This window comes from Diadema antillarum, unplaced genomic scaffold, assembly GCF_040938485.1.
Source record: "Diadema antillarum isolate AM-2024a unplaced genomic scaffold, OU_Dant_1.0 seq00000015_RagTag, whole genome shotgun sequence".
NCBI lineage: Eukaryota > Metazoa > Echinodermata > Echinoidea > Diadematoida > Diadematidae > Diadema > Diadema antillarum.
The window spans coordinates 2527024-2599112 of NW_027271135.1; the positions used below are offsets into that span (position 1 = coordinate 2527024).

Here is a 72089-nt window from a genome sequence, read left to right on the forward strand (position 1 = left end):
GTGTGGGCAATTTGTTATTAAATGTTTCGTCACAGTGAATGTTTGTCTTCTCATGTTATAAAGAGACATTTTGACAGAAAAACACTGAGATATAGTATCTCCTTCCCACGAAGTGCTCTGAATTCGTATCAATTGAATTCTTCCATAATCCTGATAGTTGAAGCATGACTTGCATGAATGTTATTGATTATAGTTGCAATAAATCATTTTTTTTTCATTTAGTATTAGAAGTCACTTGAAAACATCATGTGGTCTATTGTGATGATCATGATTGATTACATACTGATTAAGGGGAAATGGAATGTAACGGATATGAATCTAAATGTTGGTACAAACAACTGATTAAAGGGACTGTACAGTACTGGTTGAAGTAGGGATTCATGTTTTGAACATTCCTAAGTGAGATAATGAAAAGCCTCTTATGAAATATGAAATAGCATGTAATTTTAAGAAGGATTCCACGTTTATTTGATGAAAATTGGTTTTCAAATGGCTGAGATATCCAAAAATGTGCTAATAATAAAAGGCGACGTGCCCAATAATAAAAGGCGACGTGCCCCAACTTTATTAGTATCTCTTTGTTTCACCTTGTTTTTGGATATCTCAGCCATTTCAAAACCGATTTTCATCGAATAAACTTTTGATACCCCTTCGAATTGCATGCTCTTTGACATCTCATAGAGTGGTTTCTGAATATTTCACAAAACGTTAAAAGCTAAATCTTCACCTCGACCAGAACTGTACACACCCTTTAAACAGAAGCATTGCCAACCGATAAAGTGATGGTAACATTTTCGACCATCACTGTATTATATTCCACCAGTCATGGGTGACACCACATCAGGGTAAGCTTCATTGTTTCCAATGGAACAGGAAACATGTGAAATATCTGAGCTGAAATGTAAAAGGAACTCCCTTGGTCATAGTTTATCCCCCCCCCCCCCCCCCTTTCTTCTCCCCATTAGCGCATGCTTCAGAATTACGAACCATGAGAACAAATTATGATAACATACTGAATGCATTACTCATCTATTGTTTAATGAAATACTGGCAACAAGCCTCATGCTGGCTGCTTTCTGTCACGTTTCAATGATTTCATGCATGTGAGCTTTATTTACGCTCGGATGTGCCCACACACATATATGTACATGCACTCACACACATACACACACACACACACACACACACACACACACATCCACGCCATAGCATTATTTGATTATAACACAGTGTGAGAAACACAATGTGAACACAATGTGAACACAATGTGAACACAATTTGAACACATTGTGAACATAGTGTGAAATCTCTCCACACTGTTAAATTCGAGCGTTTTAACAGTGTGAACAGATTGTGAATCATCAATTCACCGTGTGACACAGAACATTACTATGTGAACACTCTACATTACTATGTGAAAACTCTGTGAAAACCAATCCACAGTGTGAAATCATCTCTACACTGTTAAATTCGAGCGTTTTCACATAGTCGACTATGTGACCACAATGTGAAAACACTGTGGGACACTGTGGGTGTTTTTTTTTTTCAGTGGGGAGACGCACTAAATTTAATTTCATCTGTCTTAGAATGGTAGTATGTTATCTATAGTTCGTACAATAGAAGCTGATATCAGAAGGAAATTCTCATTGTCGATAATTTACAGAATAGCTGTTCGTGGCACAGTGCCAGTGGATGGATTATCATCATTAGAAGAAGGGGGACGTTTTTAAAGTACAACTGGTCACTTCGATTAATAGACCTGATGAATCATACATCGGTTAGAGCGCTATACGAGGTGTTAGTAAAAATTAACTCGGTTGTCCGAAGGCACTAGTTTAGAAGAATACAGATGAGTTTTAATCACGTGATTGTCTCTATAGTTGACTTGTCTTTGTCTTTCGCGTGTGGCTGGACTCTGTTTCCCGTGACGAACCTCTCTTCTCCTCTCCGAAATTAATCTATGGCGCCTTCGACACAGACTAATCCAAAATGGGCACCGTGCCCTCCAACACCTCTCTACTACCAGGAGACTCCTCCCTGCTTACTTCCCTCTCCAAATTAGACAAATTGACATGGGCGTCACCAGGGGGGGTGCGTTGGGTGCGAACGCACCCCCCTTCAGATCCTTAAAAAAAAAAAAAAAAAAAAAAAATCTGTCTGCGAGCGACCTCAACGCCGGACACTAAATAATTATTCTTTTCTATTTTTTTTTTATTTTGCACCAGGGACAAAAAAAAAAAAAAAAAAAAAAAAAAAAAATCGTCGGCAAAAACAGTTCGCACCCCTGGTTCTGGCAGCACTGATTTTATACATACTAGTATTCTACAGTGTTTACTATTTATCGACCGTACTGTACATCCGTACGATACGGAGCACTTACACACGTTTGCATGTATATACGTGTGCTACTTACAAGTATGTAGGGTATATGTACGTTATTTCTGACCAATCCATATTGCCAGCCCAAGAGCGAGCCTTAGCCTCATTAAAAAAAGAATGAAATAAAAATGGAGGGGCAAGCATATCATTTTGCCCACCCCCCCTCCATAATTCCAGAGACGAGAAGATTTCCTTATCTTTTTTTTTGACAGAAAAACAAAAAGTTACCCGCATACTTTGAGGGGCAAGCATATTTTAGTTTTGCCCCCCCCCCCCCATAATTAAAAATTCCCGAAATGAGAAGATTTTCTTGCTTTTGAAAGAAAACAAAAATGTTGCCCCTATAAAAATATTGGAAGGCAAGCTTACCATTTGCCCCACCCCACATAATCATAATGAAAAGATTTTCTTGCTTTTTTGTCAGAATTCAAGAAATCTGTCCAATTATTTCACCCAAAAGCAGTGGCGTAACTACGGGGGGGGGGGGGGTGCGCCTCCCTCCCAATCCGCTGGTGAAAAAAAAAGACTTACCGAAATAGTAATTCAAGTGTTAGTAAACTGCTTTTGAAGGAAAGGGTGATCAAGAAATAAGATATTTTTCTATGATTTCTTTTAACCATAATTGGATAGGTATATAGTGTGAAACATTGTTCAAAAAGCCCGGAACCGACAAAAGATTGTGATTCAGCGTGATTCCTATAATTCTGCATATAAGCAGGATGTGCGCAGTGTACTCAGTACATCCGAACGAAGAGTCGCTACAATGTTGCGCAATGTGATGTAGAATGTACACCTTTGTACCTTACGCTTCGTTATATCAAAGCTAGATCATTGATTTTGCAGTGTTGCTTTACATACTAGTCTATATAAAAAGTGAATTTAATGTCTTGCATCGCCAATAAAAAGACTTGACCTGACACACACAAACAAACACGCACATTAGTTTAGGGGATGCTCTAAAGTGCAGATTTCGGACATCCTTCCCCCGCTTGGTCACATCGACGCCACCTCGCTGGTCATACCTCCCCCAGTCATGAACATAAACCCACACCCTTGACTACCAGTGACGGATCCAGGGGGAGGGACGCACCGGGCGTCCGTCCCCCCACCCCCCCCCCCTTTAATTTCCAAAGCGAAAAAAATAATAATATAGCTTCAAACGGCAGTTTTTGGACAGTAAAATGTCAACATTTTCAAGCTCGCTCGCTCCGCTCGCTCGCATTTAGTCGTAATGCCATTTTCCTGAAGTTGCATGCGGGCACTTATTGCCGGCAGTTGCGCCTGGTGCGCCCCCCTTAATTTCCAAAAGTGAAAAAAAAAGCTACAAACGGCAGTTTAGGGACTGTAAAATGTCAAAATTTTCAAGCTCGCTCGCTCCGCTCGCTCACATTATTTTAAATTCTCCTGATAATGCTGTCAGTAATTGCCAGCAGTTGCGCCCGGTGCGCCCCCTTAATTTCGAAAGCAAAAAAGTTATAGCTTCAAATGGCAGTTTTGGGACTGTAATGTCAAAATTTTCAAGCTCGCTCGCATTTAATCTCTATGCCATTCACCTGATGTTACTGCCAGTTCAGCAGTTGCGCCCGGTGTGCCCCCCTCCCTTAATTTCCAATGCGAAAGAATATAGCTACAAACGGCAGTTTTTTTTTTTAACTGTAAAATGTCAAAATTTTCAAGCTCGCTCTCTTCGCTCGCTCGAATTTAATTGTTATGCAATTCACCTGATGTTGCTGCCAGTAATTGCCTGCAGTTGCGCCCGGTGCGCCCCCCTTAATTTCCAATGCGAGAAAATATAGCTAAGGACGGCAGTTTTTGGACTGTAAAATGTAAAATTTTCAAGTTCGCTCTCTTCGCTCGCTCTCATTTAATCGTTATGCAATTCACCTGATGTTGCTGCCAGTAATTGTCAGCAGTTCCGCCCGGTGCCCCTCCCCCCTTAATTTCCAAAGCGAAAAAATATGGCTAGGAACGGCAGTTTTTGGACTGTAAAATGTAAAATTTTCAAGCTCGCTCGTTCCGCTCGCTCGAATGTAATCATCATGCTCTCCTGATATTGCTGCCAGTATTTGCCAGCAGTTGCGCCCCGGATGCGCCCCCTTAAATTCTAAAGCGAAGAAATATTATAGCTTATTTTGTTTGTTTATTTTTTACCGTAAAATGTCAAAATTTTCAAGCTCGCTCGCATTTAATTGTTATGCAATTCTCCTGATGTTGCTGCCAGTAATTGCCGGCAGTTGCGCCCGGTGCGCCCCCTCCCCCCCCCCCCCCCCCCTCCTTTATTTCCAAAGCGAAAAAATATGGCTCCAAATGGCAGTTTTTGGAGTGTAAAATGTCAAAATTTTCAAGCTCGCTCTCTTCGCTCGCTTGCATTGAACTGTTATGCCATTCACCTGATGTTGCTGCCAGTAATTGCCAGCAGTTGCGCCCGGTGCGCCCCCCCTTAATTTCCAAAGCAAAAAAAAAATGGCTACAAACGGCAGTTTTTGGACTGTAAAATGTCAAAATTTTCAAGCTCGCTCGCTCGCTCGCTCGCATTTATCATTGTTATGCCATTCACCTGATGTTGCTGCCAGTAATGGCCAGCAGTTGCGCCCGGTGCGCCCCCCCCCCCCCTTAATTTCCAAAGCAAAAAAAAAAGAAAAAAAAAAGAAAAAAAAGATATGGCTACAAACGGCAGTTTTTGGACTGTAAAATGTCAAAATTTTCAAGCTCGCTCGCTCCGGTCGCTCGCATGCATTCTCCTGATATCGCTGCCAGTAATTTGTCGTTTCACACCGTCATTCCATAATCCATTTATAGGGGGTACAACCCCCTCCGGCGCTTCCACACCCTCCCCCCACCCTTGCTCGCTCCCTCGCATACCAACACCCCCCCCCCCCCTCCCAAAGATGAAATCCTAGCTACGCCGGTGCCCTTTCCCCGGTTGGTTCCCCCCCCCCAAAAAAAAAAACAAACAAACAAAAAACAAAAAACAAAAAAACAAAAAAACAAAAACAAAAAAACAAAAAAAAAACCAAAAAAAACCAAAAAAAAACCCAAAAAACAAACATACAAACAAACAAACAAACAAAAACCAGTAAAAGTCTAGGGATTGAGAGCTTCCTATATTCCAAATGTCTGTCCAAAAAATCTCGTAAACATTTAGTGTCAAAACGCACCCCCCTTGAAAAAAAGCTGGTGACGCCCATGATTGAGGATATAAACCAGCTTCAGCTGCCCCTCACAGGTATTTGTTCACTCATTAACATAACAATACTCCGTTCTCCTAGAATATGACTTGATGCGGCCTATTGGAATGCTAATGCCATTGCTCGAAACGTATTGTGCCGTGGGCATAGGTGAGATACCCCAACCCTGTATAGATACCCCGCGTATGCTAATCTTGTTCTTTTCATTTTTCGTTCTGATGAACATGTAGCTGTCAGGCGACGTTCACACGGCGTCTGGCCAGGCTAGACCACACAATATTTTCTGAAGTCCCACGACCGCGTCTAAGTTCTCGAGCGGCCTATGTCACGTTTTGTTGTGTCCACCGCTTTTGATTACAGTCTACTAGGATTCTTATTGGCATCGTGACTGCCTTGGCGAACTTGTTGACGGTTTAGAAATCAAGCACGGCATCCATAGCAACCACGCATGCCATAGTTATCTGTCTGGCCCATCCCCGTGCGTTGTCCCACGTCCTTCTTGTTTTGTTCACGGTGACCTGAAAAGTGACCGCGGCTGTGCCGGCGGCCAGGAACATAGTATAAACGCAGCATATCAGACATTAAATGGAATATGCACGCTAATTGGGAGCACCCATGTTGTCAAAGTGTCCTACATTGTTTTGTGTCTACCTGTGACATTCCATGAACTATATTCAAACCAGTATACGCTCTAGATTTACAGTATGCACGCAAATGACTACTAGTATTCAATTTGTCTCGCGTCGCCATCATAACTCGGTGTTATCATGTACTTGATAATCCTGCTACTACCTTCCCACGTTATTTTATGGCATAGTGCAGATCTTTTGTAGTATTATCAGGTAGGTCTATATAGTTTTATATGCATGACTGATTTTCTGACACACAGTCTGTGAACAGGAAGAATTGTTATTTTGCCTTTAACAATATTTTGGGACGTAATAGAAAAGATACAGATCATTACAACTCAACCATATCGAACAAAAATGAAAACAAACAAAAATAAATCATAGTCGGAGCTATTGCACTCACTTCTGATAAAACAATGTGCATTGTGAGAGTCCTTTGTTTTTACAATGTACATAATCGTGGTAACACTCGGTTAGAAGTCTAAAACGCGTATACTTTTGGCAAACAAAGCAATTCAACTATCAATATTGATGAGAAAACCATTGCCCGGAAAGAAAAATCAAATTGGCGGTTGGAGTTGTTAACGAATACTCCAGTCATTGCTAGTAACGTCACGCTTTATACTGCATTATAAGTGGTTGTTACAGACAATAGTTATGTTGTATAATGCACAACACTATTCAATTTTCGTTTATTATTCTCGCTGTTTTTCCCTTTTGTCTTCTTGAGAAAAGGGAACATTTCCTGAGTTCTTTTGTAGATTTTTTTTTCTGACAAATTTCCACTCATTCGACCAGATGCAAGGATTTCCGTAGCTTATAACAGTTTGCCAGAAAAAAAAAAATCTGACAAAACGCTTCATGAAATGCCCCAATGTCTTGTTATCTCGTAACTTTTGGAAATAGCCCACATGCCATCTGACAAGGCGTTTGTATTATCATTAATTAATTCATGCACCCGTACATATCAAAAGCGCCACAAAGACATTTTTAGCATGCTTCACTGCTTTGATTCCATGGTCGTCACCGCCAGCAAGCCGGGAGATGAACAAGACGGAGATTCGAGAAATCTAAAACTATAATTATGCGCAGAAGAAAATAACTCACAAAAATCAAGTAAAGTGAATGTGCAGTTGTGGTGTATGTTAGGGAATCATACCTCAAACTACTTCGCTTGGGAGAAGCAGGCAATTTTTAAAAGAAAGCTAACATTTTGGCAGAATGATTGTCATTTGTGATCTCAATATTTCACTTTTCTCCAGCTTATTCCAGAGCAAAAAGGGACGGTAATGTAAGAGAACAGATATATCTTGCCATTAGGCAAGGTCTTATGCGCGTGTGAAAATGTGCGAATCAGCAATTACCCATCTTTTGACACAAAATTTGTAATGATCTCAGGTTTGCTGCTCCTCATCATCTGTATTTATACAAAGACATTTCCGTCTGAAAAAAGGCACATCAGCGAAACAAGACTGAAATGAGGGAAACGATTCTTTTGCTAGTGACGATACATGATTACACAATCGTTATTGTCAAGACACCTGAATGTACTCATTAAGATGCACATAAGCAGGTGTCGGTGACGATCATTACATCAAAGAAAGACTGCCATGAATAGTCCGTGCTATATTAGGTCCATGGATCAGCCATGGATGTTTGAGTGGAGTCACAACAGTCTTATTCGCTTTGATCCCATGCTCGAAGCCGCCATTCAAAAATATTTGAAGTATGTGTCAAACTGGATCTGCCGCTCAGATGCGAAGACAAATGACTCGTGTCTCATTGCATAATCAGCAGCCACTTTCCAAGGAAGATATGTCTTTGTGATGGTAATTACTTTTCGCTATCTCTACTGGCAAACGATGGACGGTAGACAATGGTAAAGGCACGGGGGTGCGCGAATAGAAATTGCTCAAATATTGCTGAAATAGATATCAAAATTACTCGAATGTACGTGATTGTACGCTAATCTGACGTATTAATTTATAAAGAACTATACTTGAAGATGATACCACATTAGTTTCATTTTGCGAATATAAGGGGAAAAGTGATAAAACCTGCTTTCCATGAGGATAAAATTTCAAACACTTTCACAAAATACAGCTCAGATTTACACTTTTGCACATATTTTCCAACGGAATTGACTTTTTGTTTTATATGCTTTATCATTAGGGGAAATTTCATTGCATTTGATACATAAACGAGCAGCATACACCCGATATTATGTTAGAGTTGAAAATGAATCTTCAGATTGCTCAGAAAGATGGCGGCTTCAAGCATCGAACATCAAAGGCACAAATGCACCTGTGGAATCCTTTTGTCCATTCATAGAAAACTGACAGCTGATTGAATAATTACAGTCAGTTGTAACTCCATCTCTCGAACCTCCTTGGATCAGCCAAGCATTTGCGACGACAGTTGCCGCGGTATCCCAGACTACCCCCGTTTTCACCAACGGAAGGGGATTTGAGAAGAAAGAAAGAAAAATGTCAAACAGGTCTCAACGGTGAAGCTGTGTCTTTACACAAACATTATTTATAAAAAGGTGAAAAATTCAAATTATAGCCTACGACCAATATCAAGTGTTGAGGCAACTATAACATGATTCAATATATCATATGTTTATGAGTGAACTACACCTGCTGAGCTTGAAGGTTAGAGGAGCAATAACTTGAAGGTTAGAGGAGCGTAAACCGAATCCATCATAACGATTTATCATCATTTTTTTTTATCCACAGTAACAGCAATGAATAGTTTTGTCGTAATATTTCTGCGAACAGCAAGCCATGCACACATGACTTCCGCCAAACGCGTCAGACATCAGAGTCAGACGTTTTGTGAGGACACGGAGACACACCTGGGCTCCCTTCGTGAAAAAAAGCTTTGAATACATTAAAAGTCTCATTTCTACACTTTTGAAACGTGAATGGTACACGTGACATTAATGTCTGTAGTTGTGATAAATCACCTTCCATTATTTGTGGGCAGTCATTTGGAAACGTCTCTTGAAATGTTTGTAACCATGTTAGTGCAATGTAATAGGCTCTTTCCCCAGGGCTCAATGATAATGCCTTGTTCGTCAGGTTGTGACGCAGGAGCGGATCCTGGAATTCTGTAAAAGGGGGGGGGGGTGCGGCGCAACTGATATTCGTGGTGCCACTTCCAGATTTCAATTCATTTTTTTTCATTTGTTTCTAACGAAAAATAAAGGGGGTTTGCGCCGATTGCGCCCCCTCTGGATCCGCCACTGTGACGATAGTTTATAGATCAGTTCGACAAAGGCTAAACGCTTAACTATGAGGCGTCAGGTACATAGATTTTAAATGTTTGCTCTCCCTCGACTTGCTAAGCCACAAATTAACGAATTTGCCAAGCATATACATTTAATCAAAATATGCGTCAGTCAATTTACCAGCTGAGCAGAGTTCCAGAGTAAAAATCACATTACGGAACTGCCTCTTAATCATTTATTTTACGAGGTAACTATCGGAACAGGTATTTCTAATAATATATTTGGCAAATTGGACATTTATATCAACATAGTGAATTTATTTTGCAATTATATACATTCAATGATCGTTTTATCCAATAAGATAGTCATAATCATACACGTATGGCAACGTCTTATTCATTGGAGTTCATTCTACACATTATGTACTCTTATGTATAGGAGTATGTAAAATTTAATGATTCAAACAACGGAGTGAGCATATCTTGCACTCTTCCAGTAAATAGACGGTATCGATATCGATTGGGTAAGAAAATACCATAGGGAAATCTTAGAAAATGACTTGCGGATGTTCGATGGGGGGGGGGGGGGGGGGGGGGGGGGAGAAGGGACATTACCAGTATTCAATCCATGCCTTGAAGTTACCGTAAAATGACCTCAAAAATGAAATGTGCAAATCAAAAAAAAAAACACACACACACACACACACAACCAAACAACTCAGTCAATGATTCGTTGAAGCACTTTTCACAAAAGCAAAGCAACAACAACAAAAGCTGAATTAAGCCAAAAGTAAATGCCATATCCTTCTAAAAACAACTCGTCACCCATGTTATGCTCATCTAACCAACTGTGAAAAAATGTTGTAACATTTTCCATATTCGCTCATTGTTCGATTATACTCCATTAAGCCTAGGTTGAGTCACAAAGATTAATCTTCATATTTATTTGCCTATGAAATTGAAAATATTCGAGAAATGTGAATGGAATTCCCTTATCAACCCGCAGAGTTATTTTGTGTAAGGCACTGCTTTCAAAGATAAATGATATTGTGGGGAACAGTACTGTCTGACTGCTGTCTAGTCACGATTCATTATCATTATTATTTTTTTTACAGACGCCCACTTGGCACCGGATGTGCACGAACCCACACGTCATCACAATCATGTATATTGTAGGTTCTTTCTTCCCTGCCATAAACACGGTCAATTTCATCTTGTTTGTCATTGCAAACAGAAGTAAACTGCATTTGGTTGTAAATCTAAAAGAATTTTGATACCTTTCAACAGCTCATTCCTTAAATAGATAATATATAACACTCTAAAAATTGATGTTGGGTAGGGAATCGAAACATGAAATTTCTGCTTGTAACAGATATCCAGATGAACGAATTAAGGAATTTGTGATAAAATCTGTGTTTATTTAATACTGAACATGATATGTTCTACTTAGAATGAATTCTGAAATTTAGATATCGTGTATGTCGTTGTTGGTTTTCTTCCTTTCATACAGACCAACGTGATTCAAATCTCGTAGTACACAGTTGGACAGGCTGCACAATATTTGTCTGGAGTTCCTTTAACGTGTAGTCGTTCTATCGCCTATCAATATTGTATCAATGCCAACGGTTTTACAACAAGTTAGGAACCATTATTCACTTGATCCACACGAGAATACGGCAGTGAGAGCCAGACAACGCAAGAATGAGTTTTACTGGAGAGTAGTGAATCTTTCATATTTGTCAAACAACCGTAAATACTGACCTGCTTATCTGCTGAAATGTATTCTTCTTTCACCTGTCAGAGGCCCTATACATCTCTTTTTGTAGTGCGTGTGAGGCCACAGAACTGTTGTTCTCAGTATTGTTTGCCTGGCTTTAATTTGTTGCGTGTTTGTAATATTGGGTGTTTTGAGTGTGTGTTAGTGTGTGTGTGGTGGGGGTGTGTGTGTGCGTGTGTGTGTGTGTGCGTGGTAGGTATTTTTTTTGTGATTTTTTTTTTTCCTGGGATGTCTATTCAGGTCTGATGTTTATACGAACACATGTCCATAATGCTGTTGTTGTTATTGGTGTTGTTGTTGTTGTTGTTGTCTGTTGTTATAGGCTTTCCATTATGATTATGGATAACAAGACATTCAAGGGAAAACACTTCTGACTGTCAACAGTAACACACAGAAAGATAGATTGAGATACTGCATACTGCGAAAGATCCTAGTTGCAGTATACTTACTACACCATCAAGTATTATCTCTTTAATAGAACCTGTAGCATGATTAGCGCAGGAAGATCCTCAAAGAAAAGATTGAATAATATATATCTTCAAATAAGATAGATTCATATAGAATGTGTTCATAAACGGAATAAGTAGGCATACTAACAAATCAGTTATGATTAAAAATTGTGCAATGAAAGAGAGAAAAAAAAAGTTCCCATCCATTCTTGTAATAATATTATGGGGAAATGGGTCTTCTAAGTTGCCCCTGCTATGGCAATAATTTTTTCAAGAGTACTCTATGTGGTCGCATTTTTGTATAAAGCAAGGCCATTCATTTCTTAGCACCACTATACGCACTATTCATTTTTCCGCCCACCTATTCAACCAGCGCCAATTTTGGGGTATTGTGACATAATACAATGAACATAGATATTTTGTAAAAACATACATTTTCCTGGACTAGCGAAGTCTCTTCCTAAACCCAACAAGTTGAATCAAAAATCTTCTTTCGCTACAGGGTGTGTGAAAAAGCAACAACTGTAGAGTGTTTGGGTACTGTAAAAAAAGGCATCCATTGTTCCCAGAGAAATGTTGATAATAATTGTGTAATTTTATCAATCTTTGGCCCGGACACTGTACATAGAGGACCTAGATATGTTTATTTCTCGTTTTTCTGTGTGTTAGTGTTTGTGTATGTATGTATGTGTGTGTGTGTGTGTGTGTATGTGTGTGTGTGTGTGTGTGTTTGTGTGTGGCTGTGTGTATGTGTTGTTTCGTTGACAGCGATTCGAGGATAAGTGTTAATAGAAAAGAGTCACGTGGAAACAATTGATACATTTTGACCTCTTTTAAATCCCTCCCTTTGTTATAGCTTGCAATGTCATCTGTACTGCCGTATCATTTATAAAATATCCCTCTCTTGATCATTCATCAAAATACAGTATTGTAAAGAAAAGATTAAAAACGCGTTATCAGTTTGACTTGTCCTCACTGCACATAGAAAATATTCATGACCAATCATATGCAATAGACTGCATGGTGCACCTATTTGATACAAGTTATCCAATGTAAATAAGATAGTATTAATGTTGTTGTTCAATGTGTTGTCAGGAGGTGTCCGTTTTCTTCCAGTCGAGATCGCAACTACCGATCTATATTTTCAGGAAACATGTCAGGAAAACAGGAACCTGTAGAAATAAAAAACAAAAAATGTCATTATATTGCTTTGTGGGTAGCAGCACTATCGCCAGTTTACCCCTGCGATGGTTGCCGCCAGTCAGTGACGCGATAAACTTGGAACAAATACCCAAGCTCAGATATACCGACGTTGTTATGTTAAGTGGTCCAAGGTGGACAGGCATATCAAATGAAAGCAAGAGCGTATCAAGCGGGGGATAAAGGTGTAAGGTAGGATTGAAATTTGTAATTTCGCTACCGCTGATTTTCATTATTTTTTAACAACAACAACAACAACAACAAGTCGAAGCTTGGGAATTTGTTCCAAGTTCATGGTGTCACTGCCGGCAACTAGGGATAGCCTGGTGGCAGTGTCGCTTCCCGGAATTAGATGACATGTTTGATTCCCGACATGTCTTTAATAGATTAGCGGTTGCGATCTTGCAAATTTCATTCGTAAAGAGGGAGACAAATTGAGGAAAAGTCATACATCATGTCTTCACCCCCTGACTAATAATCTCTTGCTTCGTTTGATGTTGTTGATACACACTGTACACATGTCATCTGTGTAGGAGTGTCAATGGACATTGAACTCGACCAAATCTGTTCCTGATTTTTGCGCATAGTTTGGTAGATTACAGCATTCCTCCGTGAGCGATAGTCAATGAGTATAGACTTGCATTCGGTCGCAGTCCCTGGAAGATATACCAGGACGGTTTCGACGCAGCCCCGTATCTGACTTCGTAACTGGGTCGAAGTGTACGATAGTCTACTCGCATCCTACTGTGATTGCCTACTATTATAGCAAGCGTATGTCTGATCGATGAAACATGGCAAGGATATATTTTGGAGACGCCATCACGATACTAGCAGCGGTTGTGCTTTTGCCGTATTTTGGTGTCAACTGTCAGGACTGCACCGTAGGTAGGTACACTTGTTACATGAACTCCCCACACAAAGGTGCATGCATCTACTGCTTTGGGTTAACGGGGTAAAAAGAAACGTTGAATGGGGATCTTTTGATTTTAAAAGGACAGGTTCTCAAAACCATTTAAATGTTGTCGTGTAACTCGAGGAAAATGCTGTTGTTTTTTTTTTTCCTCCACTCAATATAAAATATGTGTGCAACTTTCAAAAAACTTCCCTTGCCTGTTCCAACTCAAAGCTTACCCAACCCCATCAACAAACCAGACGGGCTTTATTCCGTAAACATAAACCGATTTCAGCAATGTCACTAGAATGATAAGACTGACCATTATAACACCTGGCAAAATTTAATGAAATTTTGTAAAATGGTAGTAGTCTTAGAATAGTGACCTTGTCTTTTCCTTGAACGTCAATTGTTATATGTCAATGTTTTGAATACTCTAAGTTATAAAGGTTTCCTCAAAAAAGAAAAAGATTACGAGTGTTAGACGTTAATGAATTTTGACAGTCAATGTCTGTCACCCGGAATGACGTGCTACTGTTTTTATTTTATGTTTTCTGAGGTTTTTGTCCAGCTTGTTGATGTAATCTTTGAAAATAGCATCCAATCCCTTATGGAAAGAACACAGTTTTACCACACTATGTAACACAGTGTGCAACACAGTGTGCAACACAGTGTGGCACACAGTGTCGAACACAGTGTGGAACACAATGTGTAACACAGTGTCAAACATGTGTTTAATATGTGTTTAATATGTGATTTTGGGACGTGTGGTAACACTGTGTATTTACCACAGTGTGAAACACAGCGTCACCACACTGTGCAACGTAGTGTTACCACATGGCCCAAAACACATATTAAAAACACTGTGAATTAAACCACAGTGTCGCACACTATGACCACAGGGTTATAACCACATAGTCCATTACACTGTGGTAGTCACCACATAATCCACCACACTATGGTATTCTCCACATAGTCTACCACACTGTGGCAGTCACCACATAGTCCACCACAGTACAGTCATCAAATATATTAAATACCACATAGTCATCAGGTGTATCAATATTTGTAATGCATGAAGGCACGGTTACTGAGTAGATAACACTGTTATTGAATATGAAATTACCTTTTCATAACAAAATTTATGACATTAGCATAACATAATATTATTAGACAATAGTTCAAAGGATATCCCATCACAAATACTTCGAATTTAGAAGTATTTTATGAAATTTCTCAAATTTAGGTTGCTTTTTATAAATATTCATGAGCTATGCAAAGTCTGTACCACAGGAATACCACAGGAATACCACAGTGTTACCACAGGATTACCACAGTGTCACCACAGGAATACCACATGAAGTATCACATTCTGTACCTCAGCACTCCCACTTGATAGGTAATACTGTAGGAGTATAGGACAGGTTAAGTACTGCTTAAATCAATTGTCATGATACGCAGCATAACTCACCTATAAATGACTAACGGGCAATGAAGTGGCATTTGTACATGATTTGTGGTTTCGGAAGATGATAGTGATGCCTTTGCTCTCATTAAGTATGTAGAGCATGATGGCACATTTGTAAAGAATAGAGACAGGGAGAGCCATGCTGATGCTGTACACATCAGAGTAGTGAAACATGTGACCAATAGATTGTATGCAATACCTCCTGGTGAAATCTTAGAAAAGCATGTGATTTATGAGAGAAACTGGGAAGTTATAACATGTCACTTTTTGTTCTCTTTCCACAACTACAGATACTCCTAGTGTTATATCATTTCTAGTGTTTGATGTTATGCATCCTTTAACAGTATTAACACAACACTAAGTGCATGATTTATTCATCTGAAGGTTGGATAAATGATATGTATAGGTCATATTCTCACATTAAATGAATCTGTTGTTCCATGCCAGTATTTGACATTTGAAAGGTTTCAACTGAAATTAGGAAAATAAATAAGTATATAACATTTGCAACTACCGCGTACTTAAATGGTGTTGTATATTGTCCAGCTTTAAGTTATTGGTTTATTACTTTATTGGATAATCAAACCAGCTAAGTGGCTTTACAAACTTGATAAAAATCTCTGGGGAGTACATGTAGTGATGAGGTATATTCTTTTAATTTGATACATACATGTACATTTATTAATGAACTACAATACTTGAATCCTTTCACCAAACTGGTAAAATGCTCCCCCCCCCCCCCAACAAAACCAGAAATAGCCTGGTTTTACAAGGATTAACATGCCATGTGGTAGTACGAGATCTGAAATCCCCTACTGAATCCCCTACTAAAGCAAAGTTCAATAAACACCAATATGCGGTAAACATGAGTCATTGTGTGTCAAAGTACTAGATGTTTAAAAAAAATAGTTTGAGCTTTTGATTGTGAATAACTGGAAAACCATGAAAATATAACTTTCCACAAATTTACACATTAGGTAGCTAATACAGGCATACAATTTTGCTGTATGCTGTTCCCTGCAATATTTTGAAACATTACACAACAAAATTGTACGTTATTCAGCGGCTACCTTCTGCGTAAATTTGAGGAAAGTTAATTTTCATTATTTTTTAGTTATTCAGAATAAAAAGTAGTGTTTTTTCCTTAACATCTAGTATGTGGATATTATAGTGTTAAATCAATGATATGAAATCCCACTGTGTAACAACATTATGGACACAGGAGTACACATAAATAAACCACACTGTGTGTTCAGTATGCCAAGTATGTGGAGATGATGCAGGTGAATGATCTGAAACCCACAAAGTGACAACACCGAGCACAGGATTTACACATAGTTCAATATATACCACACTGTGGTAAGCACAAGTCACAGTGTCCGGTATGCCAAGTCTGTGTTGATTATGTGGTATGTGAAGGATCTGAAATCCCACAGTGTGACAACACTATCAACACAGGGTTTACACATAGTTCAAAATATACCACACTGTGTCAAACATGATTCACAGTGTGTTCAGGATGTGATCTATGTGGGGATTATGTGGTAAAACACTTAAACTGAAATACCAGACTGTGGTAGCATTATGAACACAGGGTTTACACATAGTTCGATATATACCACACTGTGGTATATGTGTGTCACTCTGTGTTCAGTATGCCAATAATGTGGTACACAATGTGATCTCAAATTTTGGACCGTGACAACACTGTGACCACGTGGTTAGCACACTGTTTACACATAGTCAACTATGTGAACACACTGTCGTAACACTATACCACACTGTGGTATATGTGTGCCACTCTGTGTTCGGTATGCCAATTATGTGGTACACTATGTGATCTCAAATTCCACACTGTGACAACACTGTGACCACATGGTTAACACATTGTTTACACATAGTCAACTATGTGAACACACTGTGGTAACACTGTGTTTGTTCCATAAGGGATACTTCCCAAAGATATTTAATTCCTCACCGTTTGAATAAAAAAAAAAATAACGGTTGGAATAGGATTCTTATAAGAAAAAAATATTCTGTTGTAGATGACAAACCTTTTTAATCTTTTATAAGTATTGCCGCACTGTCACAGTATACAGTGTATTTGATTTAGTTTTATCCAGTAAATCAGCAAAAACATCGTGTGTTTCAAGTTTCAAGTTTCAAGTTTATTTCATATTTTCACTTTCTAAGTGATGGGATTACAAAATGATTGACAATAAAACAAAAGTACAAAATATGTACAACCATATCTTATGTTTGAAAAAAAAGACAAACAAACATTACACACAAATATAAATGGTCGTTATCATCTGAGGATATCACAAATAAATGTCAGAAATATGATGGGGCCTACATAAAAGCAATATAATGCTTGTAGAAACTGTAGGTTCCCGAATTTATAGGCGTGAAATTATACGGTGTGTGTTTGTGTGTGTGTTTGTTTGCCAGCTTATGTTTGTTATCTCTCGATCTTATTTTGTTGTACCTTTTTGTCAAAAATATCGACTTTGTAAAAGAGTGTGATGAATGTACTGCGTTTAATTTGAATTATGTGGTGGGCTTTTTTAGAATTATCATTATAGACTTTGCTATCTATGTATAATAAGTAATATGTTCGCAATATTCATTGGACCCTTTGAAAAATCAGCGCCTGCTGGATAACCTTCCATCCCAATGGTACAAAAAAAAAAATCACGTCATATATTACTTAAATGCGCGAAATTAATACTGCCTGTTACGTTTAAAAGAACAAAAACAGAAGAGAACCTTGCCTTCAAATGAGATAATCATGTTGAACATGCATATACCATCAGGGATATCATTGCTAGAACATAAGTGTAAGAAGAGTTCCATTCCAAAAGGTGCTGAATATATTCCTTTTCAAATTAGAGTTTTGGTAGAAATGGAGGCCTAAGCAACTTTAGTAGTTCCATGTAAATGCAAAGTTGTCATGAAAGAAAATTGAAAACAAAAAGAAAAATCCAACGAATACTTTTAATTCAGCAGGATCAATATTAATCAGAATCCCGTGTGCAAGGTTGACCTCCATTTGACCCATAAAGGAGAAAGGTCAGGCTGGCATTTTTTCCTGCCCATACTGTTTTCCAAGTGACCCGCATAACATTAACACTTCATTATAAGCTTCAAAATGTTTTAATTCTATATACTGTACGTATGAATTCTTTGGGAGATAGAAGAAACAGGGGAAGAACGTGCAGAGATAACAATCATCTTAGAAAATACAAGACGCCAAACGAAGTGGTATTTGAAATAAGTCGATTTGTTTTTATCTCCATAAGGTACTGCATTAAAAAAAAATACAACGAATATCTTTCTGCTAAGAATTCAGTTTAGACATGTAGAGTTTTCTTGTGCACATTAATGTTATTCCATTATGGAATATTATCATGGGACATAATTATGCATGAAAACACCTTGTAACATATATTGGAAATAATTTCTTTTTTCTCCTTTGCATGAAAAAAAGATTTTTGTCGAGGAACTTTTCACGTTATATCTGAAGTGATATTATAATATATATATATATATATATATATATATATATACATTATATAATAACTATACATAGATATATGTATATATATCATACCTATATATATTTTTACATATTCTAGTTGTATATATAATTCATGTTTATGAACATCTTCTTTTCTTTTCTTTTCTTTTCTTTTCTCCTTTTTTCTCCTTTTAAAGACATAACGCCACCAGAGGTCACGTGCAATAACGCAACCCTCGGAGGACTACTGCCAAATCGCTTCTTTGGTCTGGCTCGAAATTCTGAAGGGTACACGTACGACGACATGAACGAGGACTTTAATGGGGTGTCGTACAGTGTTATTACAGGTCCTTCTGGCATGCTATTTCCTCCCGGCCCGACCCCAGTAACACTTTTTGCACGAGACACTTGCGGCAACGTTGCTACCTGTAATTTCACTGTATTCAATCCACGTGAGCATACAGACCGTACAACGTTTTTTGTTTTTTGTTTTTTGTTTTTTTGTTTTTCAGATATCTGAAATAAGCATTTAATTGGCTTACAAGTATAAACTTTGCATTACCACACACTGCACGTTATAAAGATGAAGGTGCTTAACATTAAAGTTTCGAAGCACTTACTCTTGTTCTCCTTTTCCCTTCAACCTTTGTTATTAGTGACGTGGACTTTATGAAACATTTCTTAGTCATTGTTTCAATGTCTTTTTTTATAGTCCTGAACACCAACTTGTAGGGATGTTGGGAAAAGAAACATGTATAAATCTAACACAAGTACATACAGAAAATTTGATAAAGATCACATTAATATTCACAGTTTCAGAAGATCAACTTTATGACTAGTTGACACAAACAGACGATTTTTTTTTCTGTTTGACATTAATATAAACGGCAATGCCAGAACCCATATTTGTGACCCTGCACCACCAAAACCAATAAAAAGTCACTGCATGAATTTTGAGTTGAGGGTCTATTGTAAAAGAACAGACACTAAGCTATGAAATGATGTATAACTCAATTCAAATTGACTCTCCTAACCTACCTAAAATACTGGAAAGAAAACACACACTATGGAAAACTGTGAACTGAGAAAAGAGGTTGTGAAGTACATGGTCTATTCAAGCGTTTAATCTTTACTAAGCCGTCCTACCTATCGACTCATTCTGTCAATATTTCATTTCAACTTTCAAAGCTGTAACATTACCCTTTCAAAAGTAATTAGAGTTGAGAGTGAAGAATGTGCAAATGATTTTCATGAAATGAAAAGGGGCCTCGTAAACATGCCTGATCACACTACTGTACCAAAAAAGAGTTGTTGAAAAAAGGCTGAACTGCTTTCATCTTATGATACCAAGCTCAAAGGTTATGTAGAAGAATAGCTCTTTCAGAAAGTATGGGAAGCTCAAAATTGACTAGGTTGACATGTTTTCCCTCGTTTGAGTGCGCTCTCGTAAAATCAAGGTGTGCGACTTTTTTGTCGGTTTTGTGATGCAAAGTCACATTTTACTTCCAGAGATACACAAACAGAATAACCCGGGGCAAACCTTGATAAGAGCACTCCAATTCACAAGAGTGCTTAAATAACAAAGTATCAGTAACTATCGCAAACATGTGTCTATTCCTCCCATTTTTTTTTCTTTTTTAAGGTTGAAAGATGGTAAAGGAGTGTATGAATACTCACATATCTCTGTGTTTATAAAAAATGACATAAAATGAATGATTACAGGTCTTTAAAGGCATGGTCTTTCCGTGTCGTATTTCCGAAGACCTATAAAATGTAAGGTATACCATGTAATGTTATTGATTATATAATTAGGCTCAGCATTTAGTGTAATCTGTGTGATGTTATTTGTTTTCCGCATCATTGATTTGCTTTTACGTTGATTTGTTTGCTTGTTTGTTTGGTTTGTTGCTTTTTGTTTGGTTTGTTTGTTCTACTGAAAGCTAGAAATACATTGAAATTTATGATTTCCAGTTACACAGCTGCCCGTAAACTGCCCCGATCTCAGCGCAAACGTCTCGACAGACTTTGGGAGTTGTACTTACACATACAACACTACATTCGGCCCTGATGACGTCACAAAGGACATTGATGGTTACGGCTATATCGGCGAATTGACGGTCAGCCACGTGGTCTTAGGCGGAAATGACGTTCCAGTAGGCACACATCAGGTCAACACCACGATCGCCGATGACGTGCTGTCCAAGATCTGCGTTTCGACTCTCCGAGTTGAAGGTAAGACATATTGTTGTAACGAAAGGATCAATTTAACACACACAAAAAAAGGATAGAGCGCATGTGAGTAAGAGAAAGAGAGAAATTGCTTTAAGGTCCATTGTGCATAAAAATAGTCTTTTATTTATCTGAAGATCTGTAAATCATCACTTTCGTAGTTCGGAATTGAATCAGTCTACAACTGGAAAAAAAATTAACAGGCCTCTCTATCCTCTGGCATGTCTAGACATAAATTTTTGGTTTTCATTTCATTCACTTCCACGTAATCAGCTTACCTCCGTGCTTCAATCGCTACTATCGTCGCTCAGAGGTTCATTGATTCTATTCAAAGTCCTCTGGTCTTATTATGGCCATGGCACTATGACGCTATTCTCCGTCAACAATATAGGCATAAACCAGCTGTAATGCAAATCGATCATTTTACTGTTCCATGCACCAAACGAGGGGGGGGGGGGGGATAGGTTATTTTTTCACGCAGGACTACCATTACTTGAGAATAATTTGCCATTAGATAATTCAGATATTGATGCATTTAACTGTTGAGTTACAAACGTAGCATTTTTTTTGTCGTATTATGAGTGTTTTTCTTTAATTAATGTCATACAGTTTATTGTTTGCTATGTAAAGTTTCTGTTTTCACTCTTTTAAGTGCTTTGAGAACGCCAATCTGTGGATATAGCGCATTATTTTTCCAGCAGCAGATTCAATAGTAGAAGTAATAAGAATGATTATGCAATGTCATTACAATCACCGTTATTATTTTCGCTAAAGGTATTGCACTTGTTCTTTTACTCATTAAAACAGTTACTGCAATGACCCGATTTACCGAAACCTATGTAGTTGATTATAATATAAAACATTTTGTAAAATTTTACGCATTTTCATAGTTCTACCTAACTGGAATTGTATCATTACAGCATTACTCAATATTCCTTAACCGCCTGCCTTCATTTTAGAGCAAAAGGAAAAGGTTTACGTGAAAAATTTGAAACTTTCATAAATTACCTTCAAGAGATGGAAATAAACTTTCATACTAGCTGTTTGCTCAAAGCGTCAAATATTTTCTGTCAATTGCTCTTTGTTCTGTTCATTTTCGCTAATTTATATCATACAGCTCATCCGGTCCCCTGTTCTGCATCAACGGTAAATATTTTACATCAATAATACAGACAAAACACATAATATCGTCAGTTTGTTTATATTACTATTTTACAATATGGAACTCTGTTTACATCTTTACATAATGAACAGATAAACAGATAGAGAAAACTGTGACACTATGAAAAAAGACTTCGCGCTATTAAAATAGTAAAAATTGATTTCTCCTAGCACCTGTCTAGCAAAAGCCTATAGTGGCAAGAAGAAAAAAAAAAGAACAGCAATCGAAACGTAAAAAAAAAAGATTATTAAGATTGATTTTACAAACGCTTAAATTGAATTCAAGTATAACGTGCAAAGACGTTTTGGCAAAAACAACGGGTTTTGGGAATTAAATCTAAGAGTCTTTGAGCAAGTTATGAGCCATAATCATTTATTTTACTTAGAAAAGAAGACATCCCACAAACAACACACACGCAGCTTCATAGCTGTCCAATTGCCTATAGAATGTATATATATATATATATATATATATATATATATATATATGAATAACAGCAATAAATAGTTTCTGCTCGGAGTCCTAAGAAAGTATAGATTCACAACAATAGGTCAATATAAACTCCGTTGGAGATGTAAATTTGACGAATTTTCGCCCATAGGGCTTTGTCAAGTCAATACATTTGACACTTTATTTTGATCTGCTTCAAAATAAAGTGTCAAATGTATTGACTTGACAAAGCCCTATGGGCGAAAATTCGTCAAATTTACATCTCCAACGGAGTTTATATTGACCTACTGTTGTGAATATATATAAATATATATATATATATATATATATATACACACATTACAATTTTGCTATTTACTATTTTTCGGGCCAACCAGATTTGTTGTGAGGTTCCACAGGGCTCCCTCTTAGGTCCTCTTTTATTCATTTTATATATCAATGACTTCCGGATCTCATCCTCTCTGCTGTCTTTTCTTCTGTTCGCAGATGACACAAGTCTCTTTTATTCTCACTCAGATCCCTATGTTTTGCTCGATTCTTTGATAATGAACTTTAGTTAGTATTTGAGTGGATACAGGCGAATAAATGTGACCCGCTACAACAAAAGGATCCTAAAGTCGCTGACGGCTGAGTCAAGAAAATCGAGTTTGAAGTCGCATCATCAAAATTGGTCGAAACATTAGGATTTCTGTTTTTGGCATAATTTTGTAGTCTAATGTTTTGTCTATCATCTGCCGAAATTTCGCAGCTAGATGATCAAAGGAAAGGCAACAAATCAACATTTTTCTGGGTCATGATTTTCCGACTTTCAGCATAACAGAAACGTGTCAGAAGATTTGGATTTAGCGCCGCAGCTAGACTCCGCCCCTAGCAACGAGGGAGGGATCTTATTGGTCAGTGCGTGGCATCTTGATTACTGATTGGTCGTGCGTAGACCGCTGGCACTATTCAAGCTTGAATGAACATGGTGGAGGTCGCTAGGAGCGAGCCTTCTATTGTCAAGCGGTGAAAACTGTCTCGCCTCCCCTTGATAATGATAGCGTCGGGAGGAAAACTTTGAAGGCGTTTTTCTCGGAAACTCTGATTTCCTCAACTACTTGACACGCGGTAATAAAATCATCGATATCTCCGCAACCGAGTACTTTTACAAGTTGTGCTGTATATGAAATTAAAGTAGAAGAGTGAGGGAATAATGTCATGCCATTTTCAGAAAATGGTCCTTCCCCGACTTTCGGATCCTTTTGTTGTAGCGGGTCACAAATTGTCGCTTAATATAGATAAGACTAATCATATGGTTTTCAGTAACACAATAAAATCTCTTCCGGGTTTGGTATCAGTGAACGGTTTACAATTAAATTAAATAGATTCTACAAAATTGTATGTACTTATATTGACAGTAATCTTTCATGGAAGGTACATGTTGATTATTTATACAAATTGTTGTGTAAAAATGTTGGAGTTATTCACAAACTGAAATATCTCTTCCCAATAGTAGGCCCCTATTGCATTCTCTTTATAAAACTCTATTATTACCTTACTTGAATTATGGAATATTGGCCTGGGGGAATTGCTCATAGACTAAAATTGATTCGTTATTTTTGATTCAGAAAACGGCCTTGCGGATTATCAATCGTGCACTTTTTTTATCACACTAATGTTTCAAGTAAATAGTTAAAGATTTCTGATTTGTACTTGTATCATGTTGGAATTTTCATGTATAAGTTGAATAATGGCGATCTTCCTAGTATATTTTCCTCAATTATTGTTAAAATCAGTGATATTAATACTTACCCTACAAGACCAAGTAAATCCTATTATTTTCCCCCCGTTTGTACAGTTTTAGTCCTTTAGACAATTACAACACTAACTTCGACCGGCCCTTCTTTCTGGAATTAGAGTTTGTTCGGTTGCAATCAAGTTCTCTAAGTTCCTTTAAAGAAAAATCTTAAAGCCAATTTTCTGAAATTCTTCGTTTAATTATTTTGACATGATCACTTGAAAAAAATTCTGCATACTAAAACAATGATGCCTCGCTCGGATGACTTCCTTCGTTTGATCAACTTGCTGCTTTTCTTAGCATTGATAATTGATAAGTTTAATCATGAACATCATTCAATACTTTGTACATTCCGTAAATCTTATATTCTCGACGTCTTGTATTTTTCGATGTTACGTCATTTTTGACATTGATATGCTGTACTAAAAGCGTATATTATATTTTTGGAACCCACATCCTACAAGCTTTGCTTTTTAGTGGGTTCCTCATATTACACGTCAATGGACGTCCTTAAACATTTGTGCAATTTCGTTTCAAACTGGTCATTGTGTTAAAAACATGTCTTTTCAAAATCAAATGGAATATGAAACTTGTATGAAATGTGGAATATGGAACATGAAAAAAAAGAAGCTTATTTATACCTTGCGAGATTTTAGTGGCTGGGACGAGGTATTTTTTAACATGATCATTTTTTTTTCTTCTTAGATTACCTCTCTAACCTCCATTACCTTTAGGTATTTACAGTACGTAAAATGCCAGTTAGTATACTACCTACATGTAGTTTCGAATATTGGTACATGTCATCTGTTTTACACAACTATTCAATTAAGCCTTCGAACACGTGTGTGCCAAGCTGGGCTCACGTGAGCTTTGTAGACACAATTATCAAATTATAAAATATATATCAAAGTTTCTCTGTTCATACGTATTTGTAGGATCGCAATTCATTTGTAATTGATTTTAACTGACATTTCGCTTAGAAATAAATGGGGACCAGCGGGATTCGATATATACTGCATTTTTCCGACATGTTTGTAAAATGATTAAGGAGCAGCAGTTGCGATCTTACAAATACCCGTTTGCACAGATGTGATAAAAAAATATTTTAGTTCATAATTCAATAATAGATAATATTCCCCTGTTTTTTCAATATTTCCCTGCTTTTATTTATATCAAAGTCTGCTGTCATGTCATCTACTAACCCATAAAAAGGCAATAACCATTTTTCCCTTCTTGTTTTCTTGCCAGTAACTTTCATTTAATTTCCTTCCATATTTATCACTGATATATTATTTAACTTTTATATCTGTCTTCTTTCTTCATGTCAATTTAGAATACACTGGGCAGGCAACGTGTGTGTAAACCTCGCTTTCGGAAACCTTAAGTGCTTCTCAAATATATCGGGATCGTGTAAGCAACCACAATTTGAAGGATTGTGCATCGGTACCGAATGTATTTAAATTTGTATTCCAGATTGCGCTTACTATCTTTGATACTACTTTCATAATATATGTAATATTAAGAAGAAGAATTACAGAGGTTAGCAGATAATTTTGAATAGAGAATGTTATATGTTTTTTTCCTTAAAATTATCATTATTATTATTATTATTATTATTATAATTGTAACCATGTGTTACCAATTTGTGAATGTGTGGCCGGAATCATTTATTTTTGAAATATTTTGACAAAATGCTGTAACATTTTTTTTTTCAGTAGAAGACGAATTTGGTATTTTGCCTAAGGCGATTATCAATTGGCTTCTTCGGGCGAATGAAGCTCCCGATGATGGAATGGCCCTTAAATAGTGCGAGATTGTGCAGAGTGCACTGGACCTTGTCCAGCGCGTGAAAGACGGCTTGGGATTTTCCGAACGGCCCGGGGGTGTCCAAAGCGTGCGATAAATTGAAACGGAGACCTCCACTCTTGTTAAGTGTAGGTCTCTCCACACGTTCCCAGATGGCTTCCTTAACTGCCATTCCATCATCCGGAGCATCAATCGCCCGAAGAAGCCAATTGATGATTGGCGAAACGTCGCAACAGTGAGTTTATATCCAGTTTCTTGATTCAACTAATTATTGATCCTGTCTCGGATGATCTTCATGTAATTGAGCTTTCAATGGTAAGCATCATTTTGGGACAAAGCCAGTAGAACATTAAAACCCCATAACTTTCACATTCTATATCTGGCTGCATAAAAATTCTCCTTTCGTGTTTATTTATTTCTACTATGTTTTATCATGCCAATGCAAACATTATTTGATCTTTTGTAAGGTAGAATTCTACTTTTCAGCACTATAAATATGCAGTAACTACTCGCCAAAGTAATACAATATAAAAATTTAAGGCACATCCTCGAAGGGTTACCTAATTAAACAGTGAAAGTCACTACAAAGATAATATTGCCTCTTACATTACAAAATATTCATACGTTTCTCGCTTTTCCTGAATCTAACAAGGTGTACAGGGGAGGAGATTCCTATCATCCTATCTGGCTGAACATTTCTGAAATAGCAAGGATTCACGCGCCCCTGTACAGTACAATCACAATAATACATATTGCTATTATTAAGTATGATTACGACACATAGGCGTACTTATATGTGAACATAACCCCCTCCCCCCCCCCCCCCTCCGCACGTGGGTGGAGATGTGGACTGTATTGCCAGAGGCCGTAGGTGACAAAGAGGGCGATGTTTGGTACTACGAATATTATGGACGAGCAGCTGAAGGGACGCAAGGGAAATCGAGGGCCTACACAACGAACTATTTCGGAATTATATATTTCATGTTTTCTGCCCTATTGATATAAGCCCCTAAAATAATCACTCTCAAAAGTTATCAGCGGTAAAGTATTTAGGGGGAAAAGCGTATCAAATTATTGCAAGATTACCTAATTTCGAGACTGCGATATTGCTTCGTTGGGATTAGTGCACCTTCGGAATAACAAAAGAAATATAAATAAATAAATAAAAATAAAGAAAGGAAAAAACAGTTTCACTGCTTCAAACCTGCATTGTTGCGTTTTCATCTATTTTTACGATTCCTCTCAAAACGGTTGATTGTTTGAGCTACATGTAATTATATCATCTGTTATGTTCCAGGTTTGCAGTTTGTCGATTGTGCTACGTTACCTGGAAAATTTGAAAAAGTAATAACAAATGGAGTAACACAATTTCAAAAATTGTACAATTTATTGCTTTCTTCGGAGAGCGAAGATTAGTACTGCAAAAGAAAAACTGTTAAGGAAGTCAGGAAGAGGCTTCACCTAAGTGCCGCCACTGTGATGAAGTATTCAGGCAAAAAAACGAATAAAATGGTCTTGGCATGTTAGTCCCCTTGCCTCGCATAGAACTATATTCTTATACTAAATGACCGACCTTCTTAAAAAGGAAATCCACCATAAAACTAGATAAACTCTACAAGAGAGACAAAAAAAATCACTAAGGACGTTCGAAAGGTGTCGTAAATCGGATAAAAAAAAATGAAAATACGATATTTCAAAATGTTACCTCCCTTTTTTCGGAAAACAGTTCTTGATCAGTCCTTAGGATTATTCAAATGAGCGAGTTGATGATGTCCTCAAAATCTCTATAGGCAATTCGAGGAAACTTGTTTTATTTTTATCTAATAGGGGTAAAAAACATACTGCCATAACAAGATAAATCAGAGTTAAGACTTGTTCCATTTTAATTTTGTGGGTGACAAGTTTTGCATGTGCTTAGCTGAAGTACAAAATTGTTGTCATATCTGTGTTGGAAATTAATAAGAAATTATCAAAGTATGACACCATCAACTTGCTGATTCTAATATTCATAACGACTGGTTTTTAAAAAAAATGATTCTAAAAAAATGAAATTTCATGATGTCATAACTTCTTGATTTCTTACTTCATTTTGGTCATTTTTTAGTTGTTCTGCAACGATTTTGTTTTCCTTGTTTTTAATGAAATTTATAAAATTCTGGAGTCAATTTCTTCTTTTAAAGAGAAGACATCACCAGGCCGCTGGAGAGACCAATTTGAAAGTGATAGGGGCATTCCCTTGATAGAGGCGGGACAAAATCATAAGGAAGATTGAAATGGAGAGGTAACACAATGGTAACACAATGCCCGAATGATGCAAAGTACAGTCAAATAGTAAAGTAAAAAGAAAATTTGTCTGTGAGTGTGCGAGTGTGCGTGTGTGGGTGTGTCGGCTTCTGTTCAGTATTACATGCATAACTGTCATCATCCTACACGAGCTCATACCGGCTGGCACAACAGAAAGGAGACAGAAATTGATACGAATTGCTAAGGTGACTGCGTCACCATTTATTTCAGTTAAATTTTCATTACGATTTTCTTGTTTTTCAGTTTATGCTTGAATGTATATTATATTCATAAAAAGGAAGAGGGAGAACGAGAAAAGGAAAACCCCCAATGACTAAAAGTGGTTTTACAACTACGAGTATGACAAAACACTTGCAGCGAAGATCATTACAGGAAAATACTGTGACAAGTAACAAGTAACAAGTACAATGTATGACGACAAAATTGCAAGTATCAAGTACAGTGTACGACAACAAAATTGCAATTACTGCAACAACAAAAAATCTTTTAAAGTTTCATTTACTAACCATATTACAGTAGCCAGGAAATGCAGAATTCAAACAATCATTACAATGTTGTTGTGTTCTTCTTTTCAAAAACTATCATACAGAAACAAACAAACAAACAAACAAAAATTGAACACTAAAGAGAACTTATATGAAGCCTGTAGAGCTCTAATTGTACAATCACAGCTGCCACATAATATGCCTTAACACTGCGATTATTATTTCTTCAGTAATCATGTCCATGGAGACAAACGTACATATAAAATTTGCATCGGTCGATGGGAAATGCGAGTGAAATTATCAAGTGATATCAAGGAGACACTCAGATAGAAGTGTAATCTCGTCGCTTCTCGGCTCTAGAACCCAGCCAGAGGGACAAAATAGTCGTGGACAGTCTGAATAGAACGGGAATGTCGGTGTGGTATTTCATTGACCTGAAAGAAGTGTGAAAGCAACGACACAGATGTCATGATAATATTGTTTTAAAAAAGCAACAAAAAACAGCAAAAAGATGTCATGATGATATTGATTTTAAAAATAGGACAAATTATGTAAAATGAAGATTGTGCTGTAATACGGTAAAAACGAGAATTATTTAAGATATTAGAACATGATAATGAACAGTGGTGATATTGATAGCAATATCAATAACGATGCTAAACAGTTCCGATTATGATGATAATAACCATCATATTGATAACAATACTTATTGGGAGGGTATAACACCTTGTTCACACTTAAGGAGCCATATGATTGTCTTGAAATATTAAGCATCATTGGGGAAGACTTGATAAAAGAATTGCCGAACATTAAGAGTTATCAATTCATTTGGCTGATTATATAGCTAATATATTTTCTAATAAGAATACATAATGACGAATGTATGGCCTTTAAAAAAAAAATAAAAGAAACCACATGACATTTACTTTATAACCTTTACCGCAAAGTTGTTCGTGCTCGATGGTAAAATTATGTTTGCGCTTCCATGTTAAGATATTTCATTGGATACATATATATGTATACGAAGAGTCCATTTTTGAAGATTTTAAAGTACTGTCTCTGTCATAAAGTAGAAAATGATACCTTTTAAATGATATATTGGTCACTACAGATGAAGGTACATTTTTGAAGTTATGGTCAAAAGAAGGAAGAATTTTCTTATTATTCTCTTTATTTTTCTTGACCTTTAATCGCAAATATCTCCATTTGGCAACGGGACTTATCGGTTTTTGCGAACAAACTCGTCATACATATGCATATATCACAAAGCCTACGAATTATACGCACGTAATGTCAGCATATAGGCATGGCTCGACACTAACTTTTTTGTTTGGTGGCCCGATGGGGCCACCAAAACCCCAATTTTCAAATTTTTGGTGGCCCGAGAGAAAAATTTGGTGTCCCGAAAAAAACTCCAATAAAAAACATTAAAAGTCCTTTTTTTTTTAATGAGTCAAGTATTCAAGATATATGATAGTAAGAATTAGAAGTTGGACATATCTACTCATAAATAAACTTCAACAAATTTGCAACACTCTCTCTCAGGCATTCATTCAGTCCTTTTCATCCATCCAAATTTAACTGCTAATTTCCGGCGCAAAAAGTTACGAATTTATTGACATACTTTTCAAAAAATGTCGGTGGCCCGAGGCGGGCCACCAAATTTGTCCTTTTTTGAAATTTGGTGGTCCGACTTTCATTTTTGGTGGCCCCGGGCCACCGGGCCACCGTTAGTGTCGAGCCCTGATATAGGCCTATCATGTACAGTGTATAATGTAAACAGGCGTAATATTCGCATACTAAAACTTTGACCCTGCAGGAAAATGTGCATAATTCTTGAATAAATTCACTCGTTTTATCTGCGTTCAAACTTCTTTTATAATGTTACCTACACTCTAGCGGTTAATTCCATTGACAGTGTCGACTGAGACATCCCGCCAGACCAGTGAAACGTTGTGTTTTGGCGGTATCCCCCGGAAGGGATTTAAAGATATCATGTTGTAATTTCTTTAATCATTCTTTTCAGTCAACATTACAATGATGATCATAATTATCGAAATCTATGACCTCCAAAAGTTTACGCGTAATAAAATGGAATTTTTTGCATAAATATGAAATGTACACCCATACTTGCATTTTTGCACACTGTGTATCTAAAGATTTCCTGTTTATTGTTTTAGTCTTTTGCGAAGTTATTGATTTGCTTAAACAATATATATAAATATGTATGTTTTAATGAAAACTCCTTGGAAAAACAGAGAAAAAAAGTTGTTGTTTTTGTTGTTGTTTGGGGGGTTTGGGGTTGTTGTGTTTTTTTTTGTGTGTGTGTTTTTTTTTTTTTGGGGGGGGTTACAAATATGAAAATAACTGCAGCACAGCCAAACATACCTCTTTCTGGCAGTAACTGGGAAGGGTGAACCAAGCATCAGGATCGGGGATGCCTTCGGTCATATTAAAGACTCCGGAAGTAGTCACCATGGGAACTAAATGTAGTAGGACAAGGTATGTTTGGTTCAAAATACAAGTATTATTCCATATAACAACCAATCCAGGTAATGGAAAAACAAAAATAAAAATAATCATCTATGTCATAAGGATAAAATAATCAATGCTGCGTAATCACATCACTACTATCTGCAATAGTATTACGTTATTACTATAATTTTCACGACTCACGAGGGGACTGCATCCTACAAGCTTGCTTTTTAGCAGTCCCCTCCATTTCCGACCTTTTCTTTGTTATGTTTCAGTCACATTTTGTCCATGTATTTCTTCAACTAGTATGTTTATTGATTCATGTAAACAAATGACGTGTATTTAAATTTTATTTGGAACTGTAAAAATTACATTGTACTTAATCTTTTTATATGAAATTTTCATATTATATGCTTTTGCCGGAAATGAAATAAAAATGAAATGAATAGTACAATGTAGCAGAGAAGTAAGTTTGCTAATGCGATTGTTTAAGATTAAGCTGGCTATTGTCACTTTTTACAAGGTCAGGTTCTGTAAATTTGATAAACGTTATGCTACAATCACACACGGCCGGGTTTCGAACCGGGTCCATAAGGAATTAAAACCGTATCGACTCGGTTCCAACAGTGGAGACCCGCATCGTAACCCGTGTCAATTCCTGATGGATTCCGGGGGGTTCGATACGGCGGTGAATTTTTTTTGGTCATGTTCAAAATTTTCTCATGGTTTTCAATTTCGTATTAATACCCGAATTGACCCGGTTCGAACCGCATTGACTCACATCGACCCAGTGCAACCCGCAGCGTAAAACAGTATGGACCCTTGCCGTATACCGCATTGCCTTCATGCAACGGATGATGACAAGGTTTACATCCGGGTCGGTACGGGTCGAAGCGGGTTGACACGGGTCGATAGGGGTCGGACAGGATTCAGGTAAATAAGGATTTAAAGCGGATTTTTATATGGTTCGCTACGGGTCATTTTCACCGGGATCAAATCCGTTTTGTGACCCGGCCGTGTATGACTGTAGCATCAATCACCCCGTAGAGATAAATTATAGAGTGATGGCACGTTATTCCGAAGGTTAATTAGATATCGGAAAAGAAATAAGGTTCGTAATAATTCGTTTACATTGATGGATTAAGGAATCTCCGGAATTACACATTTTATTCTATATTCGGATTAAAGAACCTTCGAAATATCGAACCTGCAGAGTAGTGAACATTATTCAATTAATGTTTCTGAAAACATCGAAATAACGAACCTTATTTAATTTTCTGATAAACGAAGCTCCGAAATAACGAACTGTTACCGTATTTTTACCCATGTGTTTGCAAGAAAGCCTGGAAGTAATTAAAAGTGGTACGCCTCATAACGTTTGACGGCTGAGATTCTCTCTTCTATCTATTCAAAACTGTTACCTGAACGCAAACGTCATATTTGGCTTCTTTTTTTTCTTTTTTTCTTTTTTTTTGGGGGGGGGGGGGGGGGTGGTAACACTTGTAAGCTCACATTTTGAGGTATGCAAAAGTTGCATCCCTAGAGAGAGGGAAAATATACCTGATTCAGATCCCTGGACCACTAGCGAACACCAGCGAATGAGTTACCAACCGGGTAACAGTTATTTTGGATGACTGTGGCCGATACCCTCCCATCCAAAGGGTCCTTCGGGGTGGACATCTCGAATGACCAGACGTCAACCATAAGTCCTGAAGGTCCGCCAATTGACATGGTACCATAGAACGTAGCGTTCTCTAGAAAATTAGGATGGGAAAAAATAGGTGGCACAAAAAAAAGAAGATAAAAATGAGACACAGATTTTAACGACATGTAGATCCTTAAAAACAGCGACATACTACTTGGTATTTTTGGACATGGAATTTCGTCTCTAGACGAAAAGATATCTTTTGATTTCCAATGAACTGAAATTTTGATTTGTTTTACAATTTAGCATATTGCATGCCAGAAAATGGTGTCGTTGCCTACCTGGAACGCAGTTCTGAAAAGCCGGTTGAGTGACTGGTTGTTTGATACAAAGCTTGTATTGGTCGTAGATGATCCATTGGAAACTTTCCGCCTGAAGTCAGTAAAAAGGGGCGCATGTGAGAACAGAATAAATAAAAGAAAGTACATGTATTCAAGCATGACCAAGGAATGTATGACAGTGCAACGCAACACAAAAGAGGAAAATCGCACCTCCTGATTTTAAGTGAGGATTCAAAACATATAAAACGGGACCAGACGGTCAATCCTGAGTTTTGTTATATTTTCTGAAAAAAAATCATTCTTCAAAATAACTTCTAAATAACAGGCTAGGTATCATAAAACGAATGGGAAATCATTTTCTTGTACGTTTTGTGAGACTTTATTTTTTGCAGAACTGTGTAACATGATAAGTATTACATACGTGTCTTTCGTCCTATTATAAAAAGAAACCTTTACACACTCTTAACTTTCAACTAAAAAAAAAACAATGCTACTTCTTTCAAATTTAAGAGTTGTCATGAATAAAATGCGGTAAAGAAGTGTGTAAAAACTGTTAAAACTGATATTCCCTCTGTTGCGGTTGATGAGGAGGATTATATTTGACTTTTTGTCTCATTTATCGCCAAGAACACAGGTTGGCGAGATTAATACTCTGATAGCTGCGGACTGTCTTAGCCACTTTTCTCAATTAACACCTTTTGCAGTGTCTGCTTTCTTTCATTCATTCAGATTTAGAGTCAATTTGTTCTGACTTATGCATTATTCAAAAATATATAGACCCGAATTCACGAAGGTGGTACAATTGAAACCACGTTTTCAACCATGGACAATTTGTATGGAGCGCCGAGTGTCGCATGGACTATTTCGTTAAGAAATCAGTCATTTCGTCGACGTAATAGCTTTTTCGTCGACAAAATGTTCATTTCGTTACAAAATGATCACTTGGTTGAAGAAATGACTGATTTCGTAACGAAATAGGCCATGTGACACTTGGCGCTCAATAAAAATTGTCCATGGTTTTGAACCATTGTTTCAATTGTACCACCTTCGTGAGTTCGGGCCATAAATATTGTTCTTTTAGAACCTGTCCTTGAAGAGAGGGAAAAAAAAACATGTGTTTCGACTTATTGGAGATGGAGGTGTTGTGTAATATGATAACTGTCGCGGGATGAAATAAAATCCGACGAGAAATGAGGCTGGTATAGCACGCTCAAGGCATATGACATGGCATCCTATAAAAGTGAGAACAATGAGGGGGGTGTCAATAAAAACTGTTGTTACTTAGAATAACCCCCATAAACATCCATAGCAAGTTTGAATGAAAACCGATGTGAAATGTGGCTGATAGATTTATCTTACGTGGCATCATTCCCAACCGGTACACTGAAGGCACCCGTCCGCGGCATGCCCTCAGTACAAACAGTAAGTTCTAAAAATGTAGAATGTCCACCCATCAAGTCAAAATTAAATCCGTTGAGGAACATCGAAGTTGTAGCATAAATAAGCATTTTTGCAAATTTTGACCTGCTGAGGGTGGTCGTTGACTCTGTAAAAGGTGATACAGTGAGGGCAGCATTGCTAATAGGTATCGATGTCTAGATTTGTCTATGGCTGCGTTTATCAACTTTCCCCTGTTTAAACGGCTTTCGATAGCTCTTTCGATAGCCCTTTCGATAGTCCTTTCCATAGCCCTTTCGAGAGCCCTTTCCGAAGCCCTGACTGCCTGTACTATATATGTGCCGCTTGTTTTCTAAGAAGGGACGGCGAAAAGCAATTACCATCATAAAGACATATCTTCCTTTGAGAGTGACGAGTCATGATGCAATGCCACATGAATCAATTGTCTTCCTATCTGTGAGGCAGCTCCAGTTTAGCATATACTTCAAATATTTCTGAGTGGCGGCATGAGACTTTGGCTGCGTTTGGCTGCGTTTATCAACATTCCCATGTTTAAACGGCTTTCGAAAGCCCTTTCGATAGCCCTTTCCATAGCCCTTTCCATAGCCCTTTCGAAAGCCCCGTCCACTCCCTGTACTATTAATGTGCCGCTTGTTTTCGTCGGCTGCGTTTATCAACTTTCCCCTGTTTAAACGGCTTTCGATAGCCCTTTCGATAGCCCTTTCGAAAACACTTAGCTAATTGTCTCTGTGGGCTTTCGCCCTTGGTGTATGCATCAACAATTTTTTGGCTTCTCTCTCTCTCTCTCTCTCTTTCTCTTCCTCTTTTCCCTGTTTTTTGTTCCCTTTTTTCACACTTTTGCTTTTTTTTCTCTATTCCCCACTTCCCCAGTTTCCCGCACTCTTTGTAGTTGTAAGTTTTCACCCCATGTTCCCCCTTTTCCTCAGAGGTATCCATATGTTACAAGCTTAAAAGTCTTTTGAGTGGGTACCTCCACTTTTTATTTTCTCCTCAGGGTGTATATAGAGTGTATGTATCTTTATTGTACAGATCATGTAGACAAGAACATGTTGTTAATCCTGTCTGGTTATATATATTTACAACGATTCGCATGTCAAATTTATGATATTGTTTCGTGTACATTCTGTTGAAGAAAGAAAGTGAAAAAAAAAAAGTTTGAAAGTTTGAAAGTTTGAAAGTTTGAGAGCCCTTTCCAAAGCCCTGACTGCCTGTACTATTAATGTGCCGCTTGTTTTCTAAGAAGGGACGGCGAAAAGCAATTACCATCATAAAGACATATCTTCCTTTGAGAGTGACGAGTCATGATGCAATGCCACATGAATCAATTGTCTTCCTATCTGTGAGGCAGCTCCAGTTTAGCACATACTTCAAATATTTCTGAGTGGCGGCATGAGACTTTGGCTGCGTTTATCAACTTTCCCCTGTTTAAACGGCTTTCGATAACCCTTCCAAAGCCCTTTAGAAACGGCTTTCAAAATAGTTGCGTTTATCAACTCTCTTCGCGAACACGATTTTTTAACTGGCCTGTCACTGCACAGCTGCATTGCGCTATTCGACCCGAGGAGAAGTACAAGTACTGATGTACCAGACTACAAAGCCGTTTCAAAACAGCTTTGCGTTTATCAACTTCCAAAAGGCTTTTACAAACAGGTTTCTGAAAACCTGTTTAGGAAACCTGTTTGGATAGCCACAAATTTGGGGCTTTCGAAAAAGCTTTCCTAAAGGGCTTTCAAAACAGCTTTGCGTTTATCAACTCGTAAAAATTCCTTGAAGCTGTTTGGATAACCTGTTTCTGCCGAGAAAGGAGAGTTGATAAACGCACCCTTTCGTAAAGGCTTTCCTAAAGGGCTTTCAAAACAGATTTGCGTTTATCAACTCGTAAAAATTCCTTGAAAGCTGTTTGGATAACCTGTTTCTGCCGAGAAAAGGAGTTGATAAACGCACCCTATGACACCCTGACATACCAAAATAAATGTGGAATAAAAACGGTCTAGAAACGCGGCCAGTATCGGGCACACAATATTACCTTTTATAAGACAGAACAAGTGAGGGCGCCACCACCTACAACGATATGCGTCTTTGTTTTACCATTACGAACTTTCATAGCAAACTTGAAGGTGATCCAAAAAGAACTGCAGCTGATAGAACGCTTTAATACAAGAATATCTCTGAGCCGGACGGAGCTGCAGCGACGGCGGCGCCGTCGCGACGATGCCAAATCTATAGCATCCTTTCAACTGTTTTCGGGGGATACAATGATCGTTGTTTTCACGGAAAATGATTTCTAGATCATTTCCATTCTCTTTCTTTTCCTTGTGTCATAAAGTAATTTTTTACACCATTGGTGAAAAAAACCAAAAAACTAACTCACATGGTCCAGTTATCAAGTGAATCAGCAGATGCATGTGATTGTGTGATGCCAGTGTATTCAATTGCAAAATTAAGAACAGAACATGATACTTATGACAACATTATTTTTTTAGTTAGAATTACGTAGCTCTCATTTAAGCCGATTCGAGCTAACACACTTAGAAGTGGTCCGGAGAGACATTACCTTGCTGAACTTTTGAACAAGGCGATAGCTGATGGAGGTGTCATTCAGGAAAGCAATCGTCACGTTCAGTCCGAACCTTTTGTTTGTGAAGTCATACGCCCCGTAGGAGTTGGAGTACAGGGCCGTGGGTCCGGGGTCGGACTCACCAATTGTGGCGCCTGAATGGAGCAAGCGAAGAGCACGTGATATAGGCCTATATATCAACGCAACATTCATCACTTCAATTTTAACATGCAGCTAGAAGGCAGAAAGACTGCAGCGCTATGATATAAGGCGCGCAATGACGTACCTTAAAAAAGACGTACAATATATATTGTCATTACGGTGATTCCTAAAGTGAAAAGAATTTGAACGTTGAAGTAAATACTGATATTAATGCACATGATTACACACCCCGATCCCTCATCTCAGTACCCTGATAACATTGCAGACAATGAAAGCCCGAAAACTTTTATAGAAGGATTTCGAGCTACCATTCACCCAAGTGACGAGGGTCGTGTCTTTGATGATTAGAAAGTGGATGATATATCTCCTGGCTGAATTTCAAAATCAATGAAAATTTTGTTTTGATAAGAAATGTTTTTGCTTGAATGGAGAGTGAACGAATGTTGTTTTGAACCTAAACGTGACTTTTTAAAACTAATCTTCAGCGTTGGTTCTATACTCTTTCCAAATACCAAAGCGTATTTTCTTCTTTATTCATTTTCTCAAATATGATATGACACGATTTCTTGTAATTTCTTTGCTGGATTTTTTTTTCAAGTAAAGCAATAATCGGAGGACTGGAATTCGATTCCCGCCTAGTGCTTACATCCTTGGATGAGATGTTTTACCCACCATGTCCTTCTCGACTCAGTTGTATAAATGGGTAGCTGGCAACGCTAGGGCAATGATAATGGCACGGCCCTCTGGCAGAGCAGTGACAACACTAAAGAGACTACCCAAGATATAGAAGATACGTTTTATTATCATAATTGTTATACCAGTATTATCTTAAAAATTTCATTAATTTAGTGGAAGAAGACAAGATTGAAGAAAGCCCACCCCTCAAAATTCACCCCTCTCCATAATAATCTCTTGCTTTCACGTATTAAATGAAACATACCTCTACCAGGCAACATAAAACCACACGTTGCACACACATGCACACATAATGTAAATGATTACATTTGTACAGCAGCTGTATACAAAGATCAAAGGTAAACTTTCACGAAGTTTGCTCATGCCACATTGACTAATTCGACGGAAGGTTTTGCGTACCGTCAGAGCCATTCTTTACATTGCACGAAACTTACTCGAAAGTCAACAGAAGTCGAATATGAAAGGTCAATCCGAGAGAGCGAAAAAAGACACACCACACTGCTAAGTTGGTACTAAAGTGACTGTGCAACTAGTATTATCATAAGACCTACTTGTGCAGCGTGTTGTTCTTCTTTTATGTGTTTTTTATGAAGACATCAGCTGAATTTAAAGATTCAATTAACCGTGACAGAAAACTATATTGTGATAAACGGAAACAAACAAACAAACAATAAAAAGATGATACCAATTCAATGTCATAATTTCTGTGTCGTAACTCGATGGGAAATTAGAACAAGGAGGTACAATCAGGTAAGTTCACCTACACCTCCTTGGTTATATCAACTAAAAGTCTGTTTGACATTAAAGCAGTCAATTAGGACAGAAATACTGTGCACTCAATTATTTGACCATGTTCGTCCATTATGCATTTCGTAACAGTACAACATTTGTCAAGGTTCGCATCGATGCAAGATTTATTTCATTGATTTTGATTTGATTTAAGAAAAACCTGAATATGATTGGATAGTGTAAATTATAAAGACATAATTATCAAAGGATCATAACAATGTACAAACTTCGGAGCAGTAGTAATATCAAGCGTGAATATGACATTTCGCTCTCCTACACGTAAGAGGAGAGTGAACGTAAATCGGCATTCTCAAAGAAAACATGGGATCTCGGCGCCTACAAAACATCTTACAGGTATAGGTCTTATGAGGAATGAAAAGAATGATGCAATAGACACAGGACAGAAACTGTGAAAAACTAACAAGAAACACAGAGACACAACACAGATCCTCACACACACATACGAACACAACGTGATGATTCGACCAGACATTATTAACAACACAAACACATTGGCTCGAATTCACGAAGGTGGTACAATTGAAACCATGGTTAGTCATTTCGTGACGAAATGACTGATTTCATAACGAAATCTTATAGGCCATGTGACACTTGGCGCTCCATACAAATTGTCCATGGTTTAAACGATGGTTTCAATTGTACCACCTTCGTAAATTCGGGCCATAGAATACGAAAGGAAGCATAAAGGCTCGGCTTACCGACACCCGCCATGAACTGTTCCGGAGTGCAGCATCGCTTTTGAGCATTCACCGTGGCCACCACGGCTACCAGAGTCAACAGGAGCGACAGCCTCGCCATACTTGCATGCACGCTAAAGAGATTAAAGGCATTATTCATATTATTTGCATGTGAAACAAAAACCCAGCTTTAGTGCTTCAAAATAGTTTTAGATTATGAGTTAGGGATAGAAACAACCAAAGTTAATCAGTATTGTTAAATATACAAAATGTGAACAATAGCTATGATAAAATTGCTTCTACACTAAACCGTCTACATCAATGATTTATTGAGAAACTTAGTGATATATCCTCGTATTTTAGGCTTTATTATGAAATTCTTATGTGGTAGGATGTTTTGCGATACAACTGCTCTACACATATGCATCAAATGTGATTACACGTACTTGATTTTTTTAATCATTGTTCCAAAAGGTAAACAATACTTTTAACTGAGGTAGACACGAAAAAAAGAATGAGCAATAATGATGACGATAACAGTAGCTACTAGCATGACTGGACGTGATTCGCGATCGACTCAGAGGTTATACGTAGGCTCGATCGATATCGCTATATATAGGTGGGAAATACAGGCAATCATCCCAACTCACTAAGTTGCCTTCAAAGCCTACCTGTATCATTTCGATAGATTAAAGATTAATACTCGGAGGTATAAACGATAGTTGATCTTTCTGCACACGAACACCACTGCATTACAATAAGCGTTATCGTATATTAAAAAAAAACAAACTATGACTGACTTATACTCAACTTTCAACTTGCACAAGTACAAGTACATTTTCCTTTAGATAACAAGACAATCGTGTATTTATGATGGGCTTCTGACTCATATATAACGCGATGTTTCAGCCCTCATAACCATATCCATATTCTTGAAACTTGAAAGAAAACGTGTTAAGTAGAGACCAACAAGCTTACCACCGTTTAACCGCTTAGTCCCTGCGGTTTGAAGTATATATGAAAGTGGTTCTTTTTTCTACTAGAAATTTTTATGATAACGGGTTTTCTTAGAGGCTTTTAAAATTATTTACTTGCTTATACCAAGATATGAAGATAAGATTGTCAGTATATTATGCTTCTAGACCACGACGCCCAGAAAACGTCACGGTTAGGCGATTCCCCGATGGAGACTCATGGAGAAATATGAGAAAAAAAGGAGAATGATTTTTAGTGTGTCTATGGTCACAATGGACATTTATCACAGAGATTCTAACAAGAAAATAATTAGGTGGTAGAATGCTTAACGGTGCACTACGTACGTATTCTTTCTATATAAGGTAAGTGTTTGGCCCTCAAAACGGCCTACCCATCCCGACGTTTCGGCAAGAATGTTCTCGAATGGCGAGAACATGCTTGCCGAAACGTCGGGACTGAGTATGCCCTTTTCAGGGCCAAACACATACCCTATCTACGAGGAATACGTGGTGTACCGTTAAGCCTTCTACCAGCCAGCGTTCTACCGCCACGGAAGCCTTCAAAAATTTCATGAAAATAATTGATCTCACTTTAACAATGAACCGTAACATCACCTATTAAACAGACAGCAAAATACGTCACAAATTGTTCAGCTATCAGGCCAATAACATTAACTTACCACTCATCATACTGGAATCAGAGTGGTACAAATTACAAACCTACAAGCAAGGCATGCCTACCAAACTACAGTATATCAGTATCAAAACTCTGTATACTTTCGATGGGGATACAGCAATCTAAGGCTTTGCATTTCAGGGTTCGAGTTATATGGGGAGTCGAGAGAAGGTGCTTGTATTATCTTGAAGACTATACACTAGAGATGTCATGGCTGTGCGTAGCAACACCGATCATAACCGTGCAAACTATATGGTCCTAAAGCCTAGGGATGTATTGTATTGGTTGTGGTGTGAATTCCGCTTTTACGTGTTTGCGAGGTACTAAGAAACCTCTGCATGAATTGTTTTAAAAAAGTATGATATTCTAAGAGGTACTCTAAGTTTATTTGATGAAAATTGGTTCTGTAATGGCCGAGATATCCAAAACAAAGTAAAACATCGCGATCCTGATAAATGGTGGGTCCCACCTTTTATTAGGATCGCTTTGTATTATTTTTGAATATCTCAGCCCGTTCGAAATCGATTTTCATCAATAAGGTTTGAATTCACCTTAGAATTATGTATTTTGCTCTTTCATATTTCATAAGAAGTTTCTCATTATTTCAAAAAATCATCATCAAAAAGCTTTCAAAACCTCAAGCCCCATCTCAACCAACGGTATGGGCGCTACCATCCCTTTAACACACAATGACTATCTCAACCAAAACTGTAGGCCCTACCAAGTACCATCCCTTTAACACACAATTACACCTGCCGAGGAGATATCGATAGCCCAAAGCTGGAGGTGGTGGCTGGATAAGTTCAGGTACTATTCTAGATATGAAGCAGGACTGATATGAATTGTGCAGGGTAGTGGATGCATTCATTCGATCATCACATAGGGCTATCCTGAGTTTTAGGGGTTAAAATTATTTTGAGCTTTTCACTTCAACACATGCACGTCTGCTTTAGCAGTAGCTACAGGTATGTCCCAGCCAGGAATTGTATCATGCTAAACTACTTTTCCACCTACTTTTCAATCCAGGGAGGTGGAAAACACCTCCCTGGTTCTATCTATCGGCAGATAACTTACCGATGCAAGGTGTTCGTCTGACAGATTTCCGAACCACACGTATAATTCAAGTCGCCGTGCACCCAGTAGTAATTCTCAGATCTGAGCTAGACGTTATATTCATTGACCCCATCTCCCGAGAGCCAATAATTAATGCTAGCGTAGGTCGTCTGCTGTCGCTTGGGTACAGAGTCCAAAATCATGGTGTCATGATGTGTCGACGGTATAACACAATAACAAGAACAAAAAACCCACTGCTTTACACGACTTAGATGTTGAAGGTGACTAAGTGGTGGCGTGCGTGGATCGAACACATCGACGCATTCCACGTGCTCCTGAGTAAAGATTTTGTTGGTCAGGTGACTGTTTGGGTCTCAATAAAGACATGACGTATGTATACAATGCACGTGATATGCACTGCCCCAGCCAAATCAATACATGTCAAGCGGCATTGAGTTGTCTGTCGAGATAGCACGCAACTATAATGTCGGCGTGTTTAGAACAATCTCTGTTTTTGCCCAAACAAAGAAGAAATATGATAACAGGGTAAATACAAAAATATATGTTACGAATAACTTCGCAATGGAACATCTAATTGTGAGTGTGGGAGTGTGACTTTAAACAAGATGAAAAACAAGCAGGCCTATACACCTGCACCATCCCTCTTCCCCAATCAGATGGTTCTGGACGCGAATACCTGCCAGCAGCTATCTGTACATTCGGTATTATATCATAAATGGGTTGCTGTTGCTGCTATCGTAACCATTCCCCCTTGATATCTCCCCCTTTTAATAAAGTCCTCACTTTGATTGATAATAATAATAAATAGTAGCATTATGTGCACCTATTTGACGTAAACCTATCTGCCTATAGTAATCCAGAGACTCAGTGCGCATTCATTAATATTTAATAGTGATAAACACCAGGGGATAAGAATAAATTTCCGAAAGTTCTAAAAATGTCTTGGTGTCTGTCGCCAACCCAAACTTTCCAATTCCAAGCAACATATTCCACGATGCTGCAACAATTATGAGCGATCTCTACATGAACAGGTGGATCACAGTCGTACAGTAAGTAATGTTTTTTTTTAATTGATTAAGAAGTATTTCCTTCATATCCGTTGTTGTTTTTATTTTGTTTTGTGTTTCGAAAGGTCTGCCTCGAAAAATTTACAACATTGTTGAAATTATATTTCTAGTCATTTCGTTCATGTCATCTTATCTTATCTTATCTTATCTTATCTTATCTTATCTTATCTTATCTTATCTTATCTTATCTTATCTTATCTTATCTTATCGTATTTTGAGTTCTAAACGTAGCGTGCCAATTTGATCCGTTGTGCAATGTATGTGCAATGTATGACTTACCTGGGACCTCAAAAAAAAAAAAAAAAAAGCAGACCAGGTCCCTGATTTTGCCAGCCAATGTGCTTGATTTGTTACAAATAGAGCTACTAAATAGTAGCTATACTAAAATGATTCACAACCTGTGTGACTTTATGCACTGTACCAAAGATAAACGAACAAACAAGCAAACAAACATTATAGAAATGCAACCTCATCACATTTTTGCTTTTATGCAAAGGCCGTATAACAAAAAAGGGTTTTAAAGAATGGTAGTTTAGAGCTGTAAGATGTTTATCTTTGACATGATTGGTGTGCAGGTATAGTGCCATTTAAACTACTCACCGAACGTAATTTCGAGTAGGGACAATAGGATTACTTCTGCTGTGCATCATGTACAAAAGGGAAATGTTACCCTTTCTCCAAAAATGAATGGCCCAACACAGAATTACCATGCACACGGTGATATTTAGGTCCGTTAATTCATTCAATGAAGAAGAAAAGAGAATATTTCTTGATACGCGCTAACAGAATCAAAAACCCTCTAACTCTCTAAATAGCTACATGCTGATTTTTTTTTTCTTTTGTCGTTCATTTTCTTTTTCTCTTGAATGGGCATAATGTCGTAAATTGAAAGTGAAATAATGAGTTCGCGCGTCCTGTTGTTTTTTTTCATATTGTTGTAAGAAAGGATATCCTCTCCAAAACATAAATTATGTCTCCTTTAGTGAGAAATGGGAGTGTACAGTTACATAAATTCGCATCTGTTTTGGACCATGACGGAAGTTTTTAGTTATCGAAAGAGTGATGATGAATAAGCGAATTTAAACAGTAAAAATTAAAAATAAAAGTGTATACCCTGGTATATGTATATATATATATATATATATATATATATATATATATGGTACTAGGTGTTGAAAAAAAAAAACATTTCCCACGTTTGATTCTTAATAATTTAAAAACTATATATCAGATAACACTGTCATTAACATGACTGATAGCTGAATAGTGTACAATTTTGTTGAAGGTGGTTTAAATGTGAAAGCATAAATCAGTTTCATGAAATCCATGATTAATTTCACAGTTAGGCTCCAGATTTTGCTCTATTTTCAATCCTCTGTACAAAACTTTCACTTTGCACAGGGGTCAATTGGTGTGTATGGGAGTGTGTGGTTAACACCCTGACAATGGTCCTGAACAATGGCCAGGGTTTAAATGCTTCATTATCTATTCATGAGAAATTCCACTATCACAGCTAGTCTTTATTCAGCCTCTGGCAGTATCTGTATAAAGTCAAACGCCTGCCGATACTATCGTTGAGTCGCAACAGTGCTCTCCCTACTTCTAAAAAACGAAATTACAATGAATACCTTCTGTTCTGTCGTAAACATGGTGACAGGAAGCAAAGAAAATCAATTAGAGTGTACACTTGTGTATATGGAGCCTTACTAAAATCTACTGTGAAACAAATCGCCCCAGTGAAAAATGCTGCTGAACTCTTTACCAAAATGACCTCTTTTTATCGAAAAAGTGACAAATTTGTCAGACTATTAGTAGACAGTTGTATCAAAATGAAGAACTTTAGATCATTTATGCTTATTCATATCCCAAATTTAGTGATATGTGAAGCAAAATTTGAAAAAGATTGCCAGCTGGAATGAAATGTGGTGTTTGAAAGCACATGGAAACATGTGCTTACTTTTTCCATGTGCATGCATTTTACCCTTTATCGTGCATGAATTCAGACTAGCAGTGCCCAGGGCAATCCACATGAATTATTGATTAAGCATTCATGTGCCTGGGAGCGCGAGACTGACACCTAGTCAACAGGTGGTTCAAAGGCATATTTTACCATTTGCAGATGAAACAAAAACCCAGCATTAGTGCTTTAAAATAGTTCTAAAATGTAAGTTAGGGGTAGAAACAACCACTGTGAAAATTTGAATCAGTACCATGGATGCTAAGTGTTGTTAAATATAGAAAATGTGAACAATAGCTATAATAAAAATGTTACCAGACTAAACCGTATACTCCTACGGTTTATTGAGAAAAAATACTGACATCTCCTTATATCTTAGGCTTTATTGCAAAAGTTTTATATGGGAGGGTGTTTTGTGGTACAACAGACCTACACATATGCATGAAAGGCGATATCCTGAACATTTTTCAAATGACTGCTCCCAACAAGATGCCCAAAGCTAAACTGGACCTTTCAGGCATGTCCATTGTTCAGGGCCATTTCAGGATGGGTGCCATGAAAGAAAAGGGACTTGAGCCATAGTATTGAGTGTTAAAGCGGGGGACTTGAAGAAGTAGTTGGTGTTGTGATCGGAGAGCACGAGGAGGTGTGTAGACGTGGATGAGGTCAGAAATGTAGGGTGGAGCTTCACCAGTGAGTGTTTTATAATGTGAGAAGGAGTATTTTGTATTCTACACGTTTACAGACAGGGAGCCAGTGGAGGTTTCTGAGGAGAAGTTTGGTACTGGTGTGTGTGGCCGCTCTTTCTGTGATCCTTGCTGCTATGTTTTGTACCCGTTTGAGCTTAGCGATATTTTTCGCATGTGCGTTGCCGAGAAGTGCATTACATGCGTCCAGTCTTGACGTGACAAAAGCATGAATAAGTCTGAGGGTGGTGCTACGATCTAGGGCAGTGCGTATGGGAGAAATCTTCCTGATAGCTGCCATGGCGGATCGGCATGTACTGTTTATCTGTGATTCTCGTGATACGGTGTTATCAATGGAGACTCCCAGGTTCCTAACTTCACATTTCTCCTCAATGACTGCATGTCGCCTACGGTCAGTTCGACTCCTGGGGCCTTTCGAGGAACTTAGAGGATAAATTCAGAAGTTCTGTCTTATCATCATTGATGACTAGTTTGTTTCGCATCGACCAGGACCGTATGTCAGCAATGCAGTCGTGGATCTTTTGTAGTGACGATTTCCGCTCCGATGACGAGAATGACGTATACACTTGGACGTCATCTGCATAGATCATTGATTGCAGACCATGAGTGGAGATGATGTCATAAATTTGTGTCGTATAAGGCGAGAAGAGAAGGGGTCCGAGAACAGATCCTTGCGGAACGCCACAGGAGTCCTGAACCCTAGGTGATGCACTCTCTTTTACTTTGACAACATGGCTCCTGCCCTCGAGATATGATCTCACCCACTCTGAAAGCGCACTGCCTGATATGCCGAATTCACGTGACATTCGATCTAGAAGTATCTGGGGTCAACAGTGTCAAAGGCTGCTGAAAAATCAAGAAGCACTATGACGACCTCTTGGTGATTGTCCAGGACTCGCAAGCAATCATTCTACACTCGTACAAGGGCGGTTTCTACACTGTAATGCCGGCGATATGCAGACTGGGTAGGAGATAGTAGATTGCATTCGTCTAGGTACTCCTAAAGTTGCTCCAGTGCGGCCCGTTCCAAGATCTTAGAAAGGTAAGCGATGTTGGAGATAGGTCTAAAGTTTCCAAGATTTTTTACAGACAGTTCAGGTTTTTTTCAGCCATGGGGTGACTATAGACCTCTTCAAAGCGGACGAAACTGTACCGGTCTGCAGGCTGCAGATGATGGAACTTGGTGATGACCGCAGTCAAGTTCGCATGACGCTGATGATGATGACTTTACCATCAACAAGACTTGAGCTTCTGAAACCATCTCAAAACTGGATAACCGGTGTTGCGTTAGCAGTGGAGATGTTGAGAGGTCATCATACATCTCATGACCGATGCTGTTATGAAGACGGTGGATCTTCGCTGTGAAGAAATCGCTGAAATCTCGTGCCAGTTTCTCAGGACAATGATGCTCAGCTATGCGTAACGCTGCTTCCGGTGATGTTAATCAGTCGAAAAAGTTGCTTCTCATCTGAGTTTTTTTTTTATCTTGTCTCGAAAATATAGTTGCTTGGTCTCATACAGCAGAGTATTGTACGCCTTGCACTGCTTTGCGTACATCTCTCTATCGATCTGTAGTGAGTTTGGCTTCAGGATTCGTCGTTCGAATCTTCTGCGTTCTTGCTTGGCTTTCCGAAGGTGTTCATTGTACCAGGGTGCGTGCGGACGAAGTGTAATAGTTCTCTGAACTTCCGGCGCATGCTTATCAAGAATGGAGCGGAGGTCCTTGTTATATTGATCAGCTAAAACTTCCGGATCTTCTGAGGGATCGTTGACGACTGTGGAGGACCGTATATCAGTCCGAAGTTCCACAACATTCACGTTATTCAACGACCCAGACTTGAACTTCCGTTGAATGTGAGGCGGTCTAGAGAGATGTAGATTGCAGGTAACTGCGAAGTGATCAGAAGGCAGCGATTGGTCAGACAGCACATCAGTCAGAATGGAATAATCTCCCCTGGTGATTATGAGATCAAGGGTATGGTTGTTTGCGTGTGTTGGAAAGAAGACATGATTGCAGAAACCCATAGTGTCCAAGAGGCGCAGAAATGTCATCGAGCCATGACCAGCTGAGTTGTCAACGTGGATGTTGAAGTCTCCTAAAACGAGCAGTGGATAGTTTGAAGTTTCAAGGACTTCAAGGAGAGAAGAGAACTCCTCACAGAAATCACTTATGGTAGACTTGTTCTTCTTGCTAGTAGGTGGTCTATGCAAAGTGACTAGACGGATGCCGCCAGTAGGCGATGTGATCAGCAAGCCACTGTACTTAAAAGATGAAAAGTTCCGTTGATCATTGGCCACGACGGAAAACCCTTGTGGAGCAATACACCAACGCCACCGCCTTTACCTGATGTACGAGGAACCTGATGGAAGTCATAATTAGGAAGTGTCTTTCTTATTGTAGCTAACACGTGATGATCTCGACTTGTGTTGGTAAGCCAAGTCTCAGTGAGAGCCAGGATGCCAATGTCGTTATTTACCACAAAGTCGCGTATAGATGTGCCTCTTCCTCTGGCTTTCAACGATCTTGCGTTCCATAAAGGAAGACAAGTGCAATGGACTGCGTTCTGCTCATTTCCAGAGGTATCCACTCTTAAGAGGTTGCTGTCACTTCTGGTCCTCTCGCTGATGTTCGGTTCTCGTATATTTGCTGATAAATGGGGACGAACATTGTAGACTTTAGCAGTCTGTACCTTATTTGATCGCTTTGTACCTGCTCTAGTGGTGCGGCATTTAGCGATGTTGATGTCCAGTAAGTCTCGCCAAAGACTATCGTCTATGCGATTCAGTCTTGTATTTCTGATGGAGCGCTTAAGGACAAGTTCACCTTCATAGACATGTGGGTTGAGTGAATGCAGCAATATTAGTAGAACACATCAGTGAGAGTTTGAGGAAAATCGGACAATCCGTTCAAAAGTTATGAAATTTTGAAGTTTCTGCTCAGTCACAGCTGGATGAGAAGACTACTATAGATTGTGATGTCGCATGAGTACAACGATATAAAGAAAGAATAAAGAAAATTCAACATATTTCCATTTTTGTCGCATAACAAAAGAACACTCGACTTCTCTCTTTCAGAAGGCAGGGGGAATAATACATACATCAGTAACAAGTCGAAGAAATGTGCACTTTATTCAAAAAGTAAAGTTTTGTGAAATTCTCTTTTTATTTTCCTTATGTTGTTGTACGCATGTGACATCACACACTGTAGTAGTCTTCTCATCAAGCAGGGACTGCACAGATACTTTAAAAATTCATAACGTTTTAACGGATTGTTCGATTTTTCCCAAACTTTCACTGAATGTGTTCTTCTAATATTGTTGCCTTCACTTAATCCACAGTGCGTATAAAAAAAAAGGTAATCCACTTTGGAGGGCTACCATCTTATAATTATCAGCTATGGAGAGTGCAATGTTGGTTGAGAGGAAAGGGGAAGTCTTCCTCTTTCCATTGATACCTACTTATGTTGACAAATGTCATGCATGACTGAGCACATGAACTTTAAAGACAACAATGACAAATTGCACGTTTTCCAAGTTTGCATGTTACTGTGAAGGAACAATGCATATCTCACGGCATGGAAGAGATCTGTCAATGGAGGTGGTCGAATCATCAGGCCAGCCTGCATGACTGCAGGTTCGTGTTAAGGGTTTCTTCTAACCATTTATGGTTCATAGCCTTCAACATGGCCACGTTGTTGTAAACTTGGTCCTTCCAATAAATGCTAAACCATTATCCATTTTTTTCTCTTCACATTTAAGACATGGTTTGTCGCTGCGAGCTATGTGTTGAATATGAACAGAGAAATGGATTGTGTGGGTTGACCTCTGTGGGAGTGACTTTAGTTATACCAACAGGTGGCCATCTTAAAGGTTATGAGCAATAAAAGGTTAGGAAAAAAAACCCTAAACACAAACCCTAAACACAAATCTGCATTCATACAGGCTGGCCTCTTTGGCCACTTTCATTGACAGATCTCATCCATGCAGTGAGACATGCATTGTTCCTTCACAATAACACGTAAACTTGGAAAAAGTGCAATTTGTCATTGTTGTCTTTAAAGTTCATGTGCTCAGTCATGCATGACATTTATCAACATAAATAGGTATCAATGGAAAGAGGAAGAGTTCCCCTTTCCTCACAACTAACAGTGTGCTCTCAATAGCTGATAATTATAAAATAGTTGCCCTCCAAAGTTGGATTACCTTTTTTTTGATACGCACTGTATAATCCCATGAAGGTGGACTTGTCCTTTAATGTCAAAGAGCTGTCTTTTTGTGTAGTATAAAGTAAGACAAGATCGTCCACTCAGGGTCGACACAGCTGAATGAACGTCGCAAGGATTAGACATACTCGTTCCATTCAATTCTTCACAAAGAGCTGTAGTTACTGCTTCGCGTTTGAAAGGGCACTGGACAATAAAAGTCCAGAGTACGAAGACCGTATACATCATGAGTTCAAGTTGACAAGAGTCAGACAGGGGAGTAAGCTAGGCTTAACCGCACGGGGTAGTCACCCGGTGTCTCGTGAAGCTGTTCTGATAGTTGTTTCTCCCAATTATGGAAGCACACAGCGGGTCTTCATGGCTCGAAAATCAGTGACCAAGAAGTCAATTAAGAGCAATCTATATGATCGTGCTGCCTCGATGGTGGCGCTACAGCAAAGAGGTACCTTGTCTGCTTGATTTTACTGCACCTATATATGAAGTCAACCTAACCATTGAGCGTATTATTCAGTCCTAGAACATTCACATCGTATAGCATCTATTACGTGGAAATTATTTGCTTCACAATGGTCTCATATTCAGGTAATGTGCAGTTTAATGTTTCCAGGCTAGCATGCCTGTATAGTGACGGGGCATTAAACTGCACATTACTTGAATATGAGACCGTTCTGAAGCAAATTTTTCACACAACAATAGATATATAATGTACTCTTAAATGAATCCCACAAGAATTGGAACAATCATCCCCCAGCATTCCCACTGATTCCCACTGATCAGTTACTAGCCATCCCCTTTAAGATTGATTGCACAAACGCATTAAATTGAAGTCAAGTATAACGTGCAAAGATGTCTTGGCAAGAACAATGGGTCTTGGGAATTAAATCTAAGAGTCTTTAAGCAAGTTATGAGCCATAATCATTAATTTTACTTAGAAAAGAAGATACCCCACAAACAACACACAAGCAGCCTTATGGCGGTCCAATTGCCTGAACCCGCCCAATATTGGGAAGTCGGGATGCCGTGATACCAAATCTTTAAAAAGCCTGTATATGTTTAACCAAAAAAAGTATCCATTATTCAAAAAATTATTATATGAAAAATTATATTTGATATATTTCGGGCCAACCAGAAGCTTACCTTGCGATATTTTAGTGGCTGGAACGCACCATGCATTTTTTTTTAATCATCATTTTTTTCTGCTTCTTTTTTTTTTTGCGTAGATTACCTCTAACCTCCATTATCTATAGGTGCTTGCAGTACGTAAAATGCCAGTTAACATCCACATGTAGTTTCGAATATTGGTACATGTCATCTGTTTTACACCATTATTCAATTAAGCCTTCGAACATGTGTGTGCCAACCTTGGCTCACGTGAGCTTTGTCCAAGCAATTATTAAATTATGAGGTATATATCGAAGTTTCTCTGTTCATACGTATTTGCAGCATCGTAATTGATTTGTAACTAATTTTAACTGACATGTCGCTAAAAAAAAGGAACCAGCTGCGGGATTCGATATATAACTGCATTTTTCCGATCTTACAAATATCCGTTTGCACAGAGAGAGACATGTGATAAAAATCTTTCAGTACATAGTTCAATAATAAATAATATTCTCCTGCTTTTTTCAATATTTTCCTGCTTTTATTTATATCAAAGTCTGTTTGTCATCTTAAAATTAACCCATGAAAAGGCAATAAGCACCTTTTTTCGTCCTTCTTGTTTTCTTGCTAGTAACTTTCATTTGATTTTCTTCCACATTTATCACTGATATATAATTCAACTTTTATATCTGTCTTCTTTCTTCATATCAATTCAGAATACACTGGGAAGGCAACGTGTGTGTAAACCTTGCTTTCGGAAACCTTAGGTGCTTCTCGAATAGGACGGGATCGTGTAATCAACCACAAATTGAAGAATTATGAATCGCTACCGAATGTATTTAAATTTGTATTCCAGTTTGTGTATACTCTCTTTAATACTACTATCATATTATTCCCAAACGATAATACGAAATACGTAGGTTAATAGATTAGTTGGAGCAGAGAATGCCGTGGATTTCTTTTTCCTTTAAGCAGTATGGTAAATGTATTTAAAATATAATATTGTAGCTAATATCATGCGACGTGCCTTTCAAGTATTACCGGGTGCGAGCCAGAGAGAAATGGAACAAGGATTTTGGCAAGTCTTGGATAATAAAAAAAGAAATCTAGCACTACAGTTCATAGAGGGTAAAGCGCACAAGAATAAAAACTGACTATAGCCAAAGGCACACACAAACATGCATGCACACTCATTCTCAACAGACTTCTTTCATCTTGCCATAGTCATTGATCATTTACATAGATTTTTAGCCTTTTTCCAACGATAATATTCGTGGCACAACATTCTTTGGTCTTTGCCAACTAGCTTGCTCGGACAAAGGTTTTCGAAGCAGCGAAGCAGCATCGAAAACAACCTAGTAGTTGCCTATCTTTAACAACCGTTTGGACACTTACAACAAAAATAGACTTTTTACAACCTAGTTATTTCAGAGGCGAAAAAAAAAATGGTCGGCGACGGTCTTTGATTACTCGTGACCAGGGCCTAATAGATTCAAGTGTAACGTTCATTCTACTTAGTATCATTCTGTACAAACTTTTTATACATAGAGAGATAATTATAATCATGTATTACCAATATGTGTATGTGTGACCGGAATCATCTATCTTATTTTATTAAATGATTTGACAAAATGCGATTACATTTTTTTTTCTGGCACTAGAAGACGAATTTCTGTATTTTGCCTCAGGCAATAAACAAATCTGAAATGTAAGGATGTGTAGTTAAACAGACAGAAAGAATACATAGAGAACACTAATCGGATAATCTTCATGTAATTGTAGCTTTCAAAAGCAAACATAATTTTGGGACAAAGCAAGTAGAACATTAAAAGCCCATTTAACTTTCTTAATCTACGTCTGACTGCCATGAAAATTCTCCTTTTGTGTTTTTTTAACTCTACCCTGTTTTATCATGCCATTGTAAAAGTTATTTCAACTCTTAAAGGGTAAAAATTTACTTTTATATAAAGCGCTCTAAATATGCGGTAACTTCTTGCCAAAGTAATACAAAATAAAAACCTAAAGCACAGCCTCGAAGGGTTACCTAAGTAAACAGTGAAAGTAACATAAAACATGTATCCAAAACAAAAGACGATTTAAATGGTCCTGTTATGTAGTCCCCTTGCCTCGCATAGAACTCTATTCCAACCCTAAAAGTCTGACCTTCTTAAAAAGGAAATCCACCATAAAACTAGATGAACTCTACAAGAAAAAAAAAATCTTAAGGACGTTCCAAAGGTGACGAAAATCGGGTAGAAAAAAAGGAAGATAACATATTTTGAAATTTCACCTCCTTTTTCGAAAAACAGTTCTTGACCAGTCCTTAAGATTATCCAAATGAGCGATTTGATGATGTCATGTCCTCAGAATCTCTCTATGCAATCTGAGGAAACTTGTCTTATTTTCATCTAATACGGGTAAAAAACATACTCCCATAACAAGATAAATCTTAGTTAACATTTGTTCCATTTTATTTTTGTGGGCGGCAAGTTTTACATCTGTTCAGCTGAACTATAAAATTGTTGTCATATTTGCGATGTGTAGGAAATAAATAAGAAATTGTCAAAGTATGACACCATCAACTTGGTGATTTGAATATTCATAACGACTGGTAAAGAAGTGTTTCTGAAAAAAAAAGAATGTCTTAACTTCTTGATTTCTCACTTGATTTTGATCATTTTTGCATTGTTCTGCAAGGATTTTTGTTTCTCTATTTTAAAGGAAATTTATAAACTTCTGGAGTGGATTTCTTCTTTTAAAGAGAAGACATTACCAGGGCGCCCTCATTTTAAAAGTGATAGGGGCATTCCCTTGATAGAGACGGGACATAAATCACAAGGGAGACTGAAATGGAGACGTATCATGTCGGAGGAGAGCAAACGGACACAATATTCGAATGATGCAAAGTAAGTCAAATATTAACGTAAAAATAAAATGTGTCTGTGAGTGTACGAGTGTGTGAGTGTGTCCGTTTCTGTCCAGTATTACATGCATAACTCTCATCATCCTACACAAACTCACACCGACTGGCACAATAGAAAGGAGATAGAAATTGATAGTTATTGCTAAAGTGACTGCGTCACCATTTATTTCAATGAAAATTTTCTTACAATTTTCCTTTTTCGGTTTATGCTTGAATTTATATCGTCTTCATAAAAAGGAAGATGGAGAAGGAAAAAGAGAAAATCTCCAATGACCACAAGTGGTTTTACAATTATGACAAAACACTTGCTGAGAAGATCATTACAGGAAAATACTGTAACAAGTAATAAGTAACAAGTACAATGTATGACGACGAAATTGCAAGTATAACAAGCACAGTGTACGACAACAAAATTGCAATAAGTGCAAAAACAAAAGGACTTTCAAGGTTTCATTTATAAACACCTTTACAAGTGCAGAATGCAAACAATCATTAGAATGTTGTCATGTTCCTCTTTTGAAAAACTACCATACAGACACTGACAGAAGCAAACGAACATACAAAAACTGAACACTAGGAGAACTTCTATGAAGCCTATTGACCTTTAATTGTACAATCGCAGCCACATAACATGCCTTAACACTGCGATTATTTCTTCTTCAGTAATCATAAGCATGGAGAAAAACGTAAATACAAATTCGCATTTGTCGACGGAGATTGCGAGTGAAATTATCGAGTGACATCAAGCAGAGAGATAGAAGTGTAACCTCGTCGCTTCTCGACACTAGAACCCAACCAGAGGGACGAAATAGTCGTGGACAGTCTGAATAGAACGAGCATGTCGGTGTGGTATTTCATTGACCTGAAAGAATTCCGAAAGCAACAAAACAGATGTCACAATAATATTGTTAAAGAAGCAACAACAAAAAAGCAAAAAGATGTCATGGTGATATTGTTATCAAAAATAGGACAAATTATGTAAGATTATGATTATGCTTTAATGATCACGATAAAAATGAGATGTAAGATATGAAATGATAATGGAAAGTGGTGTTATTGATAGAAATATCAATAATGATGCTAAACAGTTCCGATTATGACGATGATAACCATCATATTGATAAAAATACTAATAGGGAGAGTAAAACACCTTGTTCACACTTAAGGAGCATAGAATTGTCTTAGAATATTATGCATCTTTGGGGAAGAATAGATAAAAGAAGTACCGAACATTCTTCTTTCGTTCTTTAAAACAACAACAGCAACAACAACAACATTAAGAGCAATCAATTCACTTGGCTGATTATGAATAGGTAATATGCTTTCTATAAATAATACATAATGATGAATGTATGGCTTTTTAACAAAAACAGTAAAAGAAATCACATAACATTTACTTCATAACCTTTACCGCAACGTTGTTCGTGCTCGATGCGCATTTTGCATCCATGTTGAGAGATTTGATTGGATATGTATATAAATCATATACATATTATGTTGTGTATACAAAGCCTGCGAATTATACGCACGTAATGTCAGCATATAGGTCTATCATTTACAATGTATTTTGTAAACAGGCGTAATATACATATACTGCAACTTTGACTCTGCCGGAAAATGTGCATAATTCTTGAATAACTTCACTCATTTTATCTGCGTTCAAACTTTATTTATAAGTTTGCCTACACTCTAGCGGTTAAACACATGGACAGTGTCGACTGAGACATCCCGCCAGACCAGTGAAACTTTGTGTTTTGGAGGTATCACCCGAAAGGGATTTAAAGATATCGTGTTGTAATTTCTTTAATCATTCTTTTCAGTCAACATCACATTGATGATCATAATTATCAAAATCTATAACCTCCACAAGTTTACGCGTAATTAAATGGAAATGTTTGCATAAATATGAAATGTACACACATGCTTGCATTTTTGTACACTGTGTATCTAAAGATTTCCTGTTTATTGTTTTAGTCTTTTTCGAAGTTATTGATTTGCTTAAACAATATATATAGATATGTATGTTTTTAATGAAAACTCCTTGGAAAAAACAAAGAAAAAATGTTGTTGTTCTTGTTTGGTTTTTGCTTGTTTGTTTGTTTGTTAGGTTGGTTTTTTTTTTTGTTTTTTTTTTTTTTTGTTTTGTTTTTGTTTTTTTTTTGTTTTGTTTTTTTTTTTTTGGGGGGGGGGGGGGTGGTCACAAATATGAAAATAACTGCAGCACAGCCAAACATACCTCTTGCTGGCAGTAACTGGGGAGGGTGAACCAGGCATCGGGATTGGGGATGCCTTCGGTCATATTGAAGACTCCGGACGTAGTCACCATGGGAACTAAATGTAGTAGGACAAGGTATGTTTGGTTCAAAATACAAGTATTATTCCATATAACAACCAATCCCAGTAAAGGTAAAACAAAAACAAAAATAATCATCTATGTCATAAGGATAAAAAATCAATGCTGCGTAATCACAACATTACTATAGGCAATAGTAGCAGAGATTTAATTTTGCTAACGCCATTGTATAGGATTAAGCTGGCTATTGTCACTTTTTACAAGGTCAGGTTCTGTTAATTTGATACATGTTATGCTACAATCACACACGACCAGGTTTCGAACCGGGTCGACAAGGAATTGAAACCGTATCGACTCGGTTCGAACAGTAGAGACCCGCATTGACCCGCATCGTAACCCGTGTCAATTCCTGATGGATTCCGGGGGGGGGGGGGGGGGGGTTCGATACGGCGGTGAAAAATTTTTGGTCATGTTCAAAATTTTCTCACGGTTTTCAATTCCGTATTGATATCCGAATTGACCCGGTTCGAACCGCATTGACTCCCATCGACCCACTGCAACCCGCAGCGTCTGCGTAAAACAGTATGGACCCTTGCCGTATACCGCATTGCCTTCATGCAACGGATGATGACAAGGTTTACACCCGGGTCGGTACGGGTTCGAAGCGGGTGGACACGGGTCGATAGTGGTCGGAAAGGATTTAAAACGGATTTTTGTACGGTTACCTACGGGTCATTACGGGTCTCTACCGCTCGAACCGGGCCAATACGAATTTAATTCCTTATGGACCCGGTTCGAAATCCGGCCGTGTGTGAATGTAGCATAAATTATGCCCTCCATTCCGGGACTAATCCGGCTCACTTTCACCTGGATCAAATCCGTTTTGTGACCCGGCCGTGTATGACTGTAACATCAATCACCCCGTAGAGATAAATTATAGAGTGATGTCACATTATTCCAGAGGCTAATTACATATCTGAAGAGAAATAAGGTTCGTTTTAATCAAAAGTTCGGTAATTGTTTTTACTTTAATGGATTAAGAAACCTACGGAATTACAAATCTTATTCTATTTTCGGATTAACGTACTTTCGAAGTATCGAACCTGCGGAGTGACGAACATTATCCAATCAATGCAGTGAAAAGCATCGAAATAACGAACCTTATTTCATTTTCTGATAAACGAAGCTCCGAAATAATGAACTGTAACCGCATTTTTACCCGTGTATTTGCGAGAAAGCCTGGAAGTACTTAAAAGTGGTACGCCTCATAACATCTGACGGCTGAAATTCTCTTTTATATCTATTCAAAACTGTGACCTGAACGAAAAAGGCATATTTGAATTCTTTTTTTAGGGGGAGCGGGGGAGGTAACACTTGTAAGCTCACATTATGAGATATGCAAAAGTTGCATCTCTAGAGAGAGGTAAAATATACCTGATTCAGATCCCTGGTAGCGAACACCAACGAATGAGTTACCAACTGGGTAACAGTTCTTTGGGATGACAGTGGCCGATACTCTCCCATCCACAGGGTCCTTCGGGGTGGACATCTCGTATGACCAGACGTCAACCATAAGTCCAGAAGGTCCACCGATTGACATGGTATCATAGAACGTAGCATTCTCTAGGGAATTAGAATGGAAAAGAAAGAGGTAGCACAAAAACTAAAAAAGATGAAATGAGATTCAGAGTTAAACTACATGTAGATCCTTAAAAACAGCGACATACTACTTGGTATTTTTGTACATCGTATTTCGTCTTTAGACGTACATGTATCTTTTAATTAGTAATTTAGTAGAATTTTCAATGAACTAAAGTTTGATTTATTTTACAGTTAAGCATATTACATGCCAAATAATGGTTTCATTGCCTACCTGGAACGCAGTTCTGAAAAGCCGGTGCGGTGACTGGTTGTTTGATACAAAGTTTGTATTGGTCGTAGATGATCCATTGGAAATTTCCCGCCTGAAGTCAGTAAAAAGGGAGCGCATGTGAGAACAGACAAAAAAAAAAAATAATAAAAGAAAGTACATGTATTCAAGCATAACCAAGGAATGTATGACAGTGCAACACAACACAAAGGGGGAAAAAACGCATCTCCTGATTTTAAGTGAGGATTCAAAATATATAAAACGGGACCAAATCCTAAATCTAAAATCTTAAATTTTATATATTATTTTCTGAAAAAAAATCACTCTTCAATATAACTTCTAAATAACAAGCTTAGGATCATAAAACTGTCAATTACTCTTCTTGTAGCTTTTGTAAGACATTTTTTGCAGAATTGTGTAATATCATAAGTATTACATACGTGTTCTTTGTCCTATTATTAAAAAAAAAAACCTTCACACACTCTTAACTTTCGACTTAAAAAAAAGGACGATGACGCTTCTTTAAAATTAAAGAGTTGTCATGAATAAAATGCGGTAAAGAAGTGTGTCAAAACTATTAAATCTGATAGTGATTCTCTTGTGGTTGATAAGGAGTGTTATATTTGACCTTTTATCCCATTTATCGCCAAGAACACAGATTGGTGAGATTAGTACTCTGATAGCTGCGGACCGTCTTAGCCAATTTTCTCAGTTAACACCTTTTGCAGTGTCTACTTTCTTTCATTCATTCAGATTTAGAGTTAATTTGTTCTGACTTACGCATTATTTTAAAATATATAGACCCGAAATCACGAAGGTGGTACAATTGAAACCATGTTTTCAACCATGGACAATTTGTATGGAGCGCCAAGTGTCGCATGAAATTTCGTTACGAAATTAGTCATTTTGTCGACGTACTGACAATTTCGTCGACAAAAATCCTTAATATTCATTTCGTTGCAAAATGATCGTTTCGTTGACGAAATGACTGATTTCGTAACGAAATAGGCCATGCAACACTTGGCGCTCCATAAAAATTGTCCATGGTTTTAAACCATTGTTTCAATTATACTACCTTCGTGATTTCGGGCCATAAATATTGTTCTTTTAGAATATGTCCTTGAAGAGAAAAAAAAAAACATGTGTTTCGACTTATTGGAAATGGAGGTGTTGTGTAATATGATAACTGTCGCGGGATAAAATAAAATCCGACGAGAAATGAGGCTGGTATAGCACGCTCAAGGCATATGACATGGCATCCTATAAAAGTCAGAACAATGAGGGGGGTGTTAATAAAAACTGTTGTTACTTAGAATAACCCCCATAAACATCCATAGCAAGTTTGAATGAAAACCGATATGAAATGTGGCTGATAGATTTATCTTACGTGGCATCATTCCCAAACGGTACACTGAAGGCACCCGTCCGCGGCATGCCCTCAGTACAAACAGTAAGTTCTAAAAATGTAGAATGTCCACCCATCAAGTCTGAATTAAATCCGTTGATGAACATCCAAGTTGTAGCATAAATAAGCATTTTTTTTTGCAAATTTTGACCTGCTGAGGGTGGCCTTTGACCCTGTAAAAGGTAATACAGTAAGGGCAGCATTGCCAATAGGTATTCATGTCTAGATTTGTCTATGACACATTGACATACCAAATTTGGAAGAAAAAAAAACAGTCTAGAAACGCGGCCAGTATCGGGCACACAATATTTACCTTTTATAAGACAGAACAAATGAGGGAGCCACCACCTACAAAAATATGCGTCTTTGTTTTACCATTATGAACCTTTATAGCAAACTTGAAGGTGATTAAAGAAGAACTGCAGCAAGTAGAACGCTTACAAGAAGCTTACAAGACGGCGGCGGCGTCGCGACGAGGCCAAATGTATAGCATCCTTCTAACTCTTTTCGGTGGATACAATAATCGCTGTATTGCACAGATAATGATTTCTAGATCATTTACGTTCTCTTTCTTTTCCGTGTGTAATAACGTAATTTTTTCTACGCCATTGGTGGGAAAAAAACAAGCTCACAAGGTCCAGTTAAGTGAATCAGCAGAAATGTTTTGAATGTGCATGTAATCGTGTGGTGTCAGTGTATTCAACGGGAAAATTAAGAACAGAACATGATACTTATATGACAACAGGTATATTTTAGTAGGAATGACCTAGCTCTCATTTAAGTTGATTCGAGCTAACACACTTTGAAGTGATCCTGAGAAACATTACCGTGCTGAACTTTTGAATAAGGCGATAGCTGATGGAGGTATCATTCAGGAAAGCAATCGTCACGTTCAGTCCGAACCTTTTGTTTGTGAAGTCATACGCCCCGTAGGAGTTGGAGTACAGGGCCGTGGGTCCTGGATCGGACTCACCGATTGTGGAGCCTGCATGGAGCGAAGAGCACGTGATATATGTGACCGTGCATCACAAAACGAACAAAAAGTCGCACCCCTTGATTTTACGTGAGGACTAAAAAAAGGTGAAATGGGTCAACTGGGTCAATCTTGAGTTTTTCATATTTTCTGGAAGAGCTACAAAGTATCCTTCTACATTACTCTTTAGTTTGGGATCATATCATGAATGGGAAAGTGTGTTATCAGCTGTTTTTCTACAACGATTTTTTTAAAGGAGAATAGAATGATCAGGTGTGTCTTTGAGAGTCCCCTTTTCATTTTTTGAAATGCTTTACACACTCTTCACTTTCAAATCTGATGACTTTTGAAGAGATAACTCTACTGCTCTGAAAGTTGGCATTAATAACACTGTATAATGGACAGAATGTGTTAATAGAACATTCCCCAAATTCAGCTTAATCTGATAATCTCTTCATCGTTGTTGTTCCAGTGGTTTACATCCTGTGTTTTGTCCCTTTCATTACACAGCCAGCACAGCTTGTTAAAGATTAAGCGCTTGAATAGACACTGTACTTCAGAGCCTCTTTTCTCAGTTCACACTTTTTCAGAGTGTGTGCTTCCTTTTTAGATATGTTAAGGGAGTCCATTTATTTTTGAGTCATACATCATTTTAAAGCTTAGAGTTTGCTCTTTTAGAATCTACCCTAAACGGAAAAACCTATCTGGCGACTTTTTCTTGGTTTTATGGTGCAGGGTCACATAATAATAGTTATCAACGCAACATTCATCACTTCAATTTTAACATGAGCTTATAAGGCAAATAGACTGCAGCGCTATGATATAAGGTGCGCAATGACGTACCTTAGAAAAGACGTAAAATATAAATTGTCATTACCGTGATTCCTAAAATGAAAAGAATTTAAAGCAAATACTGATAGGCCCTAAATACACATGATTACTCACCTCGATCCCTCATCTCGATATCCTGATAATAATGCAGGCAATGAAAGCCCGAAAACTTTTATGAAAGGATTTCGAGCTACCACTCATCCAAGTGACGTGTACTCTTTGGCGATTAAAGAGTGAATGATGTACAATGTATCTCCTGGCTCAACTTCAAAATCGATTAAAATTTCGTTCTGATTGAAAAATGTTTTTGCTTGAATGGAGCGTGAACGTATATTGTTTTGAACCTTAACATGAGTTTCTAAAACTAATCTTCAGCGTTGGTTCTTCACTATTATTCAAATACCAAAAACGGATTTTCTTTTTTATTCAATTTTTAAAATAAGATATGACACAATTCCTCGTAATTTCTTTGCTGAAATTGTTTTATTTAAAAAAAAAAAAGTAAAGCAATCATGAGATGTGGGTTTTCTTCAATCTTGTCTTCCTCAACAAATGAAATTTGTAGACCAGCACAAAAATGCCAGCAGTTGCCATGCTGGGGCGCTGTGGCATAGTGGATAAGACTCCCGACTCCATATCGGAGGACTGGAGTTCGATTCCCGCCCAGTGCTTGTCCTTGGACAAGATGATTTTACCCACAATGTCCCTCTAAACCCAGGTGTTATAAATGGGTACCTGGCAATGCTAGTGCAATGATAATGGCAGGGCCCTCTGGCAGAGCAGTGGTAACACTGAAGAGGCCACCCTGGATAAAGAAGACATTACTATAATTATTTTGCCATTATTATCTTACACATTTCATTTGTAGTGGGAAACAGGATTGAAGAAAGCTCCAACTTCGACCTTCAACCCTCTGCTTAATAATCTCTTGCTTTCATATAATGAAACATACCTCTACCAGGCAACATAAAACCACACACATTGCACAAGAACACACACACTGCAAAAAGTCCGGTGTTAAATAGTGAACACCGAGCTGGTGTTAAATTTTTGGTGCTCATTTATGGTGTTAAATTAACACCTCCGGGTGTCATTTCCAAATTTTAAACTGTTTTTTGAAGAGTTTCTTAGTAACTGCACTTCTTGTTGATTTTTAATTTAAACAAGACAATCAAGAATTTTACATTAAAATACTAGATTTTTGAAAAAATGTGAAAATAGATTTACAACAAAGTAGTAACACCAGCTGGTGTGGTCTCTTATTGAAGCTGGACGGGTGTTAAACCATTGATATTAACACCAACAAATATCAAATCAACACCATGTGGTGTCATTTTTGAATTAACACCAGTACAGTGTCAAATTAACACCAGGAAGTGTCAGGTGAACACTTTTCAACACCATTACAGTGCAGTTTTAACACCTGTGGGTGTGGTCCTTCATTGAAGTTTGATCGGTGTTAGATTTAACACCCGTGGTGTTAAATCTAACACCGATGTTTTTACAGTGCATATGCACACGAAATGTAAATGATTACATTTGTACAGCAGCCGTACACAAAGAACAAAGGTAAACTTTCACGAGGTTTGTTCATGCCATATTAGGCGTTTTCACATCAGCCCGATAAAAATCCAAGCTCGAGATATTTTTTAACTTCCCAAGTCAGAAAATAGCGCACTATTTCGAAACATCGGGCTGATGTGAAAACGCCTATCGACATCGAAATCAATGGAAGGTTTTGTATACCATCAGAGCCATTCTTTACATTGCACTAAACATACTCGAAAGTCAGCAGAAGTCGAACAAGAAAGATCAATCCGAGAGAGCTAAACACACACACACACACACACACACACGCAACCACAACAATGCTAAGTTGGTATTAAAGTGACTGTTCCAAATCGAGTGAAAATTTTCACTCTAAAAAGAGTGAATAAAAAAAGAGTGAATTTCGAGTGAAATTGGAGTGAATTTTGAGTGAAAATTTTGAGTGACGTCAGGGATCACTCGAAGATTTTGGAGTGATCCCTGACGTCACTCCAAAATGAGTGAAAATGAGCATTTTCACTCAAAATTCACTCCAATTTCACTCGAAATTCACTATTTTTTGTATTCACTCTTTTAAGAGTGAAAATTTTCACTCGATTTTTTTTTTAGAGAGTAGTAAGGTCTACTTGTTCAGCCTTTATGCATTTCGTAACAGTACAACATTCGTGAAGGTTTGCATTGTTGCAAGATGTATCTGATTGATTTTGATCTATCTTTGCAAAGATTTGAATAAAAATTATAATGGGTAGATAGTGTTGAGTCTAAGGACACAATATCAAGAAAGAACACAACAATGTACAAAATTCGAAGCACTAGCAACACTACACGTACACGGGAGACCGAACGTAAATCGGCACTCGCAAAGAAAACTTTAGGATTTTGGCGCCTACAAAACATCATAGGCCGCGTTTATAAGACTTTGAGAATCACTGTTTTGGAACACTGATTCGGAACACTGATTTGAAACACGTTTTTGTCAGGAGAGCGATTGTGCGATTTGAAACAGTGTTTCAAAATATTGTTTCAAATCACGGCTAGCGTTTATAAGATTTTTATTTCTTTGCTAGAAACACTGTCTGGCCAGAAACAGTGTTTCAAAACACTGTTTCTGACCAGAAAAATCTTATAAACACACCATTACATGCGTCGGTCTGATGAGGGATGCAAAGAATGATGTAATAGACAGAGGATTGAAACTGTGAAAAAATAACAAGAAACACAGAGACACAACACAGATCCTCACACAAACATACCAGCACAACGTGAGGATTCAGCCACACATTACTAATAAAACAAACAAATTGGCACGAATTCACGAAGGTGGTACGACTGAAAACATGCTTTAAACCATGGACAATTTGTACTGAGCGCCAAGTGTCGCATGACCTATTTCGTTGCAAAATGACCACATTTCTTCCTCGAAATGACTGATATTTCGTAACGAAATAGGTCATGCGACACTTGGCGCTCCATACAACTTGTCCATGGTTTAAACCATGGTTTCAATAATTATAACACCTTCGTGAATTCGGGCCATAGAGTACGAAAGGAAGCGAAGGCTCGGCTTACCAACACCCGCCATGAACTGGTCCGGAGTGCAGCATCGCTTCTGAGCACTCACTGCCACTACTGCCACCAACATCAAAAGGAGCGACAGTCTCGCCATACTTGAATGCACGCTAAAGGTAGACACGAAGAAAAAAAATGAGCCATAATGATGACGATATCAGTAAGGTTTTTTTTTTGCAAATAGACGTGCCTTGCGATCATCTCATGAGGTTACAAGTGAGCTAATCCCTATCGCTATACAGCTAGGATATACAGACAATCCTCCCAACTTATTCTGTGAAGGAAACTTTTCTTACAAAGCCTATTATTTCGATGTATTAAAAATTGATTCTTTGAAGTCGTGGAAGTAATGAGAACTTACCCTGCTGTGCACATCGACACAATTACATAACAATAATTATTCTTTATCGTAAGAATGATTGACTTATTCTGAAGTCATGGAAGTACTGAGAACTTACCCTGCTGTGCACATCGACACAATTACATAACAATCACTATTCTTTATCGTAAAGATGATTGACTCATTCTGAACTTGCACGAGTACAATTTCCTTTACCAGGACAATCGTTTATGTATGATGATGTCAGCCCTCAAACTGTCATAACCATGTTTATATTGGCAGCTTAATATTTTGAAACTTGAAAAAAAAATAGTGTGAAGTAGAGACCAAGAAGCAAGTCGTATCACAGCCTAACGGATTTAGTCCATGCGGTTTAAAGTCTATGAAAGGTGGTTCGTTTTTATACGAGAAACTTTCACAATGTTGGCTTTTCCCCAGTGGCTTTTGAAAATAATTGACTTGCTCATATCAGGATACAAAGATAAATCATATATTTTTAGAATGCTTCTAGATCACGACGCTTAGAAAACATCACGTCCTGGTGATCCCATGGACATAATCAGGAGCAAAGACATGATTTGATTTGATTTGATTTGATTTGATTTATTGACTTCTGTATTCCATATATGTATCATTGTACATGAACATAATCAACATACATTGTTGGAGCCACACATAAACATCAGTTGTTAACAAATTATTTTTCTTCATTGCCTTTCAACACAATGTACAGCAGAAAGGTATCAGCAATACAACCTCACAATGAATAATACAGCAGGGCTACAGCTTAAGCGTGGCTTGATTTCCGTGCAGCCCTCGTACCTTAAACACATAGAAAAAAAATAGGAGGGAAGGATGACTTGCGCAGAGATAAGATAGTAGAAAGGAGAAAGGGAAAGGAGGGGAAAAAAGATAATGATCTTTTAGTGTGTCAAACAGACATTAATTATCAAAAAGATTCTAACAAGAAAAAAGTGGGTGGTAGAACAACGTATTCTTTTTAGGGTAAGTGTTTGGCCCTGAAAAAGGCCTATACATGTCCCGACGTTTCGGCAAGCACGTGTAGACCGTTGCACCGTTAAGCCTTTAACCACCCAAAGTTCTACCGCCACGGAAGCCTTAAAACTTTCAAGAAAATGATTGATATCACTTTGGTAAATAACCGTAACCCCTAGTAAACAGACAGCAAAATACGTCACAAATTGTTCACTTTAATATCAAGCCAATAATATCAACTTTCCACTCATCATACTGACGTTTCTGGAACCAGTCGAGTGGTACAAAATACAAATCTAGATGCCAAGCATGCTCACTAAGATACAGTATATCGGTAATAAAAGTCAGTATGTTTTCGATTGGGAGACAGAAAGGTCTAAGGCTAAGGCTTTCAGCCGTTTGAGCTTGCATTTTGGGAGCGGAGAGAAATGCTTGCATCATCTTGAAGACTAAACACTAGAGAGAAAATGATGTTATGGCTGTGCGTGGCAATTCGCATAAGTCCATCGAAAGAGAACACCGAAATCAAGATTAAAAGAAAAACCGTGCAAACTATGGTCTTGAAAGGGATCATAAATGTAGTATCGGTTGAGTTGAGAAATCCGATTTTACCTCTTTGCGAGGTACTAAGAAACCACTACATGAATATTGTTAAAATTATTTGTTAAGAAAGAAGATTTCTAAGTTTATTTGATGAACATTGGTTAAAATGGATGAGATATCCAAAACAAAATTAAACAAAGAGATCCTAATAAAAAATGGGTCCCATCATCGTTTTGGATATCTCAGACAGTTCCGTATCGATGTTCATCAAGTTAACTTTGAATTTCTGTTGGAATTGTATGCTCTTTCATATTTTATATGAAGTTTCTCATTAAAAAAATAATATAAAACCTCAAGCACGTACATCTCAACCAATTAGTGTACCATCCCTTCAACACTTCAACACGTGCACGCCTGCTTTAGTAGTAGCTACAGGTATGTCCCAGCCAGGAATTGTATCATGCTAAACTACTTTTCGACCCATATCTATCTATCGCCAGATAACTTACCGATACAAGATGTTCGTCTGACAGATTTCCGAACCACACGTATATAATTCAAGTCGCCGTCCGCGCAGTAGTATGTCTTCTTTGATACGAGCTACGCGTTTATATACATTGACCCCATCTCCCTAGAGGCTGTAAATGCTAGCGTAGGTCGTCTGCTGTCGCTTGGGTACAGAGTCCAAAAACACGGCGTCGTATAGTGTGTTGTCGGTACAACACAATAACAAGAACAAAAGCCACACTGCTTTACACTAAAGTACATAGACTATATAGTATTAGGATGTTGGCGGTGATTGGTGAGTGGTGGCGGTGGATCGAACACGTCGCCGTATCCCACGTGCTATTGAGTAAACGTTTTCTTCGGTTGATCAGGTGACGTTTTGTGCCTAAATAAAGACATGACGTGAAGTATACAATGCACGTGATATGCACTCCCGAGCCCAATCGATACATCAACCGGCTTTAAGTTGTACAGTATGTCCAGATAGCACGCAGCTATATTTGACGGCGTGTTCAGAGCGATCTCTGCTTTAATAGCTCAATCTAAGAAGAAAGATAATAACAGGGTAAAAACACAAAACTATTCGTTATGGATAACTTCACAATGCCCCTGCACCTAATTGTGAGTGTAAACAAGATTTTAAAAAAAAAAACAAGTATACATCTGTACCATGCATATCCCTCTTCCTCAGTCAGATGGTTCGGTACGCTATTACATACCAGTAACCATCTCTGTATTCAGTATCAGAAATGAGTAGCAGTTGCTGCTATCGTATCCATTTTTCGTCGATATCTCCCACTTTAAAGTCCTCACTTTGATTGTTTAGTAAATGTGCATTTATTTAGCGTACACCTATCTGCCTATAGTAATCGAGAAGACCCAGTGCGCATTACAATACTTCATAGATAAACACCAGTGGAAAACAATCAATTTTCTGAGGTTTAAAAATTTTTTAGGTGGCTGTGTAGCCACCCCAAATTTTCAAGCAACATTATTTCACGATGCTACAACAGCATAGGAGTGATCTCTACATGAACAGGTGGATGACAGTGGTAGGTAATGCTTTTCTGATTCTGGATGAAGACGTATTTAATATAATCCGTTTGTATTTTTCTAAAAAACTCTGCCTCGAAAGATTTACAACATTGCTTAAATTACGTGTCTGATCATTTCGTTTATATCATCTCATCTTATCTTATCTTATCTTATCTTATCTTATCTTATCTTATCTTATCTTATCTTATCTTATCTTATCTTGCCTTATCTTGAGTTTTAACTGCACCGTGCCAATTTCATACGTTGTTATAAAACAATGTTTTGTTTAACTTACCTGGGTCCTCAAGAAAAGCAGTACATGCACAATGATTTTAATAGCCAAAGAATTTGTGACAAATAAATAGTCACATAGCGAAACATGCAATAAGCTCTTAATAGTCGTGTTATTTCTGCAGGTACTAAAATAATTTCCAATTCGTTTGACTTCATATTCATCATATTTTTGCTTTTGTGCAATAGCCGTAAAACGTAAAGGATTTTAAAGAAGGACAGTTTTAATATAACCGGAGGGCCAAACCCCAAAAAGTCGCTTACTTAACGAGTGAGTTGCACTCTCTCTACAAACTAAGTAGACCATGCTTATTTTCAAGTTTTTATTGTAACAAACAACATTCCACTGGTCTACCTCAAAAAATTTGTTGCGAAAGCCTCCAAATCCAAGATGGCGTCCAAGATGGCCGCCATATTTACTGAATTTGTTATTTGAAAGATAGAATTTGATTGAAAGATCAGATTTCAACAAATGTGATGTCATATGAAAGAGAATAAAATTTTCTACAAGTTGATACCATTTTTGTGGGTTATTGTGGTAAGTGGATTGAGATTTTAAGGAAAAAACACTCATTTTTTGATATTTTTCTGAAAAAAGGAAAATCTTGAAAATGCTTGATTCAGCATAAATCAGAGAAAAACTGAAGGATTATCTTGAAACGTTTCAAGAATTTTTTTTTACATATAATCAATATTTGGAGAAAATTAGGGGTCAGTACCGTTTTTGTTTCAGGAGTTATGATGTCTCAAACTTGAAAACTCACTATGTAAAAATGGCCACTTTAGTTGTGACAATACCTTGTTGGTCGTAAAAAGAGCCTGCGCGCGCCAAGACTACTACACGCACCACCGACACTGGCGGTTGTAGCAGTGCCAGTGGTGCGTGTAGTAGTCTTGGCAAACGCAGACATTTTCTTTGACAAACAAGGGTTTGTGCCTGCAAACTAACTTTTCATATACCAAGTGGTAGCTCAGGTGACGCTGATTGCTATTATTTCAAAGTAGATTGTTCTGAAGCGGATGAGATGAAGCAAAAATATCTTTCAAATAGAGGTAGAAGCTTGAAACAACCTTGCTATAGAAAGTTTAAAACAAAATCTGGATCAATCACTCAAAAAATTCAAGATTGCAGGCCATCAAAGTTGACATAGTGTATTGCGCCAAAGTAAATGTATCATTTCGATTTTGATACAATTTTGTCTGTTTTGCTGTCTATTTATATGGTTTTTTATATATTCTGAACATTTTAATGCTATTTCAAACCATCTTAGGTTTTTACGGAGACATTTTTTTCAGAATGCACCATGAATATTTCTCTAAAAAGTTAAAAAGAATAAATTAAAAATGTTTATGAAAACCATGCAGAAATTAACATCTTTCCCATATAATCAATATTTGGAGAAAATTAGAGGTCAGTATTGTATTTGGTTCAGGAGTTATAATGTCTCAAACTTGAAATCCCATTTCACATAATATGCATTTACACGCATCTGTTCCCAAAGACGTCACAGAGGGTCAAATCCAAGATCGTGCTTACTTTTCGAGTTCCACTCTCTCTATAAACAAGACCATACATAATATTAAGCATACTAAGCAATGTTCCGTAAGTACACCTCAATAGATTTGTTGCAAAAACCTCCAGAGTACAGATGCGGTCCAATAGGGCCGCCATTTTTATTGAAGTTAACATTTCAAACATAAAATTTGATAGAGACATTGAATTGCAACACATTTAATGTCATATGAAGGAGAGTAAAACTTCCTAAAAGTTGATACCACTTTAGCTGTGTATTGTGATAAATTGGGGGAGGGGGGAATCCATATTTTTATATTGTTTTGAAAAAAGGAAGAAATGTGAAAATGCATGATTTATCTAGTATTTATCAAAGAAGAACTGAAGAATTATTTTGAAACCTGCGATTGAGATTGAGATTTACTGAGATTGAGACATAATTCATATTTCTGGAATTACAGGCAATATCATACACTATTGACAAGTTAACGTCTAAAACTTGAAAAAATTACATTTATGCATTATGAATTTTGCATACAATGTGTTTACATGGTCACATGTAATACTGTAACGGTCTAGTGACTTGCAAGTACCTGCAAACTAACTTTTCATGCCAAGTGGTAGGTGACGCTGATCGCTATTACTGTAGCATTTCATCATAGTAGATTGTTCTGAGGCAGATAAAATTGAACAGAAAGTATTTTCCAAAAAGAGATAGGAGCTTGGAATTTGGCACAAATTTTGCCAATGTGTAATATCTAGCGATAAAAATAGTATCCACACAAAATTCAAGATGGCGGTAATTAATCGAGGTTGTCGTTCAAGGCATTATTTACCATTAGTGCACGTGTATAAAACAAAAACCCAGCTTTACTTAATTCCTCAAACTAGCTCTAAACTGTGAGTTAGGGATAGAACATCTAATGTACAAACTGAAATCAGTATAATTAACGCTAAATATTGTTAGATATACTAAATAGATCTGATAAGAATGTTTTTTATATACTAAATTGTCAACAGTTATGGCTATGGTTTCTTGAAAAGCAATGGTGATATCTCCGTATGTTTTAGGCTTTATTATATTTTTTTTTACATGGTAGAATGTTTTGTAATACAACTAACCTGCACATATAAATCGAATGTGATATCTCTCCCAATGGTAGAATACCTTTAGTGTGTTGCGTCAAAGTTAAATCTCAACTTATAACTTATAATTTGATATGTTTTTTTTAATCTTCTTATATTGTTGTCTATTACATGTTCCGATACATCCGAACGATATTGTGTTAGTGTAAACCATATTGAGGGTCTTTTTTTTTGGGGGGGGGGGGTGGAGCTCATTCCAGTGTTAGGGTAAGGCCCAATCTTTGATAAAAAAAGAAATGCTTCTGTATCAAAGATATGCTTCTTTACTTGTATGTTACTCTGCTGTTGTAGAAACGCCTGAATGATGATGGTATATGTGTAATAATGTCTGATCCGTAGATGTCCTTGAAAGCCCTTCTGATCCGAACCCCCCCCCCCCCCCCAAAAAAAAAAAAACCCGACATGGCGGCAATTTCTCAACTTTGTTGTGCGAAATGTGTTGTGCGAAATTACTTTTCAGTATATTGTTCGAATAAAATTGTCCAAATTGATTATTCGTGCTGTATATTCACATTTACAAATAAGCATGCTGAAACTGTATTTTCTGTTACCAGATTTTTTTTACATTGTTTTTAGGCTGATTTCATGTGGGTTATAGTGTCACAATTGATCTGAGCTTATGCCATTGGTAGATGCTTTCCCATATTAGATATCAGGATCACTCGAGAGTGAAAATGTTCATTTTCATTCATTTTAGAGTGACCTCGGGGATCACTCGAAGAGTGACAAGTGATCCCTAAGGCAGGGCTCGACACTAACGCTGGTCCGGTGGCCCGGGGCCACCAAAAACGCACGTCGGG

General features: G+C 37.7%; 2 protein-coding genes across 2 annotated transcripts; both read right to left on the minus strand.

The window, feature by feature from the left end:
* Nucleotides 1-33002: 33002 nt before the first annotated feature.
* Nucleotides 33003-42593, minus strand: LOC139725127 (development-specific protein LVN1.2-like). Its single transcript, XM_071636212.1, has 5 exons — nucleotides 42453-42593; nucleotides 39750-39862; nucleotides 37381-37538; nucleotides 33408-33498; nucleotides 33003-33175 (listed from the first exon to the last, which is right to left on the minus strand). Exons 2-5 carry the CDS (start codon nucleotides 39847-39849, stop codon nucleotides 33003-33005), a joined length of 522 nt encoding a protein of 173 aa, XP_071492313.1. The 5' UTR covers nucleotides 39850-39862; nucleotides 42453-42593.
* Nucleotides 42594-54840: 12247 nt separating this feature from the next.
* LOC139725090 (development-specific protein LVN1.2-like) lies at nucleotides 54841-67621 on the minus strand. Its single transcript, XM_071636178.1, has 7 exons — nucleotides 67307-67621; nucleotides 64919-65028; nucleotides 60825-60982; nucleotides 58596-58686; nucleotides 58157-58345; nucleotides 56666-56760; nucleotides 54841-55291 (listed from the first exon to the last, which is right to left on the minus strand). The coding sequence occupies exons 2-7, from the start codon at nucleotides 65013-65015 to the stop codon at nucleotides 55214-55216; spliced, it is 708 nt and encodes a 235-aa protein (XP_071492279.1). The 5' UTR covers nucleotides 65016-65028; nucleotides 67307-67621; the 3' UTR covers nucleotides 54841-55213.
* Nucleotides 67622-72089: the final 4468 nt, after the last annotated feature.

Coding starts and splice junctions, on each gene's coding strand:
- LOC139725127 (XM_071636212.1), bottom strand. CDS start 39,849: ATGGCGAGGCTGTCGCTCCTGTTGACTCTGGTAGCCGTGGTGGCCACG. Junction 33,499..37,380: donor TTGTTCAAAAGTTCAGCAAG/GTAATGTCTCTC, acceptor TACTGACTTCAG/GCGGAAAGTTTCCAATGGAT. Junction 33,176..33,407: donor TTTTCAGAACTGCGTTCCAG/GTAGGCAACGAC, acceptor CTAATTTTCTAG/AGAACGCTACGTTCTATGGT.
- LOC139725090 (XM_071636178.1), bottom strand. CDS start 65,015: ATGGCGAGACTGTCGCTCCTTTTGATGTTGGTGGCAGTAGTGGCAGTG. Junction 56,761..58,156: donor CTACCAGGGATCTGAATCAG/GTATATTTTACC, acceptor TACTACATTTAG/TTCCCATGGTGACTACGTCC. Junction 55,292..56,665: donor CCAGTTACTGCCAGCAAGAG/GTATGTTTGGCT, acceptor GAATTCTTTCAG/GTCAATGAAATACCACACCG.